Source organism: Urocampus carinirostris, chromosome 13, assembly GCF_059441175.1.
Source record: "Urocampus carinirostris isolate Australia breed hairy pipefish chromosome 13, RoL_Ucar_1.0, whole genome shotgun sequence".
NCBI lineage: Eukaryota > Metazoa > Chordata > Actinopteri > Syngnathiformes > Syngnathidae > Urocampus > Urocampus carinirostris.
In genome coordinates, this window is record NC_142361.1 from 32,479,782 (window position 1) to 32,539,151 (window position 59,370).

The 59,370-nt window shown below is 39.3% G+C and overlaps 2 protein-coding genes across 3 annotated transcripts; one reads left to right on the forward strand and one right to left on the reverse strand.

Moving 5' to 3' along the window:
* Positions 1 to 498: 498 nt before the first annotated feature.
* Positions 499 to 18,466, forward strand: edaradd (EDAR-associated death domain). Of its 2 annotated transcripts, none has more exons than XM_088351442.1 (6): positions 499 to 642; positions 7,342 to 7,406; positions 8,437 to 8,479; positions 14,423 to 14,484; positions 17,926 to 17,974; positions 18,055 to 18,466. In XM_088351442.1, the coding sequence occupies exons 1-6, from the start codon at positions 609 to 611 to the stop codon at positions 18,447 to 18,449; spliced, it is 648 nt and encodes a 215-aa protein (XP_088207568.1). In that variant the 5' UTR covers positions 499 to 608; the 3' UTR covers positions 18,450 to 18,466. The 2 variants fall into 2 exon arrangements, with proteins under 2 accessions (XP_088207568.1, XP_088207570.1); XM_088351444.1 differs by having other exon boundaries at positions 18,058 to 18,466.
* A 3,644-nt stretch (positions 18,467 to 22,110) lies between these two features.
* LOC148354360 (uncharacterized) lies at positions 22,111 to 39,872 on the reverse strand. Its single transcript, XM_088351691.1, has 5 exons — positions 39,659 to 39,872; positions 31,389 to 31,447; positions 31,198 to 31,308; positions 27,739 to 27,914; positions 22,111 to 25,789 (listed from the first exon to the last, which is right to left on the reverse strand). The coding sequence occupies exons 3-5, from the start codon at positions 31,289 to 31,291 to the stop codon at positions 22,373 to 22,375; spliced, it is 3,687 nt and encodes a 1,228-aa protein (XP_088207817.1). The 5' UTR covers positions 31,292 to 31,308; positions 31,389 to 31,447; positions 39,659 to 39,872; the 3' UTR covers positions 22,111 to 22,372.
* Positions 39,873 to 59,370: the final 19,498 nt, after the last annotated feature.

The window sequence follows — 59,370 nt, forward strand, 5'->3', positions numbered from 1 at the left end:
GTTATCATAAATCACCCCTCCTTATAAATAAAATATGTAATTTCGGGCCCCCTCGGGCCGGGCCAGCAAATCCAGTTAATTAGTCGGGCTCGGTCCGGGTCGGGTTTAATACCCCTCGGGCCTGCGTCGGGCTCGGGTGCTTTTTTTTGGCCCGATCTTACCTCTAACCAATACACTAGAAAGCAACCTTTTTTTTATCTATGTAATTACTATGAAGTATATTTTAAATCTTTTTAAATTGAAATTGAGGGGCAGAAAAAAGTTTTATAGATCCACAACAATAATAGGAAAAAGAAAAATAATGTAAAAAATGAAAATTGGATAATGCATTGGGTTCCTTGTGTACTTTAGTCTCTTACAACTGATTTCAGAGAAGAGGAGGAATAATGAAAGAAGGACAACTCCAAGAGTCTTGGCAAAGTTTTCATTGTAAGACCGTCCCACTAAGTTTTGCAGGTAACATTCCCGAGAAGCACTTGAACGCAGCATTCCATAGAAGCGACCTACCTGTTCTTTCAGAAGGGGTCTTGCTTGCTTAGAGTGCCGCCACTGGCTGGCGTAAATTTCTTCAAACTCTCGGAAACTGCACGACTGGAGAGGCTTTAAAAATGAGCACGTTAGGAGCTTGTAAAGAACCATTTGGTAAGTGCTGCACACCACTTTTGCATAGATAGGAGAGTAGATTAATAGATAAATAGATGAGTAGATAGGTGAGTAGATAAATGGGTAGAAACATGGGTAGATAGATAGATAGATAGATAGATAGATAGATAGATAGATAGATAGATAGATAGATAGATAGATAGATAGATAGATAGATAGATAGATAGATAGATAGATAGATAGATAGAAAAATAGATATGCATTGTTTATTAAATATTGTAGTGTATTTTGATGCATGGCAAAAATTGGTCAAATGCCCTCCGCAAGCAGGGTTGGGTAGGGTTACTTTAACTTGATTCCTTTCAATTACTTTTGGATTACTCCAATACCAAATATGCTAATAAAAGACAAAAGAAACTAAATATGAATAAAATGACTAAATTTTGTGCAGGCTCGGTGAGTAACATGGAACGGCAAAAATGATGTTGGCAAGCTGTTTGGATTTCTTTTCATTTTGTTTCTGTCGCATTTTATGTTCGTTTTGCCGGAGATCAAAGAGATCAAAGCCAGGAGAGAAAGCTTACCACGTGTTGTAAGTCATCATTTTATTCATATTTAGTTTCTTTTGTCTTTTATTAGCATATTTGGTATTGGAGTAATCCAAAAGTCATTGAAAGTAATCAAGTTAAAGTAACCCTACCCAACCCTGTCCGCAAGGAAATCAGATATGTTGGCTGGAGACGAAAAAAGGCTTTGTTGACTCAGCTCAAGTGGTTTGGAAGGAGATTTTATTTCTATTTCACGTTTACCAGAGCCAACGGACGATCGTTTCTCAGAAAAGTGGCACATGGCACTCTAAATTAAAGCAAAACACATACACATACAGTACTACGCCCCTTTTTAGAACAGTCGTTCTGAGAGTATGTAAACAATAGTAAACAAAATCAAATGCAGAACTGTTTTTTGCTTGTTATTTGTTGAATATCTTTACAAATGACGTAAATACATGATTTTAAAAAAATGCAAATACAGATAAATGTAACCATGACACAGATAGATAGATAGATAGATAGATAGATAGATAGATAGATAGATAGATAGATAGATAGATAGATAGATAGATAGATAGATAGATAGATAGATAGATAGATAGAGAGCGATAGATAGGTAGAGAAAGAGAGCCAGATAGATAGATAGATAGATAGATAGATAGATAGATAGATAGATAGATAGATAGATAGATAGATAGATAGATAGATAGATAGATAGATAGATAGATAGATAGATAGATATTTGCCATCTAGAACCGTTATTGGCATTGAATTTAGGGATTCCTTGACGTCTTTTCCCGTTATTGGCAAAGAGTGAGGTAAAGGACTTATAACGTTCATATTTTTCAATTGTTCAGCTGCATTGTGTATTTTATTTTCCATTGTAATAATTATTTTTTCATTTAGCTGGGTTAAAACATGTATGCATGGATCTATATTATTTTTAAAATTTGAAATTTGATCAGCTCAACACAGCTAAAAGATTGTACAGTCCGGGTTTGTGTTCAAAATTATATAGGTTGCCATTCAAAAAATGATAACAATATAAAGGAAGAAAATTTATAATTCTTACATAAATGGAAATTGGTAATTATTGTTAAAAATGGTCAAAGTTTTCTTCAAATTTTCCTATGCGTTGAATCGAATTGTACCTCAACTATAGAGGTTCAACAACTAGTAGATTAATCAACAACTAATCAATTGATAAATAAATCACCAGCTAGTTTTTTTCTATGATCTGTTTTATGGTTTTAAAGTTTTTAAAATATTACATTTCCACAGATTGTCATGATTTGCCAATTGCCCTCACCTGCGCTCACTCCTTCAGCCCCAGATGCCACTCGTTCCCTAATTAGTCCTCCTATTTAAGCATGTTATTCTCGGTCAGTCCTAGTCAGACCGTCTGCGAACCTCAGTGTATGCAAGGCAAGCACTTTTGATTCTGGCTCCTGTTTTGATCCCGAACTGTTTCCTGTATCAAGCCCGATTCAAGCTCCATTCTCCTGTCCCAGCTACCCGTATCCTGATTCTGTTTCCTCTATCAATCCCTGATCCAAACTCCGTTCTCCTGTCCCGGCTACCCATATTATATGTCCTATATTGATCCCCGATCCAAGCTCCGTTCTCCTGTCCCGGCTACCCTTATCCTGCCTGATTCCGTTTCCTGTATCGATCCTCGATCCAAGCTCCGTTCTCCTATCCCAGCTACCCGTATCCTGCCTGATTCGGTTTCCTGTTTTGATCCTCGATCCAAGCTCCGTTCTCCTATCCCCGCTACCCGTATTCTGCCTGATTCGGTTTCCTGTTTTGATCCCCGATCCAAGCTCTGTTCTCCTGTCCCGGCTACCCATATCCGGATTCTGTTTCCTGTATCGATCCCCGATCCAAGCTCCGTTCTCCTGTCCCGGCTACACTTATTCTGTGTCCTATACGATCCCTGATCCAAGCTCAGTTCTCCTGTCCGGACTACCCGTATCCTTCCCAATTCTGCTTCCGGTATTGATGCCCGATCCCTGGCTTCCCGCTTGTCCCGGCTACCCGAAATGTTCTGATCTCCGACCACGCTCCGTCTCCCGGTCCGGCTGCCCGACTTGTTCCGATCTCCAACCACGCTTCGTTCGCGAGGGCTTCCCGCTCCTCCTGCCCAGCGAGCACCAGATTACTGTCTCGTTCCTCTGGCCCTGACTTCCCCGATCCCTTAATAAAGCATTGTGTGAAACGTTACGCATTTGGGTCCCCTGCTTGTCGTGACACAGATATGTTGTTGTCTCTCATGATGCAACACCACTTAATTACATTAATAATTAGGTATATTTAGACATTTTTAAATATTTTTATTTTAAATATTTTATTTTAAAATTCATTCATTGTCAATGCAGATAGTTATGACCCCATCAGTATGGCTTAATTTGGAAATAATGATCACCATTTTGCTGGTTTTCTGACACAACAAAGTGTCACAGTTGCCATGGCGCCCAATTGGCGCCAGCTTCGGCTCGTTGACAGATTGGCTTTCCTTCTATTTAAGCTCAGTACTCTCACTCACCCTTTGTCAGTCCGTCAACGAACCTTGATGTGGGTTTTGACTCTGTCCGGTATCCCTCTGTGTATCCTGTCCGGTACCGATCCCATCAGTTTCGTCCTGTTTTGATTTCGGTCTCCTTTCTCCAGTGTCTGGTATCGTGCTCGTCATTCTTGTCCTGTTTGATATCTGTCTCCTGTCTCCTATATCCGTTATCAATCCTTTTAATCCCGATCTGTCCGGTATCGACATCCTCTGTCTGGTATCAGCTTGTGTAACCGGTATCGAGCTCGTTGGTCTCTTGCTTTCTGTTGTTCCACGCCAGACTTCTGTCTTTGTTCTTTCGCCCAGCGATCGCCGAATCACTGCATGACTGCCCCATTTCCTGTAAAATAAAGGCTTGTGTGAGAAACGTCACGCATTTGGGTTCTCGTCCTGTTCCGGTTCTTGACGTACAGACCAAAACAGAAAGTAAATAATAACAAATTTAGGTTTTTTAATGGTATACTGAACAAATGCTCTGCTTTTTAATGGCTTGATTGAAATGACACCTAGCAGTAGAGTTAAAATTATAATTATACTCTATAATTATACTCTAATATTCTCAGCTACAGTTCATCCTTTTTTATATAAGAATATGGCCCAATAGGCCAAAGCTGTTTCTGTCATGATTCTCCTCCTTTGGCGCAAACTGCCTCGGACGCTGATTGGCTGCCTGTCACTTTTAACCCCCCCCCCGCCTTCCTGTCACCGGTTGTCAGTCTGTCTGCGAACCTCAGCTTCCGCTAGGCAAGCCTTCTGACCCTGACTCTTTCCTGTCCTGACTCTGTTTGATTCCTGGCTCCGACCCCTTTTCTGAACCTGACGTTTTTGCTCCGGTCATCAATCTGTTTTTCCCCGCTCTCGACACTCGTGTATACTACCCTTTCCCTTCTTCCTAATAAAACTAAGAGAAACGCACACAAGTGGGTCCTGTCTTCGTTCTGGTCCTGACGGTTTCGATATATGATTAAATTATCTTATTGAAATACAAATAATGAATCCAGTACAAAAATAAGGATTTTGTCCGCCGCACCACTGAAATCATGGATTGGTGTTTACTCCAATCAGAACCTTTTCTCCTTATATTTTGAAAAATTAGCACAGAAAGGGAGTTACCGATTAGAGAGTAACGTGCAAAAATGTCTAATAAGAAACATGGGTGGTCAAAGAGTAAACCGGTGAATGAAATTACAGCCCATGAGCAATGTATTATCATGTGGTTTGTAGCCCATTTCATCTCCCAAACGTGATCCTGTGCATGTAGTAGCATGTTCAAGCATTCCCAGAAAGGGAGAAACAATGCACAACTAATCCGGGGTTGAAAACCATCTTTGAGTTTATTTTGTTGGTGTTAGAATTCGATGCCACGTTAAAGCGTGCGTGTTTTGGGGTTTTTGATGTTGTTTTAAGAAGTTTAAACCCACATATTAAAACAAGTAGATTTAAAGTACTATTTGATTCTGAGACAAATGATTCATACTGTCGTAAGCTACAGTATTTTCCGCACTATAAGGCGCACCGGGTTATAGGGCGCACCCCCAAAAAATAGATTTTGGTCCTATATTTTCCAGACATAAGGCGCACCAGATTATAAGGCGCTACAATGGGAACATCAACAAAACAGTCAGATAGTTCAGTCCAACTTATTACCCCCTTAACATTCCCAAAGCTTGCAAAGAAGCAAATACGTGTCTCAGACATGTACGGAAACAGTGTCTGTACGATGTCATCATTCGGAAGGTTAAAGTCTTGGGATTCAAGAAATGCCAAACATTTCTTAGTTTCCATTTTATTTTTTTGCTGGTAACTGTGTGGACAGCAAAGTAAGAATTTTATTGTCCAGGGAAACGGGGTTCTTTACTGTGCATATGACAATAAACACTTTGAATTGAATTTAGTTTGAAAATAGACTCATCACAGAAACATCAAGATCGTTCTAAAACAAGACACCGGGAAAATATAAAGCCGCATAGCTCACCTAAGCCATCACGTTCATTAATGATACGTAACCATGGTCTTCTTACAACTCTGAGTGTAGTAAATCCAGGAGAGTAAAATATTTACAAATACAGAATGGTAAAACATGTTTCCTCTATGCCGTAGACGACCAAACTTGCTATTCACATTCATCTTTTTCGGCCAATTGCAGGCTTTGTTTTGCCCCTTTAGTCTATGCGAGCCTGTAAATGATAAAAAGGATCCGCCCCCTTTACTTCCGGATAACTTTAGCCAATAGTGATCGATTCAAATGATGATTGACACATTGGTTAGCCAATGAAACGCCGGTATATAAATCCCAGCACACAACGCGGACTATTCCACGTTCGGGGGGAAAATCGAGTCGGCGGCTGCTTGCCTTAGTTGCAAGACTTTGCGACTTAATATTGATCCATATATAAGGCGCACTGTATTATAAGGCGCATGGTCAGCTTTTGAAAAAAATAAAGGCTTTTAGGTGCGCCTTATAGTGCGGAAAATACGGTATTTGAGATAAATGAGGATTCGCTTCTTTGCTGTTTGACAATCAAACAGTTACTAATGTCACGACCAGAACGGAATCAGGACACAGATGCGTAACATTAACCACAAGTTTATTGAGATAAAGAGGAAAGGCAGCGCCCGCGATCCGGTGCTCGCTGGACGCGGGAAGCAAGTTGCTCACAGAATCGAAACATGTTCCGAATGCGGAAGTGGATCTTCCGGAGCGGGAGATCGTAGTGTTCTAGACGGAAAAACGGGTCGATAGCCGGGACAGGAGAGCAAAACGTGGTCAGGATCAAAAAACGAGTCGTAAGCCGGGACGGGAGGTCTGTCAGAACCAGAACAGATACAGGACCCGATCGCGTGACGTTCTCACACAAGCCTTTATTTTACAAGAAATGGGGAGTCATGCAAATTAGGTAGCCGGTCTGGCGTGGAAAGACCGAAAGCCAGAGACCGACGAGACCCCTTCCAATTGCTCTAGTTGATATCAGACAAATGGGGTCGATACCGGACAGGAAGTGACAGACAGGATAGATAACGTATCAGGATATCGAAAATTAACAGAAGAAACTAGACCTGAATGAAAACTGGAGCAAATAATAAACAGGACAAAAACAGACGGAAACTAAACTGGAATTGCCCTGTTTGTATAAGAATGATTGTAACCTTATTTCTGCACTTGTTACGGTGAAGAAAATAAGTATTTGAACACTCTGCTATTTTTCTATTTCTCCCACTTCAAAATCATGGAAGGGTCTGAAATTTTCATCGTAGGTGCTTGTCCACTGTGAGAGAGATAAACTAAAAAGAAAAATCCAGAAATCGCCCTGTTTGTATAAGAATGATTGTAACCTTATTTCTGCACTTGTGATTTGCTGCAATCATTGTCTGCAACTCGTTTTTGCCTGGAATATTCTGTAAATAAAACCTGTAAAGGAACTGCTCATTATCTCCAGCCTTTATTTTGATAAACTTTGTTCTCGGTCTCTGGAATGAAAAGAATAGGGAGAGGAAGAAAAAAGCATTTTTTACAACTAATTTCACGTTTGGTCTCGTTAAAATTCTTTCCCACGTTGCTCTAAATGGCGATCATGACATTTATTCTTATTTTCTTTAACGAATGTTTTCTCTGTTTGGAAGTGGACAGACTCACCTCCGAGCCTGTGGAGGACACGGACACCACCACCACATTTATGGCAGAATTCGTGAGTAGGCCTTACTTGTTTGCATTTATACCATAAATTCTGGACTATAGAGCACACCTGATTATAAGCCGCTCCCACGACATTTTAAGAGGAAAAACGATTTTTTACATACACAAGCCGCACCTGTATATAAGCCACATGCGCCCACATTTAATCATGTAACACAAACGCAAAATTAACCCAAACCCGACTTCAAGTCCCGCGATTGAAACTAAATGTCCTTCATTACAGTCCACAGTCCCAAAAATAGCAGCCGGCAAAATGAACGGGAAATGATACCGGTACTTAAGGTTTAATGCAGACCTGCAGAGTCCAGGTCCCGTTGAAAGTAATCCAAGGAAAAAAGTGTATATTTCCAAAGGTAAGGGTGGGAAAAATATATATCCACTATTGTCTGCCGTGTCCACAAATACTCACGTATAACGGTCCCCACTTTTCGTCACCCCGCGTTTGTTACGCCCCTTCTTTTTAATTCGCCCGTGCAAAACATATCAGAATAAGTGTCCAAAATAAATACAAATAAATGCATCACAAAAATATACAGTTGCAAATATATATTATACATAGGTTGCACATATTTACAAAGAAAGACGGTACACTGAGAGCGTTTTCAAAGCTTTAATAATAATAATATAGCTTCGACAGGGTAGCAACACTCGAGCGCCGCTAGCGGCCGTTAGAAAAATTCCATAAATTGGCCGCATCACTGAATAAGCCGCAGGGTTGAAAGTTAGGGAAAAAAGTAGCGGCTTATAGTCCGGAATTTACGGTACTTTGCTTTCACCTCGTGTGTCCTGTTCGTCTTTCTCAACTAGAGTGTTTTTTGTTTTAATAAATGCTGACGCTCCCTTTAATGATTACCTTCTACATCAGATGCAGAACAAGTGCTGGCATGCTATTTGCTGTCTTTGCACGGTTATTTTCTCTCGCCCGTGGCAGGCTTTTAAGCTCTCACATAATGCTTTTATTTTCTATTTTTAGCTTGATTCGTTTTTCTATTATTAACCGGTCTTATTTTTCTCATCAACAGTCTTTAGAAGCCAATTACCCCGTGCAAGTGACTGATCCTAATGGTGAGTAATTTACTCAAATCACATATACACCAAATACCTATTCAACTAAAATACAAAATATTTTTAAACAAATGATATACGGGAATAATAATGTTTTTTTGTACTTGTTTAGTTTAAAAAAAGAAAAGAAAAGTGAACAAGTGTTAAGAATGTGCGAATGCCATTGTCAAGTACCAGAACAGGATCAGGACCCAAACGCGTGACGTTCTCACACAAGACTTTTATTTTATGGGAAATGGGGAGTCATGCACGTTAGGCAGCAGTCTGGCGTGGAATGATAGGAAGCCAGAGGTTGACGAGATAGATACCGATTGCCCGAGCAGATATCGGACAGATGGGGTCGATACCGGACAGGACGGGACAGACAGGATTGATAATGAAACAGGATATCGAAATTAAACAGAACAAACTAGACGGGAACGAAACTGGAAACCGATATCAAACAACGGGACAGACAGGATTAATATCAAAACAGGATATCGAAAATAAACAGGACAAACTAGAGGGGAACGAAATTGGAAACCGATATTAAACAGGACAAAATAAATGGGAACAATACCGGACATGAAATACCAACAGGAAACACGAGCGAGTCAAAACTCACGTCTTGCGGGGCAGAGGTTTGTTGACGGACTGACAAAGGAAGAGTGATAGCACTGAGCTTAAATAGACGGAAAGCCAATCTGTCAACGAGCCGCAGCTGGAGCCACACGGGCGGGGCCAATTGAGCGCCATGGCAACCTTGACATTTACAGGGTTTTCTTTTCCTAAATGCAACGTTTCCTAATGTCATAGACAATATTGTTACAGTTAGATTGATGTGCAGGTTGAGTTTAATTTCAGCTTCGTGACAAACTTTGCTCCCAGGTCCAAAAGTTTAAAACAACAGCATGAGGCCATTTTGAATAATTTTAAATTTTACACAACTCTGGAAAATGTCAGGTGCCTATGTTTTTTTTCATGTTTTTCTTCAATGTAAACAAAAATATATTCCAAAAACTTACTCGTTTAGCACAAGGGGTAATGATTCCTTTTAAAAGGCCAGTCATTATTGACCTCCTTTAATTGTTAGAATATATTTTTTTAAGTTTTCAAATAGATTTTGTTATACATCTGTCAAGACCAGAACGGAGACAGGGTTAGGGTTACGTCTCTCTCAGTTTTATTGGAAAAAAGGAAAGGGTTGCACCCACGATCAGGTGATCGCTGGGCGCGGAAAGCAGGTCACTCTGAACGCGGAAGTGGGACTTTCGTGGCGAGCGATGGCGGTGTCGGGAAGGGAAAAACAGGTCAGTAGCCAGGACAGGAGAGCAAAAACGTGGTCGGGGTCGGAAACGAGTCAAAAGCCAGGACAGGAGAGTAGACGTGGTCAGGATCAAAAAAACGGGTCAAAGCTGGGGAACAGATGGGAGCAAAAAACAGGTGGGAGTCAGGGTTGAAAAAACCTTGCCAAGAGTAAACTGAGGTTCGTAGACAGACTGACAAAAGGGGACAGGTAGGAGTGAGTGGGTTTAAATAGGTACAGAGAGCCAATCAGAGTCCGAGGCAGTTGGCGTCAAAGGAGCGGGCACAGGGGCGTCACATCGGTAATCACGACAGTATCTGGTAGTGGACCCATACGCAGGGACACAGGAAATCAGGCAGTGCAAGAAATTTTGTTTGATAACAAAAAACAGGTATAAAGTAACAAACCAACACATGTCCAACAAAAATAAGAAACGGAACACACGATACACACTAGTTGTGACCACAACAAGGGCCTGACCGCCTATGCTTTTGGAACAATCACTATAAAGGAAGGCAGGATGAGAGTCAAGTGTGGGGAAATTTGACGCAGTTCGTACACTCCCCTGGTTGATTCTTATCCTTTTTTTACTTTAGATATCATTCAGGGGAAAAAAACAGCATTCATTCATTTAGCGGCACTGATTAGTAAAAACATCAAAGATATGTTTTGAATAGACAGGCAGTTAATGAATGATTTTTTTATGATAGACAGCAGACTAAAGAGATAAACCGAAACTTCTTTTGTACCAGATCACCTCCGATTGTAAGTAGTAGTTGTCACGGACCAGGAACGGAGACGGGACCCAATTGCGTTCGTTTTACTCAGTTTTATTTAGAAGGAGGAAAGGACTTGCAACCACGATCCGGGGATCGTCGGTCACGGGTAGCAGATCGCTGGGAACGCGGAAGTGGCACTTCCGTGTCGAGCGCAGGCAATGTCGAGAGCGAAGAAAAACAGGTCGATGGCCGGGACGGAGGAGCAAAAACATAAACGGGTCCAGAATAAAGGTCGGCAACGGGACTCAGACAGAACAACAGGGCAGGATAGAGTCAGGAGTCACAAAAGTTTGCCTAGCGTGTAGCGTAGGTTCACAAACGATCCGACAAATGTTGACAGGAAAGTGGGGGTTTAAAAAGAGGAAGCAGCCAATCACCGTCCGCAGATGCCCCGCATCAGTAATCATGACAGTAGTTGTTGTTAATTTACCTCCATGAAATAGGAGGTGTGTCATCAAAACTCATCAATGGTCTCATCTCATCTCATTAACTGCACTGCGTATCATCAGTAGGGTCGCGGGGGGGCTGGAGCCCATCCCAGCAATCATCGGGCAGTGGGCAGGGGACACCCTGAACTGGTTGCCAGCCAATCGCAGGACACACGGGGACAGACAACTCACTCGCTCATTCACACCTAGGGACAATTTGGACCGGCCAATTCACCTGAAATGCATGTTTTTGGAATGTGGGAGGAAACCGGAGTGCCCGGAAGAAACATACAAACTCCGCACAGGAAGTCCGGTAGCTGGATTTGAACCCACACAGGAGGTCCCCAAGACCTTAGAACTGTGCCGCACACGCGCTAACCACTGCGCCGCCGTGCTGCCCCTCATCAATGGTATTGAATTTGAAACAGAGATTTGACTGTGGAGGTTGTCAGCAGTATCAAGTTCCTAGGGGTGCACATCACAAACAAACTCACCTGGTCCGTGAACACTGCATCTCTGGTTAAGAGGGCACAGCAGCGCCTGTACTTCCTGCGGAGGATGAGGAGAGCCCACCTGCCCCCACCATCCCTCATCACTTTCTACAGGGGCACCATAGAGAGTATCCTGACCAGCTGTATCTCTGTGTGGTGTGGAGGCTGCAGCGCTACCGACTGGGGTAGTGTGAGGAGGGTAACGAGGACAGCGGAGAAAATAATCGGGACTACACTTCCCTCCATTCAGGACATTGGCCAGAAGCGCTGCTTATCCCATGCTAAGAACATTACCGGGGACCCCTCTCACCCCCATCATGGACTATTCACTCTGCTAGCCTCTGGGAAGAGGTACTGCAGTGTGCGGTGCAGGACCACCAGGCTCCGCAATAGTCTAGTCCCCCTGGCCATTAGACTGTTAAATGGTCAATCTAACATATAGTTAACTTAAATCTAAACGGCTGCTAATTTGACTTTTGCACTAGTGGCAGTTTTTTTATAGCTTGCCACTCCTTGCACATTTGATCTCTGCACTATTGTTACTTACAGTGTTATTACTTACAGTGTTACTGTTTACAATATAATGGTACTGTGTACCTGACTTGTTAACCTGACTGCCCATCTTGCACATCTGGTTAGCGTCTCTTCTTGCACTATCGGCACTATGGTAAATAACACAATACAGCTTTATTTATATCTGTACACTGAAGGACACTGAGGGAAACTGTGGGAGTCAGATCCATCGACATTTCGTTCTGTATACACGTGTACTAGAATGACAATAAAGTAGATCTGAATCTGAATCTGATGTCAGATTTCCATCAAAGAATTTTCCAAGCACAAAGTTGCGGAATGAAGCGTTTCAAGTAGTGCTAAAAATAACATCTTTGAGATATCACATTTCCTCCGCCGATTTTGGAGAAGATAACACAGCTCACTGACGATGCACCCGATTTAAAGAGATAAGTGGATTATTCATCATGGCTGCCATTCATCAGTTTGTATTCAGTCCTTTGACGATGTCAGCACTGGGGTTCAAAATGTCATTGACTAGTGGCAACCTCTTCTAATCAACGCATTGACCCGGTTTACCATCGAGAGTGCTGGCTAAAGATATTCAAAGCCATCACTTTGCCTGACTTCCTGCCTCGCCCGTTCTGGTACAGTGGAACCTCGGTTCTCGACTATAATCCGTTCCAGAACCCTGTTCGAAAACCGATTTGTTCGATCACCGAAATCATTTTTCCCATTGAAAACAATGTAAATCGTTTTAATCCGTTCCAACACCCTGAATGTTTACCTTGAATGTTTAACGTAAACATAAAGCTAACCCAGGCTGTACGTTCGCGTTATCATAATCTTCCGTACGAAAGATTACGCTAACATGAACGTGTAAAAATAAAAAAATCAGGTCGTTTACAAGTCATTTAGCACCCGGTCTCCACAACAAGTGGTGAGCGGTTCATTGGAAAAGGGGCTCCGTTCCAACACCCTGAATGTTTACCTTGAAGTTTAACGTAACCATAAAGCTAACCCAGGCTAATTGTACGTTCACGTTATCGTAATCTTCCGTACGAAAGATTACGCTAACATGAAGGTACGCACTCACGTATTACCAGCGTTCGAACTCCGATTTTTTTGACCGAACAGCGAAGCAAGAATTTCTCGAAATTTTGGGTCGCACTCCGATTTGTTCGAACTGAGAGGCGTTAGAAAACCCAGGTTGCACTGTATGTGAAATTTAACACTGTTCGAGTGGTTATACAGTGGATAAAGATACAATTTTATACTCCAATTCAGGGGTGACCAACTTTTTAGCAGCTGAAAGCAACTTTTTTGTTACCAAGTGCAAAAAGCTTTCAGTTTGATATGCAATCCTAAAATAACAGTGAGGAGATCATTTCTTCCTCATGCCATGAGGCTCTTTAACTCCACCCGGGGGAGTAAAAGCCCACATTAAAGCCCACCCCCACATTTGGGTTAGGGTTAGGGGATGAATTAAGTATCTATCTATCTATCTATCTATCTATCTATCTATCTATCTATCTATCTTTCTCTATTTATCTACCTATCTATCGCTCTCTATTGCTCTCCATCCATCTATCTATCTATCTATCTATCTATCTATCTATCTATCTATCTATCTATCTATCTATCTATCTATCTATCTATCTATCTATCTATCTATCTATCTATCTATCTATCTATCTATTAGAAATACCGCATAGCCCCACGGTACAGAGGTTCAGGGTTCAAGTCCAGCTACCGCAAACTCCCCATGTGGAGTTTGCATGATCTCCCTGTGCTTGCGGGAGTTTTCTCCAAGCACTCCAGTTTCCTCCCACATCTTATACTTAAACATGCATGTCAGGTTAATTTTCACTGACTGGGCTGTAGTTCAATGGCAGGGTAGTCTATTCCAAATGCAGACTATTTTGTCCAGGGAATTTTGATAACAGGACTCTGACAGAGGACGGCAGGCGTTGTTGAACAAGGCGCTGTGTTGTGAGAACGGTGGGCGCAAAACAATTCCTTGGCACGCCCATGGGAGGAGCCGAGACGCCATCTTGCGGGGAGTCGTGGGCCAAGAAGAGAAAGCTAAAAGACTTCAGAAGAAGGCTTCCCAGAGACTCCAACGTCACTAATTCGGACGTTTTCGATGGAGTACACTTATTTAAATTGTTAATGAAATTAAATCTGCCCCCGAGTGGAAATGTCGGCTTTTCCATCAAGAAACGAGCGCGTACATTTTGATATTTAATTCCAACAATGGCCTAGTATTATTTATAGACTGGGCAAACACATCTTATTTTTGATCTCACTGTGATCGCCAAAAACTGTTACAATGATCCATTTTAAGCGCATTCGACAACATCACTGAGTCGGTACCAAAGTGTTGAAAAGGAAAAGATTCTACTATCCAAAGCTCTCCAGTATTTAATTTCAAATCCCTCCTGCAGATGCTATGACCCTCCACTTGAGCTCCATCCCTTCTGGCTACCCCTCCACCAGAATCCACCAGGTCAGTCTTAAGACTATTACAAAACTGCACTATCCTATTTACTCATACTGTTGCAAGACCGTGTCTTCCGGCTATGGTTCCCTTCAATTACTATTTTGTTTATATTTGTACATTTCATGGTCACTTCAGAAATTTTAACAGTATTTTAACAGTATTTTGACCCACCTGCTTTTGTGTATTCAAATGACAGCGACAATTTTTTTCCAGGGTTCTTGAAATCCTTGAAAATACTCGAAATATAAATAAAAATATTTTCAGATCTACAAAAAAAATATATAAAATAGAAAACAATTTTAGATTTTTACACACTCACCAGATTTAAAGTCGGATGACAATACATAATCCCTGAAAATGCAAATCAATAGAATATAAATAAAAATGATAAACTCCTCAGTGCAATAAATAAATGATAAAATGCAAAAAAATAACTCATTTAGACTCAGATCTTTGAAAAACGCACAAACAAATATAAATCAAAATCAAATAAGTAAAATAAAAAGCAAAAGATCATCAGTCTCTAAGATTTAAAGAATAGAATAGAATAGAATAGAATAGAATAGAATAGAATAGAATAGAATAGAATATGCCTTTATTGTCATTGTTACAACATGGGATATGCTGTGACAACGAAATTGGACGACTCCAGTTCCACATTTACAGTGAGGATAAGGAAACAAAGAGATTAAGGAACAAAGAACTAACTATATTGAATGGATTGTGAGCACTCTGCTTCTGAGTAATCAGTATCAGTAAAATGAGTCCAAATCTGTCTCATTTTTCTGCCTTTCATACATTCAGTACTTTCTTTCTATTTTTGTCTTCCCTTTTTAACTCCATTATTACCCAACACCTACAGAGCCTTTTCTGTATTTGTAAACAAGTGTGAAGTATGGAAGCTGCGCGTTCATTGTTGAAACAAAAATGGCAGAATTTATGTCAGTTTATAGCAACACATTGACACAAAAAGATAGTAGATCTTTGATAGGAACAGCAAAGTAGCACAGTACAGTGTGTCATAGAGGTGACTAAACATTTCTGCAGAGATTTCATCATAATAGTTAATTGAACAACGCTGAAGAAACATAACTTTGACACAACTTTGTCTGTGTAAAGCTTACATAGCAGTGTAAATGTATTTCCCCCTCAAAACACAGCCAATAGTAGCTAAACCTGCCAGAGCCAGAACAGGCAGTAGACCAAAACCCGTAACGTTCCACACAAAGCTTTATTGGGAATCGAGGAAGTCAGGCGCATGGAAACAGACAATAGCGATCTGGTGTTCGCTGGGCAAGAGTAGCAGGAAGCCCTCGAGAATGGAACATGGATGGAGGACAGAAGCAAGTTGGTCAGCCGGGACGGGAGATCGGGGCGTGGTCGGAGGACGGAAGCAAGTCGGACAGCCGGGACGGGAGATCGGGGCGTGGTCGGAGGACGGAAGCAAGTCGGACAGCCGGGATGCGAGAACGGAAGGTGGTCGGAGATTGGGACAAGTTAGGTAACCGGAGACGATCGGGAAGCCAGGGACGGACAAGGGGGAAACAGGACAGGAGGGGACAGTCGGGAGCCCGAGTCAAAAAGTGCTTGCCTTGCATCTGCGGGGGTTCGCTGATGGACTGACAAGGAGTGAATGGAAGCATTGAGTTTAAATAAGAGGGGAACCAATCAGGAAACGAGCAGCAGCTGGGACTAAACAAGTGAGCACAGGTGAGAGCAATGGGCAAATCATGACAAAACCCCTGGTAACAAAAGTGAGTACATCCTTAAGTAAAAGTTCCTGAAGTTCAATATTTTGTGTGGCCACCATGAATTTGCAGAAACGCTTTGATCATCCTGTCCATGGATTTCACCAGAGCCTCACAAATTGCCACCAGAATGCTCTTCCACTCCATCAGGCCAAAAAGGGGGGGCGGGGGGATATTCAAGATCTTGTGCTTCTCCACCATCTGCTTGAGGATGCCCCAACGATATTTGTCACAGACCAGGAACGGAGACGGGACCCAATAGCGTTCATTTTACTCAGTTTTCATTAAGAAAGAGAACAGTGCTTGCATCCACGATCCGATGATCGTCGGTCACGGGGAGCAGATACCAGGAACGCGCAAGTGGCACTTCCGTGTCGAGCGAGGGTAGTCGTCGGCAGCGAGAAAAACAGGTCGATGGCCGGGACGGAGGAGCAAAAGCAGAAACGGGTCCAGAAGAAGAGGTCGGCAACAGGTATCAGGCAGGAAACAGGCCAGGATACTGTCGGAGAGTACAAAAGCTTGCCTAGCTGAGAGCATGGGTTCACAGACGGTCTGACAGCTTCCTTTCGGAAGACGGGAGTTTAAAAAGAGTCCAACAGCCAATCAGGTCCCGTGGCTGTTGGCGCCAATCAGCAATCATGACAATATTGGGTTTAGATCTAGAGACCCTTAGGCCCTTCAAAAAAGCCTTGGTCATCTTAGAGGTGTATTTGGGGTCATTGTCAGGATGTTGCCCTGCGGCCCAGTTTCTGGAGGGAGGCTATCATTCTCTGCCTCAGTTTCCCACAGGACATTCTAGAGTTAATGAAATGAAACTCCCAATTCCAGTAGCACTCATGCAGCCCCAAACCATGATATTCCCAACACCATGCACGGCACAAACAGTTCTGTACTCCTCACCTGGTTGCCGCCACACATGCTTCACACCATCTGAGCCAAATAAATTAATCTTTGTCCCATCAGACCAGAGGATAGCTTTCCAGTAAACCATGGCCTTTGTTGACAGACTTCTTTCAATTTTGTCAAAATATTTTTTCTTCCGTGATGTTCTATTAAACATTATAATGAAACTTCTGAAGCAGCACGGCAGCGCAGTGGTTAGCGCTTGTGCGGCACAGTTCATGTCATGGGAACCTGTCGTGGGTTCAAATCCAGCTGCCAGACTTCCTGTGCGGAGTTTGTATGTTCTCCCCGTGCTTGCGTCCGGGCACTCCGGTTTTCTCCCACATTCCAAAAACATGCATTTCAGGTGAATTGGCCGGTCCAAATTGTCCCTAGGTGTGAATGAGCGAATAAGTTGTCTGTCCCTGTGTGCCCTGCGATTGGCTGGCAACCAGTTCAGGGTGTCCCCTGCCCACTGTCCGGAGATGGCTGGGATGGGCTCCAGCCCCCCCGCAACCCTAATGAGGATAAGCGGTACGGCTGATGAGATGAGATGAGATGAAACTTCTGCAGAATTTTGAGGGGTGTACTCGCTTTTGTGACAAACGGTATGTGCTAGCAGCAAGATAGCGACTTTATTTTGGTCATCAAAGCCAACATAAACAACAAAAACCGTTCTTGTGAACGGCGCTGGATTTTATCCTTTGAACGTACTGTAAAAAATGAAAAATTGGCTTTGAAATTGCTTGAAAGTTCTTGGATTTGGCAATGAAAACTGTTATTCAAGATGTGTATTTCCGTCTCTTTTCTTTCATAGCCAGCAAAAGATACTGAAGAATGTACCTGCCCGACATCTCCATCACCAGGTACGACAGATTTCAATGATTAAAATCAATCAAATCTAAAAACAATAATTCCCGACCCATCTACTCATCTCTCCGCCAAGAAGACCACCCCAAAGAACTCCAGTTACGGCTAAACGGCCCCTGCGAAAAGTGCTGCCGTCCGGCCCCTCCTCCAAAGATCAGCGACCTCCTGAACGACAAAGACCTTCTGGACCTACTGAGACTCAAACTGGATCCCAACCACTGCACTGTGAAAAACTGGAAGAACTTTGCCAGTCGTTGGGGGATGAGCTACGACGAGCTCACCCTGCTGGAGCACCGGACCCAAGGATCTTTGTCGCATAGTCCCACCCAGGAGTTCCTCTTGCGCTACAACCAAAAACCGGTCACCGAGCTCACGGAACTATGCCGCTTTTACCAGCGTATCGACGTTTTGCGATTGCTGCAGAGCTGGATGGAAAACGATTGGCCGTCGCGCTGGCAACATAAAAACTAGTTTTTTATTCCTTTTCACTTTTGTCACACTGTTTTTGTGGACCTCATATTATTGTTTGCTAGCTTTTATAGCCATGCAACAATAACTAAATGATGCTTGAAAGGGGAATTGTGGGTAACCAAATTATAATAATAATAATAATAATATACTCAGATTTTGTTGTTTTTGTGTCTATGTATGTGGGATCTAAATCACAGGTGTCAAACTGGCGGCCCGCGGGCCAGATCAGGCCCGCTGAGGGATTGAATCTGGCCCGCGAGACAACACTCAGAGAAGCACAAGGTAAAAACAAGCTGCAGGTTGAAATATGTCGACTTGATGTTGCTAAAGAATGGTGCTTCTCACAAGGACACTGTACTTGTATTTATTTATCTCTCTCTCTCTCTCTCTCTCTCTCTCTCTCTCTCTCTTTTTCCACTCCTTTTCTCCCACTCTCTGTCTCTTTCACTCTGTGTCTCTCTTTTTCTCTTCCTTTGTTGCTCTTTGTCTCTTTCTCTCTCTGTCTTTTTAACTTCTTTTGCTCTAATTTCCTTTTTTCCTTTTCTCTCTTTTCTCTTTCTCTCTTCCTACCCTTTGCGCTTTCTTTTCTCTTTTCTCTCCTTCTGTCTTTCTATTTCTCTTTAGATTTCTTTCCTCCTCTCCCTTTCTTTCCCCCTCTCTCATGACTTCTCTTTTTATCTCTTTTGTTTCTCAGGCTTTCCCCCTCTCTCTCTTTTTTTTATCCCCCCTCTTTCTCTTATTTCTTTATCTCTCTTTTTCTTTCTCTTTAATCTACTGGTCCGGCCCCTAACAGAATGTTTGTTCTATCGTGTGGCCCCCGAGTTAAAATGAGTTTGACACCCCTGATCTAAATCGACCTCTTACATGTGGGAGATATCCAGGGTTGGGTAGGGTTACTTTAACTTGATTCCTTTCAATTACTTTTGGATTACTCCAATACCAAATATGCTAATAAAAGACAAAAGAAACTAAATATGAATAAAATGACTAAATTTTGTGCAGGCTCGGGTAGTAACGGAACACATGGAACGGCAAAAATGATGTTGACAAGCTGTTTGGATTTATATTAATTTTCTTTCTGTCGCATTTTATGTTCGTTTTGCCGGAGATCAAAGAGATCAAAGAGATCAAATCCAGGAGAGAAAGCTTACCACGTGTTGTGAGTCATCATTTTATTCATGTTTAGTTTCTTTTGTCTTTTATTAGCATATTTGGTATTGGAGTAATCCAAAAGTCATTGAAAGTAATCCAGTTAAAGTAAACCTACCCATCCCTGGAGATATCTTAAAGGTTTGCTAACGCTCAAAGATACACCAGGCCAATGTTCCCTCTAAACTGCGTGTGTGCGCATTTGCGCACTACCCAGAGATTTTCCGTGCACAAGAAAATATTGCCAGCTCACAAAAATGAGGGCTCGAAATTGCTAATTAAAAAGAGAATTAAGTCAAAGTTACACTGCATGAAGGTAAAAATATACGGGTTCCCCTGACGCTGTTTTCTAAATGCGGTATTTTGAAGTCAATGTCGAAGTAGAACGAAGTTGAGTAAAGTCAGTAGAGTTTTTCGAGAACCGGCTTCTTCGGCTCGGCTCACTAAAAAGAACCGGCTCTTTCGGGTCCCAAACGCCTCTTCAGGTTGGTTTTGCTTCTTTAATCCCTACACGGCCAAATATTATGTAATATTGTGCACAAAATGACTTCAAGGAAGGGGGGGAAATAGAACAAAAAAGAAAAAAATACCAAAATGAAAAAGTAGTGAAAAGCTGAGAAAAAAAGAAACAAAAGGAAGAGTAAAAAGAAGGAAAATTCAGAAAAAAAGCCAGAAAAAGAAAAGAAAGAAACAAAGGGGAAAAAAGTATATAGAGAACAAAAGAAAAAAGGAACAGCTAGGAAAAAATTAACACAATGAGATTTTTTTAAAAAGGAATTTTTAAAAAAGGAGAAAAAAAAACAGGGAAAAAGAGGAAAAAGTTGTGTTGCATTAAAATAATTTCCAATTATACCAAGTCAATCTTGTTGCCAACATTGTACTTCCACTGAAAAATGTGATTAAATACAGTTGTGTATCGTGCAACCGACTAAATAAGCCCCCAAAAATGTTAATATTATGCGACAAAAGATACCAGGAAAAAAAAGAAATGGAAATCTTATGAAAGAATTTTAAAAACAAATGACGTTTGTAGGCCCTGCAATCGTACATTAGTCAATTCATTCAAAAGTGAAAAATAATTTTGCATTGCCGGAAACTCAGCAAAATGTAACTTGATGTCAAGTTTTGGACATGTTTGATAATGACTTAGTTGCCACACTTGGGATTGCTGTTGCTCACTGTTGTTTCAAGCGTTGCTCACTGACTCAGACCCGTGGAAAATTAGAGGGAACAATGCACCAGGCATTCGACTATTTTACAACTGGCAGTTGGAGAGGGGGAGGGGCCAGGAGAGGAGGAATTCACCCGTGTTCGTCTCTCTGGCGCGCTCCTTTACTCTGCCGCCCTTCCCCCCTCAAACTGTATTTTATTTAAGCAGAACAAAGACAAAGAAAAAAGAAACGTCTCTTTGGGCGGTACCAATATTTGAAACAGAGAAACATGATACCATCTGGTTAGAAATACACACTTTTGAGGAAATACGTCCCCTGCCCACTACCTGGAGATGGCTGGGATGGGCTCCAGCCCCCCCGCGACCCTAATGAGGATAAGCGGTACGGCTAATGAGATGAGATGAGCCGTTTTAAGCCTACTTTACAATGTATAAAGATGGATTCCTCCAAGTGATTGACTCTTGTAGTTGACAGTTGTTACTAAAGAACAGCTCTTATAGGTGCTGTACGGAATTTGGAACTACTCACTGACGCCATCTTCTGGCTTAAAGTTATGATTGCAGCCTCAATCAGCTCATTCGTGATGCGTACGCGCTTGTATAAACTCCACTTTTTTCATCTTTTTCAGAGTTTGGGTTGATAGATAGATAGATAGATAGATAGAGAGAGAGAGAGAGAGAGAGAGAGAGAGAGAGAGAGAGAGAGAGATGGATGGATGGATGGATGGATGGATGGAGCGATGGATGGATGGATGGATGGATGGATGGATAGATAGATAGATAGATAGATAGATAGATAGATGGATAGATACTTTATTCATCCCTGTAGGGAAATTCACACTTCCAGCAGTATCCTTTTGTGGTTTATTAACAGATTAACGGGATGGCCTCGGGGTGCTGTGTTGTAGTTTAGCAACAGCGGAGTGGATGACGCGCCAGGCCAAAAGTTCGACACAAGTTACTTTTCCTATAGAGTAATTCAGTTACAGATGAAGTAGTGAGAAACTATAACTCATTATTTTAGTAAAGTAACAAACCCAACACTGTGTAACAGTGTCATGTCCTGCACGGTCGTCATGGCACCCAGCTGGCCCCGCCTCTTGACACCGGCTGAGACACATTGACTTGATTGCGTGTGGAGTGAAGACCTGTTCATGCCCGTTTGATCCGAGTATTACCTCGTTTGAATTTTTGATTGCCTTTAAGCCTGTTTTGTTTTGTCTTTGGTCCCTGCGTGTCGGACCACTTTTATTTTCTAAATTAAAGTGACAGATCGTCTACGCTTTTGAGTTCACACTTCCTGCCTCCCGGTCCGTTTCCTGACGAACAGCAACAAACACCTTTTGACTTCAGTGGTGTTTTATTGAACACAATCTTTCAATTACATCCATTTATACAGTTACTCCAAAGGAAAAGGATGTCCGAAAATGAAACAACGCACAAGGAAAGGTATATTTCGCAGATTGATCTTTGAAAAAAAGATGCATACATATATATTTATGTATATAACTATATATCTATATATAAATAACAGGTATATGCACATGGTTCAGAGAAGCTCTCTTCACTTAGCCTTCTCTTTATGGAAGTAGGCATCTTCATTCTAAGCATCCAGAACTAGCATTTTGGAGAGGCCTATCGCTAATTTGTTGCTTTCATCCGTTTCATCACCTGAACTCGCAAAATCTCGTAAGCCGACGGGGAACTCCGACTTTTCCACTTTGTAAGTCCCTCCCCGGACTAGACCGTAGTCTCCGGATTCTCCAGACGAAGCGAAACTCGCCGAGTTGGTCTTCAGGCTGAGGGTTTTCTCCTCTGTTGGCGTGGTGTTAGCGGACGGGGTTTTCTCCATGGCCATCCTCAACCTCTCCATGATGTCGATCCGTTCTCCGTTCCTCGAGGGCGCACTGACTACCGGTAAACGGATTCCTTTGCTGACCATGTAATCTTTGGCCTCGCTGTCAAATTTGGAGAAGTGGAAGATGTCCTCAGTTGAGGATTTGGTGTCCATGATGTGGTTGGGTAATTCGTGGACTCTGAATCTAGGAGTATTCACACCGGCGTTGATTCCGTTCTCCATGTCCAGGGAGTGGGATTTCAACCCCCACTTGAAGGGCCATTTGAGTTTACTTTTAGGAGAACCTTTGATTTCCAAATCTCCATTAGGACTCATTTCAGGGGAGGAGACTCTGCCAGGGGACAGATCACCATCAACGGACAGTTTTTTAGTGAGAGTTTTCTTGGATGGAGAGATATTGAGTTTTGGAACCTTGAAATGTGGCAATTTGGGTTTTTCAAGACCAGCGTCTACGTTTGGACCTTCCACATCTACTTCCGGTCCTTTTATGGAGCCTTTAACTTTCGGACTGGCTAAACTCACAGAAGGGACAGAGACGTTTGCGCTGGCATTGGGTGTTCCGATGTTGACCTGGGGTGTGTCCAGCCCGGCCTTAACTGAGGGATGAATGCTGGGAACTTCTACTCCAGGGCTTGAAAGATCCAGGTTTGGAAGGTTGTAGTGAGGCAATTTAAAATCCCCCAGCTGGGAATCCAAACCGAGAGTTGGTGTTTTTAACTGGCCGTTCGGGCCTTTAAGATTGGCAGTGGGAGTTTTGATGCCCAGGTTTGGAACATGACTATTGAGTCTGAGATTAGGTGTTTCTAGGTCAGCATTTGGCAAGGTGATGCCTCCATTGGGTGCATTGAGATTTCCAAGATTCAGATCTGGGTTTTTGATGCTGAGATCAGGCATATTAACGTCTGCACCTGGGCTTGTAATTCGAGGGCTTGATAGATTCAACCGTGGTAATCCTAAATCAGAGGTTAAATCGGCTTTAGGCAGATTTACATCCGGAGCAGCAAAACCACCGTTAATCTCGGGAGTTGAAAGACTCAAGTCTGGTGACTTTATGTCAGGAGAAGCCAGATTAATACGCGGACCGTTCAAATCGGTGTCAAGATTCAGATCGCGCTTATGAAACTTTGGCCCTGAAAGAGTTGGCAAGTTCAGTTTGGGAAATTTGAAGTTCCCGGTTGGAGGGTCTGGAGATTTGAGGTTAATATTTGGGGTTTCAAGGCTGGCATTTGTATTTAGATCTAAATTGGGTCCATCAATGTCTAGATTAGGAGCATCAACATTGATATTTGGACCTGTTAAGTTGGTATCAATTTGTGGACCTTTGATCTTTGGCCACTTAGGCATTTTTAATTTTGGAAACTTGAGTCTACCATCGATGTGTGCATCGGGGGTATCGACATCTAAATTAGGACCTTTGATATTAGCATCGGGTGCGCCGAATCTGAGGTCCGGAGCGTCGATTTCGGGTGAAAGCTCAACATCAGGTAAATCCATATCACCGTTAATGTCAGATTTAAAACCTTTCAGTGTACCAAACATGGGTTTCTTGAGCCATTTAAATTTTCCAGATGGAGCTTCGGCATCAATGTCTAACTTGGGTCCGTTCAATTCAGCAGTTTTTAGCTTTAGATTAGGAGCATTCAGCTCACCATCAACTGAAGGAGCTGAGAGACTCAAGTCAGGTGTTGAAACGCTACCATCCAATTTTGGACCGTTAACCTTCGGACCCGAAATGGACCATTTTGGCATTTTCAGAGAGGGCCATTTGAACTTTCCGGAGGTGTCGACATCAGCGTTGGGTAAATCTAGATCTGGACCTTGAAGGGATGCCCGTTTAAGGTCAGGAGCTTTGGCGTCCATGTCAAGGTCAAAACTGGAGCTTTTCTTCCGGGTGCCAGCCAACCAAAGCTTTGGTTTTTTAAGTGTCGGGAACCTGAGTTTAGATGATGGAGCTTCAATGTCCACATCTGGTGTATTAAGGTCTAGTTTGGGCTTGGCTAAATTCAGGTCAACATCTGGGGAATCGATATCCCCATCAATGCTTGGTGAAGAGAGATTGAGATCTGGTGCGTTAACATCTGCGTCCATTTTTAGGTCGGGTAGTTTCGGTTTCTTCAACTTGAGGTGCCAATTCTTTTTCACAGAAGGAGCATGGAAGTCAAGGTTTGGGGTCTCGGCGTTTAAATCTGGACCTTTTAAATCAGCTTTCGGGAGGTCAAGCCGAGCGTCGATGCCATTCTCGAAATTCGGTGTATCCAGGCCTGCGTTTAGGTCTAAATCTGCCTTCGGGCCTTTGAGTTTTGGCATCTTCCATTTCTCATGAGGCCAGACAAATTTTCCATCCAGGTGTGGCGGGTGGATGTCCAAATCGGGGCTTTTGAGGTTAGCATTTGGCAAGCTAGCATCAACGTTCGGTGCATGTAATCCACCCTCCAATTTGGGTAGACAAAATTCGGCTTCTGGTGTGCGCAGGCCTGCGTCTAAGTCCAGATCAGCTTTTGCACCGAGAAGTTTGGGCTTCTTGATTTTCAGTTTTTGGTTGAAACGCTTGAAAATATCTGAAGATAGACCGATGTCAGCGTTTGGAGTTTCCATGTTAACATCTGGAGCGTTTAAATCCAGTTTTGGTCCGTTTGAATCCAGTTTTGGTCCGTTTAGATCCAGTTTTGGTCCATTCAAATCCAAGTTTGGTCCATCAATGTCTACTGTCGGTGATGATAGGTTGAGACCTTTTGTTTCTCCGTTAATAGAGGGAAGATTTAAGCCACCGTCCACTACCGGTACGTCGACCGCAGGAACATCGAATTTCGGCATGGTAAAGTGCGGGGCTTTGTAATGAAGGTCGCCCGTGTGGATTTGTGGTTTGTCAACCGAAGCATAGTAAGAGTTAACCTGGGGAGTTGCCAAACTGACGTTGGGGGTCTTTAGGCTGCCGTCAAAATCCGAATCGACCCCTACGAGGGAAGGTAACGCGATCTGTGCGTTAGCATCGGATGACGAATTTGTGAGATTAACACGGGGAAGGTCATTGACCAATGAAGCATTTATGTCACCCCCGATGGCCTGAGCAGAGTCTAGCTTTGCCGCCAGGGTATGGTAAGAAGAAAGGTTTCTCTCGGTATGTATGTCCATATCACTCTTCTGGAAGTCACCGCTGAATGTCTGTTGATTTTTAAAACAGAAGAAAAACAGGTTAGTATTAAAAACGAGAAATTAATGAAGCATTCACTGCATCACGATTAAGGTTTCGCTCCTTGACGTCTTTTGACCGTGCATTGTGTTCTGCATTCTGATTGGCTAAACAGTCATTTTGTGGTCCTTTGATCTTTGGCCATTTAGGCATTTTTAATTTTGGAAACTTGAGTCTACCATCGACGTGTGCATCGGGGGTATCGACATCTAAATTAGGACCTTTGACAAAGAAAATAGGTTAGTATTAAAACAAAGGAGTAAAAATAAGAAATTAATTAAGCATTCGCTGGATCGCGGTTAACTTTTTGCGGTTTCGCTCCTTGACCTCTTTTGACCGTGCATTGTGTTCTGCATTCTGATTGACTAAACAGTCAATTTGGGGACCTTTGATCTTTGGCCATTGAGGCATTTTTAATTTTGGAAATTTGAGTCTACCATCGATGTGTGCATCGGGGGTATCAACATCTAAATTAGGACCTTTGACAAAGAAAATAGGTTAGTATTAAAACAAAGGAGTAAAAATAAGAAATTAATTAAGCATTCGCTGGATCGTGGTTAACTTTTTGCGGTTTCGCTCCTTGACGTCTTTTGACCGTGCATTGTGTTCTGCATTCTGATTGGCTAAACAGTCAATTTAGGGACCTTTGATCTTTGGCCATTCAGGCATTTTTAATTTTTGGAAACTTGAGTCTACCATCGATGTGTGCATCGGGGGTATAGATATCTGAATTAGGACTTTTGATAAAGAAAGTAGGTTAGTATTAAAGCAAAGGAGTAAAAACCAGAAATTAATGAAGCATTCGCTGCAATGCGGGTAACTTTTTGCGGTTTCGCTCCTTGACGTCTTTTGACCGTGTATTGTGTTCTGCATTCTGATTGGCTAAACAGTCAATTTAGGGACCTTTGATCTTTGGCCATTGAGGCATTTTTAATTTTGCAAATTTGAGTCTACCATCGATGTGTGCATCAGGGGTATAGATATCTGAATTAGGACTTTTGATAAAGAAAGTAGGTTAGTATTAAAGCAAAGGAGTAAAAACAAGAAATTAATTAAGAATTCGCTGCATCGTGGTTAACTTTTTGCGGTTTCGCTCCTTGACGTCTTTTGACCGTGCATTGTGTTCTGCATTCGGATTGGCTAAACAGTCAATTTGTGGACCTTTGATCGTCACCCCGCTCCTTTTCTGCCTGTGTCTGCTTGTGCGTCAATAATGTCCCGGCCTAAGTTCTACACACACGGGTTCACAAACTATGCCAGCCCAACTAATCACCAACAGTGTTTACATCTAGCTTGCGCTACGCCAGCCCAACACTTTGATATCGGCGCACATAACTGTTAGCATCCTATCGCTAGCATCCACTCTTTGGAATTCACCATTTACCCACGTTAAAAGTAATGTGGGGTTGGGCCCCCTCAAGCCACCCTGGACAGTCCCTGGTTCCTATGACTACCCTTGGGAAAAGCATTGTTTACCATGGCTCCCCATTATATTGAATGGGCCCATGTATTCCGGATGGGAGACTCTCAAAATACATTAGAGCGGATGGGGACTTTTTTTCGTGATGTAATGTTCATAAAGTCAAGTACTGTACTTTTGTTTAAGCCCTCATGTGTAATATTTAACCACTAGATGGCACTGTGGGGACCCAATTGAGGATCCCGCAATGTAAAAAAAATACTGTTTTACTTTATTCTAATAAAAATTAACATAGGTATGATAGTTCATGTATTATTTCCTAGTATTCAAAACAATGTTTATACTGAATGGTTTATTTTCAGGAACATGAGGAGGAACTCAATATGACACCCCGTCCCTTTAAACTAATACCTGAGCTGGGAAATAGGGATTGTTCTATGGTTTGAATGAATAATAAATTGAAAAAAATACCGTATATACGATATATTTTTTTTTCTTTACCTCCGTTGCGTTTTGAAGGCCCGATTCCATCGAACTGAAGCTGGTATCGGTGCTGAGCTCCCTCTTCGTCACCACCGTCATGCTGCTATCGTATGGCTGCAGCACCTTCATGATGCTCTGTACTTCATTTGGACTCAGGTGATCGAGTTGGATGGTGGCTCCTACCAGGTCAGCCCCTGAAATGGTTGGAGATTACTCGTAACAAGTCCCGGAAACTAGATCTAGTATTTGATATAGATTCATGTATTATGCTGATATATTAAGTAAAAATACTGAAGAAATACTACGAAAATACTACTTCAATAACACTATGATAGAATAACACGATTGCAGAAACACTACAGTAATAGTAAAAAATATGAAAGAAATACTATAAAGATACCATTAAAATATTTCAACAGAAATACTACAAAACTACACGAATACTACAAAAAATAATACAGACATACTACAAAAAATATTGTATAAAAATACTGCAAAATTAAAGTACAGAAATAGTATCATACAAAAATTCCGCTATATAAGAAATATGCCAGAAATACTACGAAAATACTATTACAGAAATTTTACAACAGAAATACTACAGACATTCAACGACAGTAATAGTCGAATATATTATAGGAATGCTGTACTACAAAGATACTATCAAAATATTTCAACAGAAATACTACGAAAATACTACTTCAATAACACTATGATAGAATAACACTATTGCAGAAATACTACAGAATTTCAACAACAGTAATAGTAAAAAATATGAAAGAAATACTATAGAGATACCATTAAAATATTTCAACAGAAATACTACAAAAGTACAACTACACGAATACTACAAAAAATAATACAGACATACTACAAAAAATATTGTATAAAAATACTGCAAAATTAAAGTACAGAAATAGTATCATACAAAAATTCCGCTATATAAAAAATATGCCAGAAATACTACAAATATACTATTACAGAAATTTTACAACGGAAATATTACAGAAATTCAACTACAATAAGAGTAGAAAATCTGAAAGAAATACTACAAAGATACTATTAAAATATTTCAAAAGAAATACTACAAAAACACCACTACTATAAAATACTGCGACATAAACATTATGACAGAAATACCACAAAAGTACAACCACGATAATACTACAAAAATAATACAGATATACTCCAAACAATATTCTATGAAAATACTACAAAATAAAAGTACAGCAATACTTTAATACAAAAATTCTGCTACATAAAGAATATGCCAGAAATACTACAAAAATACTATTACAGAAATATTACAACAGAAATACTACAGACTTTCAACGACAGTAATAGTAAAATATATTATAGAAATACTGTACTACAAAGATACTATCAAAATATTTCAACAGAAATACTACAAAAATACCACTACCTTAAAATGCTGCTTCATAAATATTAGGACAGAAATACCACAAAAGCACAACTACAGAAGTACTATGAAAATAATAGATGTACTACAAACAATATCCCATTCTGCTACATGAAAAATATGCCAGAAATACTCCACAAATACCTTTACAGAAATATTACAACAGAAATACTAAAGACATTCAACTACAGTAAGAGTAAAAAATCTGAAAGAAATACTACAAAGAAATACTACAAAGATACTATTAAAAGATTTCTACATAAATACTACAAAAATACCACTACTATAAAAAACTGCTACATCAACATTATGACAAAAAGACTACGGTAATACTACAAAAATAATACAGACATACTACAAACAATATCCTATGGAAATACTACAAAATACTATAAAATAAATACTACAATTATACATTACTAATACAGTAATAGTAAAAAATATTATAGAAATACTGTACTACAAAGATATTATGAAATATTTTTTACAGAAATACTACTAAAATACCACTACCAAAAAATACTCGTACATAAATATTAGGACAGAAATACTACAAAAGTACAACTAGGACAACTAGGGTATTACTACAAAATAATAGATACACTTCAAACAATATCCTATGACAATACTAAAAAATACTACAAAATAGAAGTAAAGTAATACTATAATACAAAAATTCAGCTTTTTCCTTTTTTTTCCTCCCTTTTTAATTTTTGTCTTTTATTCTTTGGTTAGTTTTTTTCTAGCTTTTTACGTATTTTTTCTTGCATGATTATTTTTTGATCTTTTCTCTTTCCTTTTTCCTTTTTCTTTTTTTTTTCTTATTTTGCTTTTCTTTTTTTCTTGCCTTTTTCCTTCCTCTTTTTCTCTCTTTCTTCTACTTTGTTTCATTTTTCTCTCTTTTTTCCTTTTTTTTTTTCTTCTTTTTTTTTTCCTTTTTTCTGAGCGTGTCCGGGGGTGGGCACTGCCTCCACCTGAACCTTGCCCCACCTGGTAACGCCCCTGCTCTTTTTTTCTTATTTTGTTTCTTTTTTCCTAGCCTTTTCTTCTTTTCTGGCTTTTTCCTTCCTCCTTTTCTCTTTTTCCTTTTTTCTTCTACTTTGTTTATTCTCTATTTTCCCTTTTTTTGTTTTATTCTTCTTTTGTTTGTCTTCTTTTAAATTTCCTAACTGCCCTAAAATCTAGTTTCGCTTTGGGTGGGCAGAGCTAGCCCGTGAGTGGGCACTGCCCACACATGAACCTTGCCCCCTGGTAACGCCCCTGCTCTTCTTTTCTTATTTTGTTTCTTTTTTCCTAGCCCTTTTCCCTTTTTCTTGCTTTTTCCTTCCTCCTTTTCTCTTTTACCCTTTTTCTTCTACTTTGTATGTTTATTCTCTCTTTTTTTTCCTTTTTTGTTTTATTCTTCTTTTTTTTTCTTTATTTTCTAACTGCCCTCCAATCCAGTTTCGCTTTGGGTGAGTGGGCACTGCCCACATCTGACCTCTGACCTCCTGGTAACGCCCCTGCTCGTTTTTTCTTATTTTGTTTCTTTTTTCCTAGCTTTTTCCCTTTTTCTTGCTTTTTCCTTCCTCCTTTTCTCTTTTTCCCTTTTTCTTCTACTTTGTATGTTTATTCTCTCTTTTTTTTCCTTTTTTGTTTTATTCTTGTTTTTTTTTCTTTATTTTCTAACTGCCCTCAAATCCAGTTTCACTTTGGGTGGGCAAAGCTAGCCTGTGAGTGGGCACTGCCCACACCTGAACCTTGCCCCCCCGATAACGCCCCTGCTCTTTTTTTCTTATTTTGTTTCTTTTTTCCTAGCCTTTTCCCTGTTTCTTGCTTTTTCCTTCCTTCTTTTTCTTCTACTTTGTTTGTTTATTCTCTCTTTTTTTCCCTTTTTGTTTTATTCTTCTTTTGTTTGTCTTTTTTCTTCTTTATTTTCCAACTGCCCTCCAATCCAGTTTCGCTTTGGGTGAGTGGGCACTGCCCTCCTGGTAACGCCCCTGCTCTCGCATGCATCTTGAACCGACCAACTTTCTTGTTCTTTTCTGTAGAAAATAAAAACAGATTAAGTGTCTTACCTGTCTCCACAGCGCTGGATCCATTTGGGAATCCTCCAACGATGACTCCCTTGCCAGACTTATCGAAGACCACGTTTTCGTACAAGCTGCTCATGCTGCCGACGCTTTTGCCTAAAAACCAGTTTTCACTTTGATTTATTTTCCACACGAAACGACATCCCTCATATGCGATGAAGTGTCTTTTTCCTTACTTTATATCTTAGGTGTGTCTACGCAGACATATCATGGAAGATGCTCTTCGCATGTATCTCTAGAAGAAAAAATAAAGAAAAAAAGGGATTTTCTTAAATGAAACCTGAAGAGTACACATTTTTCGAAATATTAAAGGGACAGCGTGTATTATTTCAACCATGAGAAGTCACTGCATTGTGCAGTGAAACAGAAACGAGTGCTAAAAAGCAGAGGGATAACTACAATCAAAGGAGACTGGATCACATCACTTTTTAGTACAGTCTTTCGCGAGTTTCTTTCAGGTACCCGTAGCAGCAAGATGGTGGACAATTATATCAGTTCACTATAGGTAAATGCAAATTTCTTGACGTACAAGTATTTTTTGAAAAATGGACATTTCTATGATGATTTTTTACATCAATTTTGCCCTTTTTTGGAATGATTGAGGTTTTATTCTACCACCATGAAGCACTAGATAATACGCACTGGCCCTTTAAGGGTGAAAAATTCTTAGGTGTTGTGTTTCTCATCCTATATGGCGTTCTTCTTTCCTTTTTTATTACTTCTTCCCATACTTCCATCCATCCACCAACTCATTCATCCATCCATCCAACCAACCAACCATCCATCCATTTGTCCACCCTTCTTTCCACACTTCAACCATCCATCCATCCATCCTTCCATCCGTCCTTCCATCCATCCATCCATCCATCCATCCATCCATCCCTCTCTAACTCTGTCCCTCCCCATCCCGCTCTTCCTCCTTCCAATCCATCAATCCATCCATCCATCCACCCAACCATTTATCAATCTACTGTATTCATCCATCCAATCATCCATCCATTCATCCATCCATTCATCCATCCATTCATCCATCCTTCCTTCCACACTTCAATCCACTCATCCATATATCCATCCATCCATCCACCCATCCATCCATTTATCCATCCTTCCTTTTACACTTCAATCCATCCATCCATCCATCCATCAATCCACCCAACCATCCATCCATCCATCCTCTCTATCTCTCTGTTCCTCCCTCCTGCCTTATCTCCCTACTTCCCATTCATCCATCTATCCATCCATCAATCCACCCCTCTCTCTCTCTTTGTCCCTCCCTCATCACTCTCTCCCTCCTTTCAATCCATCAATCCATCCATCCATCCATCCTACTGTCCATCCACCCATCTACCCATCCATCCATTTATCAATCCAGCCCTCTCTCTCTCCCTTTATCCCTCCTTCATCCATCTGTCCATCCTTCCAATCCACCAATCCATCCATCCATCCATCCATCCACCTACCCATTCATCTGTCCTTCCATCCATACCTCTCCCTGTCTGTCCCTCCCTGCTGCCCTATCTCCCTCTTTCCCATCCAACCATCCATTCACCCATCCATCAATCCAGCCCTATCTTTCTCTCTGCCCCCCTTTCATCCCTCTCTCCCTCCTTCTAATCCACCAATCCATCCATTCACCCACCCACCCACCCATCCATCCATCCATCCATCCCTCTCTCTCTCTCTGTCCATCCCTGCTGCCCATTCTCCCTCTTTCCCATCCATCCATCCATTTATCCATCCACCCATCCATCCATCAATACACCCCTCTCTCTATCTGCCCCTCCCTCATCCCTTTCTCCCTCCCTTCCTTCCACAATTCCTTCCACAATTCCTTCCTTCCTTTCTTCCTTCTTTCCTTCCTTCTTTCATTCATTCCTTCCTTCCTTCCTTCCTTCCTTTCTTCCTTCTTTCCTTCCTTCTTTCAATCCTTCTTTCCTTCCTTCCTTCCTTCCTGTCTTCCTTCTTTCCTTCCTTCTCTCCTTCCTTCCTCCATTCCTTCCTTCCTTCCTTCCTTCCGTCCTTCTTTCCACAATTCCTTCCTTCCTTCCTTCCTTCCACAATTCCTTCCTTCTTTCCTTCCTTCCTTCCTTCCTTCCACAATTCCTTCCTTCCTTCCACAATTCCTTCCTTCCTTCCTTCCACAATTCCTTCCTTCTTTCCTTCCTTCTTTCCTTCCTTCTTTCCTTCCTTCTTTCATTCCTTTCTTCCTTCCTTCCACAATTCCTTCCTTCCTTCCACAATTCCTTCCTTCCTTCCGTCCTTGCTTCCTTCCTTCCTTCCATACACCCCTCTCTCTATCTGCCCCTCCCTCATCCCTTTCTCCCTCCCTTCCTTCCATAATTCCTTCCTTCCTTTCTTCCTTCTTTCCTTCCTTCTTTCATTCCTTCCTTCCTTCCTTCCTTCCTGTCTTCCTTCTTTCCTTCCTTCTTTCCTTCCTTCTTCCACTCCTTCCTTCCTTCCTTCCTTCTTTCCACAATTCCTTCCTTCCTTCCTTCCTTCCACAATTCCTTCCTTCTTTCCATCCTTCCTTCCTTCCTTCTTTCATTCCTTCCTTCCTTCCACAATTCCTTCCTTCCTTCCTTCCTTCCTTCCTTCCTTCCTGTCTTCCTTCTTTCCTTCCTTCTTTCCTTCCTTCCTCCATTCCTTCCTTCCTTCCTTCCTCCATTCCTTCCTTCCTTCCTTCCTTCCTTCCTTCCTTCCACAATTCCTTCCTTCTTTCCATCCTTCCTTCCTTCCTTCTTTGATTCCTTCCTTCCTTCCACAATTCCTTCCTTCCTTCCTTCCTTCCTTCCTTCCTTGCTTCCTTCCTTCCTTCCTTCCTTCCTTCCTTCCTTGCTTCCTTCCTTCCTTCCTTCCCTCCTTCCACACTATATATCCATCCATCCATCCATCCATCCATCCATGCAGCCCTGCGACAAAACACAGAAAATCAAGCCTATTTAAGAAAAAACCTCATCATTCGGAGGTTGAACTCAGTCAGAACGGCAAAGAGCAAAACAACAACACCCTTATCCACCGCGCCTCAGGAATCCGAGCCCCGCGCCTGGGAATGCTCGCACGCCGACCGGTCGGTTCGCATTCCCTCTCGAAGTCCAGATCCATTCGCGCATTCCCTGGCTTAACAATCGGTCTGTCAGACACACCCCACATCTCTCCTTCTTAACCACAATAAAGGTGCGTCGATTGAAAAAGGGACTGTCTATCAAAGATAAACTAATATCATTCAACATTCGGTCGCGTTTCAAACGTGTCCGACGAAGAAACATTTCTGGATTTTCCATATTTAGAATACATGCACGCGGTCGTGAAAATGAGAAAGTTACGATAAGATATTGACTGCTAATCTTGTGCGACCGCATACCAAATTCAACACACCTTCTCCTCTATTCACACCCAAGATCTTGTAAGCTTTGCAGGAGACATTGAAGAAAAAGGAAGTACGAGGAGATACATTTGGACACGTATGCTCCGAAACATAAATCAGTTGACTGATAATCATGTACCAATTGAATTTGAGTCTTAAATTGAAATTGAATTGAAGAAAGATTACCTAAATGTTTCTTCATTCTCCTCATGTTGAGGTTTTTGAGTTTTTCCTTGCCCTCATGTAGGTTTTAGATCAGGGGATGGTCTGTAGTCTCCAATAGTCTGTGGTGTGTACAGCCCTTTGAGACTCCCTGTGATTAAGGTGTCACAAATAAACATGACTCGACTTTCCTCATGTTGAGGTTTTTGAGTTTTCCTTTGTCCTCATATAGGTTTTAGATCAGGGGATGGTGTCATAATAGTCTGTAGTATGTAATAGTCTGTGGTCTGTGCAGCCCTTTGAGACTCTTGGTGATTAAGCGCGTGACAAATTAACATGACTTGACTTTCCTCGTATTGAGGTATTTGAGATTTTACTTGCCCTCATGTAGGTTTTAGATCAGGGGATGGTCTGCAGTCTGCAATAGTCTGTGGTCTGTACAGCCCTTTGAGACTCCTTGTGATTAAGGGTGTCACAAATAAACATAACTTGATTTGACTTTCCCCATGTTGAGGTTTTTGAGTTTTTCCTTGCCCTCATATAGGTTTTAGATCATGTGATGATTTGGTCCGTGGTTTGCAACAGTCTGGTCTCTGCAGCCCTTTGAGACTCTTTGTGATTAAAATTTACATGACTTGACTTTTCTCATATTGAAGTTTTTTTAGTTTTCTCTTGGCCTCATGTTGGTTTTAGATCAGGGGATGGTCTGTAGTCTGCAATAGTCTGTGGTCTGTGCAGCCCTTTGAGACTCTTTGTGATTAAGGGCGTCACAAATAAACATGACTCGATTTTCCTCATGCTAAAGCTTTTGAGTTTTTCCTTGCCCTCATTTGGGTTTTAGATCAGAGGATGGTGTTATAATAGTCTGTGGTTTGCAATAATCTGTAGTCTGCGCAGCTCTTTGAGACTCCTTGTGATCAAAGGCTATACAAATAAACATGACTTGACTTAAACTAGGGGAAAAAATGATGCCGGGTTGTGTGACCCTAACCCTAACCCAATAATACCTATCTATTATATCAAAATTTGACTTTTCACACACTGAAATGTAACATCAAATGTATAAAACATTGAATCGAACCCCATCTCCTTTCGATTACTGTATGTAGTCGATTACAATAGACAGGACTGTCTCAGAAATGTTAAGTATTCTGGATTCAGTGCTTATCAACAGAAATACTTTTATAAATCTTTTATCAACGTCATATTATTGGTTATAGCTTTAGTAACCCTCTAGTAAGTATACTTATCGATAATATTTCAATGGTATATTTGAGTTTTTGCCATAATTCAGCAATATTAAGGGAGAATGTGTCATTTTTAACCACTAGATGTCGCTGCATAACGTAGTTTAACCGAAACGAGTGCTACAAAGCACAAAGTATGGAGACTCAAAATGACCGAACCGCACCATTTTTTCTTCTCAATTCTTTTGCTCCACCTTCAACAATGTTTTTGTTTTTTTGGGGGGTACCCTGTAGCAGCAAGAAGGCAGTCAAATATGTCAGCTTCTGCTAGGTGAGCCTTGTGTTGTGTAAAAGAAATTCAGAAAATTTGAAAAAAATACACCTTTAGATGATGGTTCATGTATTTTTGCTGATAAATCAAATCAATGTTTTATTTTTTGGGGTTAAATAAGTTATTTTACCACTAGGAGGCGCTAAATCTGGAGTATATATACAAAATCCTGATTTGCACGGTCCTAAACGGCCGAACTGATTTCATGAAAATTGCTTAAGTACTTTCTGAGTATGTTTTAGCTAGGTTTAGTGTCAAGCCCCCCCCTATAAACACCAACATTACCATGCGGCCATGTGGCTCTTCAGCACTCCCTGGTGGCTCTCAGCTTTTTCAATAAACCCCGGCCCCAACAACCACGCCCAAGGAGAATGCCCAGCAACCCTGGGCAATTATGATTGTAATCCAAAATTTAAAAACAAATTAGGGGCGGCAGTAGCTCAGGGGGTAGAGCGCTCGTCTTGGGATCGTCCGTGTTACATGTCAAAGTGTCCTTGGGTAAGACACTGAACCCCTAATTACTTTGAATCAAAAAGGGTGAGAAACAATGTCTCAGAGTATCACATTGCTATTCTGCTGAGAGTCAAAAATATGCAAAATGACTAAAATCTTATCTAGATATATAGTAATCCCTTGTTTTTTGTGAGGGTAGTCAAAACCCACAAAGTAGAAAACTTAATAGGTTGCATAGGGTCCTGCGACCTCTAGGGGGCCCCAAAGAGCAGTCAACTTTTTGGGTGCCAACTTGGTCCCAATTGACACGTTCGTAACAAAAAAAATACAGAAATACTACAGACACACGACATAACTAAATATCAAATATAGTACTTAAAAACAGGCATCTCCTATATTATTAGGATATATTATTTTTCTTAGATAAAAACACCAAGATTCAAAATACTACAGAAATATTACCCCAGAATTACTACAAAAACTACAGTAGAACTACGAAAATACTAAAGAATACGACTTAAACAAAACTATCGGAATACTACAAAAAAAACAATTTTTTTTTTACTAAAAACATACTGCAAAAATACAACTACTGCGATACTGCAAAAATTTTACTGTGGAAATACAAAAATACTACAACAAAAACGACAGTAATACTTTACTACAGAAATATTACAGATGCACATCAACAATTCTACTATGGAAATACTCCAAAATACAACAGAAATAGTACAAAAAATATGAAAAAAAATACTAGAGTATTTCTACAAAAACTACAAAAATACTACAACAATAAAACTCCAGTAATACTTTACTACAGAAATACTACAGAAGTACATCAACAATTCTACTATGGGAATACAACAGAAATAGCACAAAAGAATACGAAAACAAAATAATACTTGAGTATTTCTTCAAAAACACCAAAATCATTAAAATACTGTAATACTACAAAATTACAACACAAATACTACAACAATAAAACTAGAGTAACACTTTACTACAGAAATACTAGATGTACATCAACAATTCTACCATGGGAATACTACAAAATACAACATAAATAGTTCAAAAAAATATTAGAGTATTCCTAAAACAAACACCAAAATCATTAAAGTACTGTCATACTTTAAAATCACAAAAAAATACTACAACAACAAAACTACAGTAATACTTTACTACAGAAATACTACAGATGTACATCAACAATTCTACTATGGAAATACTACAAAATCCAACAGAAATGGTACAAAAAATACGAAAAAATACAAGAGTATTTCTACAAAAACACTAAAATCATTAAAGTACTGTAATACTCCAAAATGACTACAAAAATACTACAACAAAAAAACTAATGTGACACTTTACTACAGAAATATTACAGAAGTACATCAACAATTCTGCCATGGGAATACTACAAAATACAACAGAAATAGTACAAAAATATTAGAGTATTTCTACAAAAACACCCAAATCATTAAAGTACTGTAATACTCCAAAATTACTACAAAAATACTATGGCAATATTACAAAATACAACAGAAATAGTACAAAAAAATATGAAAAAAATAATACCACAGTAATACTACAAAAAAAGTATAATCATTAAACTACTGTAATAATACAAAAATACTATGAAAACACTACAGGTATACTAAAAACTACTTTCAAAATACACCAAAAGTACAACAGAAATACAAAAAAAATACAACTATGGGAATACTACATAAAAAATACTTCAGAAATACAATAAAACTACAGTAACACTTTACTACAGAAATACTAAAAAAAGTACATCAACAATTTTACCATGGGAATACTACAAAATACAACAGAAATAAGAAAAAAAATACGAAAAAAATAACACTAGAGTATTTCTACAAAAACACTAAAATCATTAAAGTACTGTAATACTACAAAATTACTACAAAAATACTACAACAATAAAACTAAAGTGGCGCTTTACTACAGAAATACTACAGAAGTACATAAACAATTCTACCATGGAAGTACCACAAAATACAACAGAAATAGTACAAAAAATATGAAAAAAAAATAATACTAGAGTATTTCTACATAAACACTAATATCATTAAAGTACTGTAATACTACAAAATTACCACAACAGCAAAACTACAGAAATACTACAGATGTACATCAACAATTCTACTGTGGGAATACTACAAAATACAACAAAAATAGTACAAAAAACACTAGAGTATTTCTACAAAAACACCAAAATGATTAAAGTACTGTAACACTAAAAAATTACTACAAAATTACTACAACAATAAAACTAAAGTGACGCTTTACTACAGAAATACTACAGATGTACATCAACAATTCTACCATGGAAATACTACAAAATACAACAGAAATAGTATAAAAACGCAAGAGAAATACTATAGTATTCCTACAAAAACACTAAAATCATTAAAGTACTGTAATACTACAAATTACTACAAAATACAACAGCAATAAAAATACGACAAAAGGAATTTACCAAAAACACAACTGCAGAAATAGTACCACAAGAAAACTAGAGTAATACCTTAGAAAAACTACTGAACTTCAAGTGAAATCCGACTACAGAAATACTAATAAGTACTTTGTTTAAACGCTTGAAAACGAAATATCAAATGAAATACTTCAAACAGGGACCTTATGTATTATTTTTCTTTAATTGTGATACTTTCAAGACCAATTCGACGAGAATACTCTAGTTGAAAAGAACTATACTATGTAAATGTCTGCATGTATTTTTTTTCCTTTTTCCAAGATGGCCCCAAACTGTTGGTAATAAGGGGCCCCATGAATCCAATTTTGCTTAGGGCCCCATGAAGGCTCGGGTCTCTACTGTAGTACATTTTCAAGTACAGTATACACAAGTTTAATAGCCGTGAAACCCCAAAAACTCCACGAAAAACCTGGAAATCAAGGCGCACTTACCGTAGATAGCCACCAGGGACGTCTCCACTTAAGCCCGGCCAGAGAAGACTCTTCTTCTCCAGCGCGTCGCTCCGGTTTTGTCAGGAGGACGGCGAGGAACCGCCTGTCTCCGATCTCCAGGGCAACCAGGAAAACAGGTCCGGCCGCATCCTCACTGGAAAAGTATGCCGAAGACGGCGACGCGAAGAGTTTTCGGCGTTCGAGACTCCGCGCGGAGAGAAGAAGTCAGGGTAGCCAGGAAGGAACCACTCCCTCGGTAACTGGACCAACCAGGTCGACGGAGAACATCGCAACAGCTGATACTTTTGCTGCTGCCGCAATTACGCATTTGCTTTGTTTATTTGGATTCGTAGCAAAGCCTCTGTTCATGTCTGTTAAAGTTTCAGAATGCATTGGAAATGTTTGGATACTTTTCGGTTTATTTACAAGGAAAAACAAATAGATTTTGTGATTTTTTTTTGCAAAAGGATAGTGTGTATTAGCAGGGTTGGGTAGAGTTTCTTTAACAGGATTACTTTCAATGACTTTTGGATTACTCCAATACCATATATGCTCATAAAAGATAAAAGAAACTAAATATGAATGAAATGATGACTTACAACACGTGGTAAGCTTTCTCTCCTGGCTTTGATCTCTTTGATCTCCGGCAAAACGAACATAAAATGCAGGGTTGGGTAGGGTTACTTTAACTGGATTACTTTCGATAACTTTTGGATTACTCCAAAACCAAAAATGCTAGTAAAAGACAAAAGAAAGTAAATATGAATCAAATGATGCCTCACAACACGTGGTAAGCTTTCTCTCCTGGCTTTGATCTCTTTGATTTCCAGCAAAACTAACATAAAATGCAGGGTTGGGTAAGGGTACTTTAACTGGATTACTTTCAATGACTTTTGGATTACTCCAATACCATATATGCTCATAAAAGACAAAAGAAACGAAATATGAATGAAATGATGACTCACAACACGTGGTAAGCTTTCTCTCCTGGCTTTGATCTCTTTGATCTCCGGCAAAACGAACATAAAATGCAGGGTTGGGTAGTGTTACTTTAACTGGATTACTTTCGATAACTTTTGGATTACTCCAAAACCAAAAATGCTAATAAAAGACAAAAGAATGTAAATATGAATCAAATGATGCCTCACAACACGTGGTAAGCTTTCTCTCCTGGCTTTGATCTCTTTGATTTTCGGCAAAACTAACATAAAATGCAGGGTTGGGTAAGGGTACTTTAACTGGATTACTTTCAATTACTTTTGGATTACTCCAATACCATATATGCTCATAAAAGATAAAAGAAACTAAATATGAATGAAATGATGACTCACAACACGTGGTAAGCTTTCTCTCCGGGCTTTGATCTCTTTGATCTCCGGCAAAACGAACATAAAATGCAGGGTTGGGTAGGGTTACTTTAACTGGATTACTTTCAATAACTTTTGGATTACTCCAAAACCAAAAATGCTAATAAAAGACAAAAGAAAGTAAATATGAATCAAATGATGCCTCACAACACGTGGTAAGCTTTCTCTCCTGGCTTTGATCTCTTTGATTTTCGGCAAAACTAACATAAAATGCAGGGTTGGGTAAGGGTACTTTAACTGGATTACTTTCAATTACTTTTGGATTACTCCAATACCATATATGCTCATAAAAGATAAAAGAAACTAAATATGAATGAAATGATGACTCACAACACGTGGTAAGCTTTCTCTCCGGGCTTTGATCTCTTTGATCTCCGGCAAAACTAACATAAAATGCAGGGTTGGGTAGTGTTACTTTAACTGGATTACTTTCAATTACTTTTGGATTACTCCAATACCATATATGCTCATAAAAGACAAAAGAAACTAAATATGAATGAAATGATGACTCACAACACGTGGTAAGCTTTCTCTCCTGGCTTTGATCTCCGGCAAAATGAACATAAAATGCAGGGTTGGGTAGTGTTACTTTAACTGGATTACTTTCAATAACTTTTGGATTACTCCAATACCAAATATGCTAATAAAAGACAAAAGAAAGTAAATATGAATACAACGATGACTCACAACACGTGGTAAGCTTTCTCTCCTGGCTTTGATCTCTTTGATCTCCAGCAAAACGAACATAAAATGTGACAGAAACAAAATGAAAATAAATCCAAACAGCTTGTCAACATCATTTTTGCCGTTCCATGTGTTCCGTTACTACCCAAGCCTGCACAAAATTTAGTCATTTTATTCCTATTTAGTTTCTTTTGTCTTTTATTAGCATATTTGGTATTGGAGTAATCCAAAAGTAATTGGAAGTAATCCAGTTAAAGTAACCCTACCCAACCCTGTGCATTAGTTAGGGACTCTTTGGGACGAATACATGTCATGAATCAAAATACAAACAGTCATGATTCGAAAAAGAATAAAATAAATACAGGTACTATATAACTGTTGTTTGAATACTCGTAGGATGAGAAATTGGCATTTTTTTACGTAACATGAGGCTCACCTTTCTTTATTTTTCGTGTATTTTTTTTTTTCATTAGTGTTGGTCCTGATCCCATTTTTTTCTTTTTCTCCTTATTTTTCCCCTTCTTTTCTCTTTCTTTTGTTCTTCTTTTTTTAATTCTTTTTCTTTCTTTCTTTTACTTCTTTCATTCTTTCTTCCTTTTTTCTTTCTTTCTTTCTTTCTTTCTTTCTTTCTTTCCCCTTTCTTTCTTCCCTTTTTTTTCATTATTTGTTTCTTTCTTTGTTTCTTTTTCTTTATATTTATTATTCTTGGTATTGTGCATCCTTCCTTTTTTCTTTCTTTCTTTCCTTCTTTCTTTCTTTCCTTCTTTCTTTCTTTCATTCTTTCCTTTACTTCTTTCTTTCTTTCCTTCTTTCTTTCTTTCTTTCTTTCTTTCTTTCTTTCCTTTAGTTCTTTCTTTCTTTATTTACTTTTCTTTCCTTTTTTGTTTGTTTCTTTGTTTCTTTTTCTTTATATTTATAATTGTTGGTGCCACGCATCCCTTTTTCTGTATTTGTTGCTTTTTTTTCTTTCTTTTTTTCTTTTCTTTCTTCATTTCAATGTTTCTTTCTTTCTTTCTTTCTTTAATTTTTCTTCCTTTCTTTCTTTTTTCTTTTATCATTTCTTTCTTTGTTTATTTTCTTTATCTTTGTTTTCTTTGTTGCTTTCTTTCTTTCTTTTTTGTTTCTTTCTTTCTGTCCTTCTTTTTTTCTTTCTTTTTTAATTTTTGTTATTTTTGATCCTGTGCATCCATCTTTTTTCATTCTTTCTTTCTTTCGTCCTCCTTTCCTTTGTTATTTATTTTACCTATTAAATAATTTATTTATTATTAGCTTATTTGCACAAATTATTTACGTATTTATTGTGGACGGATTAGTGTTTTTTCATTTTTGTTTTCCGTTTGCATGAGAAACCCCGTTCACCCCCCTCCCCCCAGCCCCAAAACAAATGCTGTACTTTATAAAGAGGGTCATTTTTTATGTCATTGTTCACTTACCCTCAGAAAATATGAGGGGAAAAAAAATGTGGAAAAAAAGGACTTATAAAGTTGAAATTTGAGTATTGGCCTTCATGCGCAAGCAGATTTCGAGCGTCCGCGTGTTGGGGCTCATTGGACTCGGCAGGTTGATGTCACGTGAAATGGAGATTATGTAATGCGGGCCTTCAACACAAAAGTGAGTTTTTCTAGCTGCGATGCACACGAAGCTTAGCGGCGTGAGTCACTTAACCCTGCCCAGCCTGCAAATCATGACAATGTCGTGACTGTGCACAGGCGAGCTGAAAAGAACTCATTTTTTAACTCATAACTGACGTCGTTTTACCATCTGTTCTTGACAGGAGATTCACTGAAAAGCAGGGTTGGGTAGGGTTACTTTAACTGGATTACTTTCAATGACTTTTGGATGACTCCAATACCAAATATGCTAATAAAAGACAAAAGAAACTAAATATGAATCAAATGATGACTCACAACACGTGGTAAGCTTTCTCTCCTGGCTTTGATCTCTTTGATCTCCGGCAAAACTAACATAAAATGCAGGGTTGGGCAGGGTTACCTTAACTGGATTACTTTCAATGACTTTTGGATGACTCCAATACCAAATATGCTAATAAAAGACAAAAGAAACTAAATATGAATCAAATGATGACTCACAACACGTGGTAAGCTTTCTCTCCTGGCTTTGATCTCTTTGATCTCCGGCAAAACGAACATAAAATGCCACAGAAACAAAATGAAAAGAAATCCAAACAGCTTGCCAATCATTTTTGCCGTTCCATGTATTCCGTTACTCCCCGAGCCTGCACAAAATTTAGTCATTTTATTCAACTGCAGGGCCCCACAGCTTTCACTGGTTTACCCCTGCCCCATCATACAAGTGCCCTGCCCATCCCTTAGAACGCGTCCAAACATGCCACTATCCTTTTACAACACCTCTCCACTCATTCCTATCACCAACAAGAGTTCTAGTATATCCTCAGAAAGGATTTTTGTTACCATAGCATCAATCTTATGCTCCGGATTGTGAAAAAGCCACAAAAGGTGGCCAAAACCGATGAGGGCATCCGTGCAGAATGGCTAGAATAAGGCTGGTATGCAGTGTAGCAGTATTTATACTATTACGGTCCTTGAACAGGACTTGTATAGAATTGGGTAGGCCTTGGTAGTATCAGAAACATAGAAAGGAGATTTTTAGACGTATTTACAAATGAATAGGTAGGTAGTTAGGTAGGTAGGTAGGTAGGTAGGTAGGTGTATGGATAGATAGATAGATAGATAGATAGATAGATAGATAGATAGATAGATAGATAGATAGATAGATAGATAGATAGATAGATAGATAGATAGATAGATAGATAGATAGATAGATAGATAGATAGATAGATAGATAGATAGATAGATAGATAGATAGATAGATAGATAGATAGATAGATAGATAGATAGATAGATAGATAGATAGATAGATAGACAGACAGATGGATAGATGGATGGATGGATCGACAAACGGATCGACGGACGGACCGACAGATGGACCGACGTACGGACCGACGGACCAACAGAGAGACAGACAGACAGACAGATGGATAGACATACAGATCGACGGACGGATCGACTGACAAACCGACAGACCGACAGACCGACAGATCGACCAGATAGACAGACGGATAAACGGATCGACGGACAGATCGACGGACGGACCGACGGACCGATCGACGCACGGATCGCCGGATTGATGGACAGACCGATCGACGGATCAACAGAACGATAGATCGATAGAGCGATAGACCGATAGACAGACAGATAAACATAGATAGATAGATAGATAGATAGATAGATAGATAGATAGATAGATAGATAGATAGATAGATAGATAGATAGATAGATAGATAGATAGATAGATAGATAGATAGATAGATAGATAGATAGATAGATAGATAGATAGATAGATAGATAGATAGATAGACACACAGATGGATAGATGGATGGATGGATCGACGGACGGATCGACGGACAGACCGACGGATGGACCGACGGATGGACCGACGTACGGACCGACGGACCAACAGAGAGACAGACAGAGACAGATGGATAGACATACAGATCGACGGACGGATCGACTGACAAACCGACAGACCGACAGATCGACCAGATAGACAGACGGATAGACGGATCGACGGACAGATCGACGGACGGATCGCCGGACCGATTGACGCACGGATCGCCGGATTGATGGACAGACCGATCGACGGATCAACAGACCGATAGACAGACAGATAAACATAGATAGATAGATAGATAGATAGATAGATAGATAGATAGATAGATAGATAGATAGATAGATAGATAGATAGATAGATAGATAGATAGATAGATAGATAGATAGATAGATAGATAGATAGATAGATAGATGTCTAGATAGATAGATGTCTAGATAGATGTCTAGATAGATAGATAGATAGATAGATAGATGTCTAGATGTCTAGATAGATGTCTAGATAGATGTCTAGATAGATGTCTAGATAGATAGATAGATAGATAGATAGATAGATAGATAGATAGATAGATAGATAGATAGATAGATAGATAGATAGATAGATAGATAGATAGATAGATAGATAGATAGATAGATGGATAGATAGATAGATAGATAGATAGATAGATAGATAGATAGATAGATAGATAGATAGATAGATAGATAGATAGATAGATAGATAGATAGATAGATAGATAGATAGATAGATAGATAGATAGATAGATAGACAGACAGATGGATAGATGGATGGATGGATCGACGGACGGATCGACGGACGGATCGACGGACGGACCGACAGATGGACCGACGTACGGACCGACGGACCAACAGAGAGACAGACAGACAGACAGATGGATAGACATACAGATCGACGGACGGATCGACTGACAAACCGACAGACCGACAGACCGACAGACTGACAGATCGACCAGATAGACAGACGGATAGACGGATCGACGGACAGATCGACGGACCGATCGACGGACCGATCGACGCACGGATCGCCGGATTGATGGACAGACCGATCGACGGATCAACAGACCGATAGATCGATAGACCGATAGACCGATAGACAGACAGATAAACATAGATAGATAGATAGATAGATGTCTAGATAGATAGATGTCTAGATAGATGTCTAGAGAGATGTCTAGATAGATAGAAAGATAGATAGATAGATAGATAGATTGTAATTGATAAGTTACCACAAAAAATAAAGGGTTCTTTGGTTAAACAACAATAATAATACATTTGAACATATTTTTCGTCAAATATGTTTAAGTTATATAAAATACATTCATAAAATATTTATAAATAATATAAAGGGATTCATTTACAATAGAAACATAATGGTATACGAGATGAAGAAAAACTGATCTCCTTGAAAAGAAAAATGACTTTAGAATTTGAGCTATCGCTATTGGCAGAGTTTTAAGCGTTGACACGCCTCCTCATTTTTCCAAAGTAGGTCATCGCGAAGAGAAATCAAGATGTCTATATTTGGTAGAGTCAACTTTCTCGATTGAGGCCTTCCCTTTTTGTTGTTGTTGTTTTGTGTTATGGGGAGTGAACGGAAATGGAGGATCTTTTGATTCCATTCTATGATTTTTGGACTTGAAATTCAAATCAAATGCAGAGGAAATGGAGAGGCTGAAGTCTCCTTGTTGTCATGACGACGGACTCCTCCCGATGAATATGCAAACGGACTATAAGTAAATGTTTCTTTTGGCGTTGGGATGAGAATACACACTCTTCGTACTATTATGTTCATTTTATCTGTGAAAAGTGATGGGTCCCGGGGACTCGCATGCTCAAAAATCTATGGGCCAGAACAGAGATCTATGGGTCCCCAAAGTTTAGTGTTATCGCGGTTGAAATTGTAAATCGACGACAAATATATAATATAAATCTATATATTCATTCAGTTTCAATCATCACAGTTTATTGGTAATACAAAGCAGTTATCGCTTCGGATTTTTCAGTTCACAATATTGTACATTATAATACTGCCAGCAGCACGGCGGCGCAGTGGTTAGCGCTTGTGCGGCACAGTTCATGTCATGGGAACCTGTCGTGGGTTCAAATCCAGCTCCAGACTTCCTGTGCGGAGTTTGTATGTTCTCCCCATGCTTGCGTGGGTTTCCTCCGGGCACTCCGGTTTCCTCCCACGTTCCAAAAACATGCATTTCAGGTGAATTGGCCGGTCCAAATTGTCCATGGGTGTGAATGAGCGAATGAGTTGTCTGTCCTGTGTGCTCTGCGATTGGCTGGCAACCAGTTCAGGGTGTCCCCTGCCCACTGCCCGGAGATGGCTGGGATGGGCTCCAGCCCCCCCGTGACCCTAATGAGGATAAGCGGTACGGCTAATGAGATGAGATGAGATACTGCCATCCACTTAATTATCTTTAGCAGTGAAAGCATGACCAAGTCTTCTTTTTGATGTCGTATCCGTTCATACTTGCCTCTCTCTTCCATAGCTTATTCGTGGTTTTCATTGTCGTTGTGCCGATCCAATGTGCTTTTCTGAAAGTTCGTATTGCAAAATGATTTATGCGATCCAGTTTTTTTGTCACGCTGGGTACACGCATCACAGTACATGTAGCCTCCATTATCATCCTCCTCATAGGGTAACCAGGAATATAATCGAGTCCATTTTGGCAGAAAAGTCCTTTTCTTGCTAGGAGTATTCTTTTATCTTCGCTTCAACACACGTGTTTTTCTTGCCGTCGCGATCTCCTGAAGAATTTCTCCACCGTTTTTTCGTGCCGGAAATATTGCCGTTGTTATCACTTTCTGCATTGTGTTTCGACTTATTACTGACACTGAAGAAATGACCAATTTTATGTTGCCTTTCACCTTAACTCGACGACAAGCACCACAACAATGACGTCATCTCGAAACATCGAGATCTCGTTGGCCGAGATCGGCGCGCGGACGAAAACTCGAACCGCGAGACCAAAACAACAATGGCGGATCTGCCTGACGTAAAGTTTGGAGTGCGGTAAATCTTTGTTAAAAAAAATGTAATCGGGTAATAATGACAATTTTGTGTCAAAAAAGTTGCTTTTCTGTCCTTCTGGTCATCTTTCACGTCTCTTTGTTCGAAGGGGGAGGAAGCGAGCATCACAACGTGTGTGTCCAATTGACTCGGGAATTATTAAGATATATCTTATACCCACACGATAAACAAAACAAGCATTTTTAGGTCGTTTCCGAAGCTGTTTAAAGGTAAAACACAAGATTTTGAAAACGCAGCTCGAATCCAGATCCAGACTTCCTGTGCGGAGTTTGTATGTTCTCCCCGTGCTTGCGTGGGTTTCCTCCGGGCACTCCGGTTTCCTCCCACGTTCCAAAAACATGCATTTCAGGTGAATTGGCCGGTCCAAATTGTCCCTAGGTGTGAATGAGCGAGTGAGTTGTCTGTCCCAGTGTGCCCTGCGATTGGCTGGATACCAGTTCAGGGTGTCCCCTGCCCACTGCCCGATGATTGCTGGGATGGGCTCCAGCACCCCCGCGACCCTACTGAGGATAAGCGGTGCAGCTGATGAGATGAGATGAGACACTCTCTGGCTCTGGACTCCCACGTCTGGCCGCAAAGTGTAATTGCAGCTTCTCGATGGAAAATTGTGGGATTCATTCACTACTTTTTAGACCAAGAGAAAATCTTTTCCTTTCAGAAATGATCATATGGCAGTACAGTAGTTATTTGTGAAAACAAAAAAGAATTACACATTACTTCTATTTGAGCCGGAACAAATGATTTGTTCTGAGGTTTCAGTGTGGGTTTGTATAACAATTGTAAAAAAAATTAAAAAAATAAAGTTATACTTCACAAATGTAACAGTTTTTTGGGGGGAACATAACCCCTGAGATACATGAAGGTTCACTGTACTGTACATGACATAGGAAAAAGATGATAAAATAGGTCATTTACATGCTTTGCTGTCTGGTAATCCTGAAAGGGGGATGCCACATGTGCGGTCCCTTCTCAAGGTTTCTTCATTTTCCTCATGTTGAGGTTTTTGAGTTTTTCCTAGCCCTCATGTAGGTTGCAGATCAGGGGATGTTGTCATAATAGTCTGTGGTTTGCAATAATCTGTGGTCTGTGAAGCCCTTTGAGACTCTTTGTGATTAAGGGCGTCACAAATAAAAATGACTTGACTTGACTTGACATATTTTGGAAATAATATTTGTATAAAGGTATAGATAGATAGATAGATAGATATATACTTTATTCATCCCCTAAGGGAAATTCACAATATATAATATAATATAATATAATAATATATTGACATGGTATAATAAATTATTATAATAAATTGACAAAGTTTTGATTGATCGACTGATCGACTAATCAACTGATTGACTGATTGAATGATGGATGGATGGATGGATGGATGGATGATTTGAATTATGTATTGATTGATCAATTGATCGATTGATCAATTTAATAATCGGTCAATCTATAAGCAGTAGCTCAGGAGGTAGAGCGCTTGTCTTGGGATCAAGAGATCGCAGTTCGAATCCCGTGTCGAAGTGTCCTTGGGTAAGACACTGAACCCCTAATGCCCCCAATAAGCAGGTTGGCGCCTTGCATGCTATTGGTGTGTGAGAGTGTGTGAATGGGTAAGTGTGAAGCACATTGTAAAGCGCTTTGGGAGGTCTTCATTGGCTTGAAAAGCGCTATAGAAATGCAGACCATTTCATTTCATCAATCAATCAATTGATCACTCAAAAGGACGGTCTTTCAGTCAGTTGGTTGATGGATTGATAGATTGATGGATTAATGGATGGATTGATTGGTTGGAAAATTGATTGATTGGGCTTTCAATTGACAAATTGATTGATCAATTGTGATTGATTGAGTGATTTTGTAATTGATTAATAGATTAATGAATTGATAGATTGATGGATTAATGGATTGATGGATTAATGGTTTGATTGATTGATTAGTAGATTAATGAATTGATAGATTGATGGATTGATGGGTGGATTAATTGATTGACTGATGGATTTATTTATCAGGCTTTCAATTGACGAATTAATTGATCAATTGTGATTGATTGAGTGATTGTGTAATTGATTAATAGATTAATGAATTGATAGATTGATGGATTAATGTATTGATGGGTTGATGGGTGGATTAATTGGTTGACTGATTGATTTATTGATTGGGCTTTCAATTGATTGATGGATTGATTAATGGGTTGTTTGAGTGATTAGTAGATTAATGAATTGATGAATTAATGGATTAATGGATTGATGGATGATTAATGGATTAATGGTTTGGTGGCTTGATGGACTGATGGTTGTATTATTTGGTTGAATGATTAATTCATTGATTGGGCTATCAATTGATTGACAAGTTAATTGATCGGTTGTTTAATTGATTAGTAGATTAATGAATTGATAGATTGATGGATTAATGGATTGAAGGATTAATGGTTTAATGGATTAATGGATTAACGGATCGATGATTTGATGATTTGGTTCACCATTTGATTCATTGATTGGGCTACCGATTGATTGATTGATTGGTTGGTCAAACCCTGGTCCCTCCAACACTACTTTTTGGAGATATGTTTACCGTAACTGTATATTATTACTGTCATTCTTACCAAAAAGACGCACATATATTTTGTTCGTCCTTTTATCTTTTCCTGATATAATATGTAGTTCGAGAACATACATGCGACAGTTCGTACTATTAGTATCGAGCCCTAAAAGCGAGATTTTATCAGACATTGGTTCCGATAGAAGTAAACCCAGCAACAGTAACTGTGGACTCTTACTACGTATGTATACTTTTGATTGATTATCAGTTTTTCTCATTTTTTTGAATAGTGTTAAAAGTCCCGACCTTCTTATCTTTGACCCAACAGACCCGTGAAAGCCCCGAGGTTCTCCTGAGATATTTTTGTCATTCCTAAAGTCAGGACGAGCATTCTCGGTGACAGAAAATTCCAGTTTTACAGCTCCATCACTGAAACGCTCGCGTGGAGCATCTCCGGGCTGCCGGGAATGTTGTCGCAAGCCGGCATGACGCACCCGCTTCTGTTTCTTAGTGTGTTATTTATGAACAGATACATTGTAAAACAGACCTGGATTGTTACAGTGCATAACGCAGTGTTGTTGAAAGATTTAATTACTGTTTAAAGTGCCATACTCGTGTTTTTTTTCCTGTTGTTTCCTTTTTGAAATACATAGAATGTACTGTGCAACGGATGTATCCATTAAAAGTTTTGGAAAATTAAAAATTAAAAAAAGGTTTTCAGCTAAGTACCTCAAACTAGAGCAAAGATTTCATATTGCTGATTTAGAATAATAGTAATGATAATTTTAAAAGACTATTTTTCATGTTAATATTTGTAGCTTTGTGTTTATGGACTATTGGGAAATTGGGGACACGTGATTAATTAATTAAAATAATTATAAATTAAAAAATCTATATTGCAAAAAGCTCAGCCAGAAATCGTTTATCTTTAAAATTAAAAAAAGACTTGATTTGATGACTGACTTTATTTTTATGGACTACTACGAAAATAATAATAATAAAAATAAGAAAATTCGAAATTAAAAATATTAAAAAGTTTGTTAGAAAAAACATTGAAGGTTTAAATTAATTGTAAAATATTTTTTTAGCATAAAAATTAATTGATTTGTAAATGCTTTAACAAGGCTTTATTTGTGCAGAATACAATCTTAGGAAAATAAAGCCTGACAAAAATAGTTACACCAAAAAAAACTACACTGCCAAAAATGCGGTGAAATATTTGTTTTTCAAAGTAAATCATTTTTGAAATAACTAAAAAAAATAATAATATATAACCATTAAAGTGGATAATAATAACAATAAGAAAACAATACAAAAAATACAAATAATAATACTAATAATACTGCTACTACTAATAATAATAATAACAACAATAATACCAATAATAATGATAATAATGACAAAGACAACAAATCTAAATGTGAATGTACCTTATTTGGCAGATAATGCTGCTCAATTTGGATATTATATTTATTATAACAATCATACTTTAGGAAGTACTTCTTAGTAAAATAAGAAAGATACTATATTGCACATTTTAAGTATTTCCTTACCGGAAAAATGTTGCACAGCAAAATGATAAAATTCTATAAAGACTTAAATACAATTAGAAATGTTTATCTTATCTCATCATAATAGCATTTTAAATATTAATATTTGTTCACAAAAATATCATAAATTATTAACTTATACCGTATTCTAATATATATTTCTAAGAAAATAGCATTGAATTTGTGTACAGTTCTTTAAATAATTTGGCTAGGAAGGGTTCTGAGTTAATTTAGCATAAAAATAGAAAAACAAAATCGTGGCATTTTCTTTGGTCATTCTACATGGCATAATACTCTTTGACTTGATTATTGAGAATTACTTCTGTTCCACTAAATTCAATTCAAAGAAAATGTCATTCAGTGCAACACAATGAACAACTCAAGCAATATTTGTATTTTATGTCGCTTCACCCAATGTCCATTTTAGCAAAATGTGTATTTCTTGAAACACATTATATACGCTAGCAGACAGAACTCAAACTGTTGTTTTGGTCGATGTTGTAACACTTGCAGCCTTTACTCATATGCCGAGAGAGAATGCTGCAAAACAGCATTCCTATGGCATTGTTTGACCCACTGTTTGCGTTTGCAGGAATCTCGATCCGTTTTTCAAGAGTTCAGGATTAATCTCACCAATTTCCTAGAACGGCCAAAGATCTGTGACCGTATTTTTTATGCCATCGTGTGTTTACAGAGTGTCACTTGCGCTCAAAGCATGAAAGCTTGATGATCCTTTTGAGAAAAGTGTTGCTGATTGTATCTTTTGTGATATGACTTTTATAAATCCAGAGAAATAAGGAAATGAATAGTTGAATCAATTATTATTGAATAATTAAATACATGAAACCATATTGAAATCCAGAATTTCACTGGGGCATTTTAATTAAATAAATAATATGATTTTATTTCCTGCGATTGGCTGGCAACCAGTTCAGGGTGTCCCCTGCCCACTGCCCGATGATTGCTGGGATGGGCTCCAGCACCCCCGCGACCCTATTGAGGATAAGCGGTGCAGCTAATGAGATGAGATGAGATGAGATTTTGTTTTCTTCTCCCCACTCAGTTTTAAAGTTTTGACTATGTGAATAATGTTATCATGGTTCTCACACGTGAAGAATATTACCAGAACAGCTTTTTTCCATCTTTGCAACATTGCTAAATTTCGCCCCATGCTGTCCCAGTTTGATGCGGGGATTATAATTCATGCTTTTGTTACTTCCCGTCTCGATGACTGTAATGCACTACTCTCCGGTCTCTCAAAGTCCAAAATCAAGAGCCTGCAGTTGGGACAAAATGCTGCAGCGAGGCTTTTAACTAAGACAAGAAAGTTTGATCACCCCGAATTTAGCTAAACTGCATTGGCTCCCTGTTAGCTTAAGATGTGATTTTAAGGTTCTGTTGGTCGTATACAAAATCATGCATGGACTAGGTCCCTCATATCTTTTCAGATTTAATTTCCCCCTATGTTCCAGTCCGTAGCCTTCGCTCTGAAATTGCTGGTCTACTAGTGATCCCAAGACCCAAGAAGGGATCCGATGGTTCGAGAGCGTTCTCCATTTGGGCCCCGGTGCTGTGGAATGCTCTTCCCCCAGAGATTTGATCTGCAACCTCAATGGAAATGTTTAAATCTAGGCCTAAAACAGACTTCTAGTGTATAGATTATGAATGAACGAGGTTTTCTGTTGTCAATATCTGTGTAGCATTTGTTATTGCAACATCTGATGCAGCCTGGTCATCCTGGAAGGGGGATTACCTCATGTGCGGTCCCCTCTCAAGGTTTCTTCATTTTCCTCATGTTAAAGTTTTTGACTTTTTCCTTGCCCTCATGTAGGTTTTAGATCAGGGGACGGTGTCATAATAGTCTGTGGTTTGCAATCGTCTGTGCAGCTCTTTGAGACTCTTTGTGATTAAGGGCTATACAAATAAACTTGACTTGACTTTCCTCTTGTTGGGGTTTTTGAGTTTTCACTTGCCTTTATGTAGGTTTTAGATCAGGGGATGGTGTCATAATAGTCTGTGGTTTGCAATAATCTGTTGTCTGTGCAGCCCTTTGAGACTCCTTGTGATTAAGCGCATCACAAATAAAGACGACTTGAGAATTCTTCGCTATTTTCTCAGTACTCGATTAGTATACAATTACTGTATAATAGCCAATTTCAATGTACGCAACTCGTATTGTTACGCTGTCGTTTCATGTTCTGTGTGACATTTGTCGTGAAATGTGATCATGAAGGAGGACATCCATTTTGCACGCTGCAGGAATCCAGTTAGAAAATTATGCTGTGGTAAAATGAGTGACTAATCATCTCCCTTTTGCAAAATGGTCTCGCTCTGCAGACATTTTGTTCATTTTAAATATTATTTTTCTCACTAAAATGATTTATTTCAAGGTTATTTTTTTACTCTAGATTACATTTATTAAATTTAAGGTATTTATTGATTAAAATAATAATTGAATTTCTCTCAATAGATCATTTAGACGGTTTATTCCATGAAGTACTATAGTTTTGATTATTTGTTTAAAATTGTGAATCCAATTTCTACTATTCATTTCAAACAGATTAAATAGTACATAATAAAAATAAAATACGACCAGAAATTCAATTTAAAAATACTAATTAATATTATAATACTTAATATGGGCTAAAACATCAAAAAATATATATTAATTTTGTTATTTATTATTATGCTAGTTATAAAACAAGAATTAAAAAAATGTAAATATAAATAAAAAGTTTAATCCTTATAATTGGCTATATCATCTACTATTTTGAAAGAATAACTATTATTATTTTACTAATATGAGGAAGTTAATGCTTAAGATGAACAAAATGATTTGCGATTTACAACATAAAAGTTTGCTCATTTAACGTATGATTTGGGAATTAATTAATAAGAAAACAAAATTAAAAACAAGACTTAAAATTTATCATTAAAAATAATTGAAAATGTAATCCTTAAACTTGACCAAATCATACACTATATTGAAAGAAATGACTATTATTATTTCAATAAAATAAGAACATTAATGCCTAAAATGAGCAATTCTTTCGGCAGTTTACAACATCAAATTTTTTATGATAATTTAATCGCAGTAAAATGGAAAAACAAAGAAAAGAAATTGAAAAACAGGACTTAAAATTGAACATTAAAAATAATTTAATACGCAATGCTTAAAATGGACTTAGTTGTTCAATATATTGATACAAATTCACGTATCATTTTAGAAACAATGATATAATCCCCCATTTATTCTCCGACCTCATAGTAACTCAAAACCTTATTATAATAACCAGTTACACGATTTGGTTAATGTGAAAATTGTTTTGAATGTCAGGGGAACTAAACCGAGATAAGCTACAGATTTTTCGTGCCAGCCCTTTTTTTCTTTTGTTTTCTTTGATTTTTTTATAAATGTTGTTGATTTTGAATACATTAAGTCAAGTCGAATCATGTTTATTTTTGGCGCCCTTAATCACAAGGAGTCTCAAAGGGCTGCACAGACCACAGATGATTGCAAACCACAGACTATTATGACACCATCCCCTGATCTAAACCCTAAATGCGGGCAAGGAAAAACTCAAAAACTTTAACATGAGGAAAATGAAGAAACCTTGAGAGGGGACCGCACATGAGGTAATCCCACTTCCAGGATGACCAGGTTCCAATGGATGTTGCAATAACCAATAATAGACAGATATTGTCAACATAAAATATAGGTTATTCATGTGCTATAGAATAGAAGTGTGTTTTAAGCCTAGATTTAAATTACAATTACAACCCTGTATTTCATTAACAGAGGACAAACATAGAAATGTCAATCCATTTAAATTCAACCATTTATTTTATTTAAACCAAATCAAAGAAAACTTAAAAGCAAAGACGGGCAATCCAAACTATCCGAAAAATGCTAAAAAGGTGAGGAAAGTCGCGTTTGGAGGCGAGAGCCGTGGAAGAGGCCTTCTGGCCCTTGTGCAACCAAAAAGGCAGGTTGAAAACATGATCGGTATTTGGATAAGCTGAAGAATTTCACCCCTTAGCAACAATGTTGAAGAACTACTGTAATAAAATTCACTAAGTACACATCCGTCTTCTTTAACAACACCTGATGCAACGTTCCACATAAAAACTCAAATATGCGAGAAGGATTTTATTCGTCACAAATTGGAGGGGATCGTTAAACGATTAAGTCTTCGGAATTAAGCTACGAAGGTCCCCGGTTCGAGACCGGCTGGAAACGTGGATGGGCGCCCCCCGAGGCTGTACTTGCCCAAGACACACCACAGGAGATAGTGCCCCTAGTGGTTAAGGGAGCAACAAACAGATCATCGTTAAGTCTTAATGACTGACGTGCAGCGCGTGGACCATAAAGAATTTATATGTTTACCCTAAATGTGTTTTTTATTCGCCCTATGTCGTCGTTTTTGCTAATCACCACATTGAGTGATTGTATGTCTGTAGAGTATGGAGGAAGTAATAAAGTACTTACTGCTTTGTCATTGTTGTACCAAGGGAATGATTTAAATGGACAGTGTGTCATATTTAGTGCCTCCTAGTGGTACAAAAAAAACAAATATTTGTTTGAAAACTAGGCAGAAATAGATGAACTATCATACTGATGCTAAAAATGATAGGTGGAGGGCAGCACGGTGGCGCAGTGGTTAGCGCGTGTGCGGCAAAATTCTGAGGTCATGAGATTGAACCTCCTGTGTGGAGTTTGCATGTTCTCCCCGTGCTTGGGTGGGCTTCCTTCGGGCACTCCGGTTTCCTCCCATATTCCCCAAAACTTGCTTGTCAGCTTAATTGGCCGGTCCAAATTGTCCCTAGGTGTGAATAAGCAAGTGAATTGTCCCTGGGTGCCCTGGCTGGCAACCAGTTCAGGGTGCCCCCTGCCCGAAGACGGCCGGGATGGGCTCCAGCAGCCCCGCGGCCCTACTGATGATAAGCGGTGCTGATAATGACAGACAGAAGAGCAGCTTCAGCGATAGACTGCTGTCACAGTCTTGCACCACGGACATACTGAAGAGATCCTTTCTTCGTCATGCCATGATGCTCTTTAACTCCACCCGGAGGAGTAAAGGCCCACATTAAACCACACCCCCTACATTGCATATTACTGTATTTTATTGCAATGTGTATTCTGTGTAGCACTATCTAGATACTCTATATAACACGCTACAGTGGGTATTAGCACGTCACATTGGGTATTTGTATATTGTATTCTTTTTGCTTTATTATTGTATTGTTCTCAGCACAGGGATGCTGCTGGAAATGTGAATTTCCCTGCGGGGGATGAATAATCTATCTATCTATCTAATGGATGGATAGCTTCAATACATCTTTTATTTCAGAAAACTTTATATACTTTCGCTTAATTAAAACAAAACATTTATCCAATGTCAGTGGAAAAACCTTGGTGCACAATATGGTAAATGTATGTTTTCAAGTACCGTATTTTCCGCACTATAAGGCGCACCTAAAAGCCTTTATTTTTTTTAAAAACTGACCATGCGCCTTATAATACAGTGCGCCTTATATATGGATCAATATTAAGTCGCAAAGTCTTGCAACTAAGGCAAGCAGCCGCCGACTAGATTTTCCCCCGGAGGCGAAGTCGTCCGCGGTGTATGCTGGGATTTACATACTGGCGTTTCATTTCCTAACCAATGTGTCAATCATCATTTGAATCAGTCACTATTGGCTAAAGTTATTCGGAGGTAAAGGGGGCGGATCCTTTTTATCATTTACAGGCTCGCTTAGGCTAAAGGGGCGAAACAAAGCCTGCAATTGGCCGAAAAAGACGAATGTGAATCCCACGTTGGGTTGCACTACGGCATAGAGAAAACATTTTTTACTATTCTGTATCTGTAAATATTTTACTCTCCTGGATTTACTACACTCACAGTTGTAAGAAGACCATGGTTACGTATCATTATTGAACGTGATGGCTGCAAGAGAACTTAGGTGAGCTATGCGGCTTTATATTTTCCCGGTATCTTGTTTTATAACGATCTTGATGTTTCTGTGATGAGTCTATTTTTAAACTAAATTCAATTCAAAGTGTTTATTGTCATATGCACAGTAAAGAACCCCGTTTCCCTGCACAATAAAATTCTTACTTTGCTGTCCACACAGTTGCCAGCAAAAAATAAAATGGAAACTAAGGAATGGTTGGCATTTCTTGAATCCCAAGACTTTAACCTTCCGAATGATATTTGGAACTTTGAGTGACATCGTACAGACACTGTTTCCGTACATGTCTGAGACACGTATTTGCTTCTTTGCAAGCTTTGGGAATGTTAAGGGGGTAATAAGTTGGACTGAACTATCTGACTGTTTTGTCGAAGTTCCCATTGTAGCGCCTTATAATCCGGTGCGCCTTATGTATGGAAAATATAGAACCAAAAACTATTTTTTGGGGGTGCGCCCTATAAACCGGTGCGCCTTATAGTCGTGAAAATACGGTACTTTCGCTTAATTAAAACAAAACATTTATCCAATGTCAGTGGAAAAACCTTGGGTCACAATATGGTAAATGTATGTTTTCAAGTATCCTATTATGCAGGCCTATTATACAATTTGTTTAATTTAGTATTTTGTGCTTATAAATTCATGTTAAGTGTGAAAATTCCAGGTGTATCTGTTGTGGGTTATGAGTGAATATATTAACTGAAATCAAAAGTGAATGTTTTCTCCGATATTCTTTAAGAAAGCAAAAAGACTGGAAACGCCCAGTTTACCAGATTCATCTGCAAAATAATTCAGAAGTGACACAGCCTTGAAAACACGTATTTGAACACAGTACAGGTTTTGCTTGACACTCGCACAAACATACTGCGATCTGAAAAATGTATGACCTCCCTATACAGTACAGTACTTAAAGTTCTGACACTATGGATAGAACAGATAATATCACAGAGCGCATTTAACAGAAAATAAATACAGATCATGGGATGCCCTAGCTTGCTCTTCGAAGGTTAAAAGTAGGAGGCAAAACATAATCATATGTTCAATTGTTGTGTAATTAGCACTGGCATATCACCAACACAACAACGGAGAGTTGGCAAGAATGGCGTACAAGAAAGAGGA

Excerpts from the sequence above, each read along its gene's own strand:
- edaradd (XM_088351442.1), top strand. The coding sequence starts at position 609 with ATGAGCACGTTAGGAGCTTGTAAAGAACCATTTG. Across the intron at positions 14,485-17,925 it reads CCTCCACCAGAATCCACCAG|CCAGCAAAAGATACTGAAGA; the intron begins GTCAGTCTTAAG and ends TTTCTTTCATAG. Across the intron at positions 17,975-18,054 it reads CCCGACATCTCCATCACCAG|AAGACCACCCCAAAGAACTC; the intron begins GTACGACAGATT and ends CTCTCCGCCAAG.
- LOC148354360 (XM_088351691.1), bottom strand. The coding sequence starts at position 31,291 with ATGAGCAGCTTGTACGAAAACGTGGTCTTCGATAAGTCTGGCAAGGGA. Across the intron at positions 27,915-31,197 it reads ATCCAGCGCTGTGGAGACAG|GGGCTGACCTGGTAGGAGCC; the intron begins GTAAGACACTTA and ends CAACCATTTCAG. Across the intron at positions 25,790-27,738 it reads GCCTTCAAAACGCAACGGAG|ACATTCAGCGGTGACTTCCA; the intron begins GTAAAGAAAAAA and ends AAAAATCAACAG.